This window comes from Zeugodacus cucurbitae, chromosome 4 (genome assembly GCF_028554725.1).
Source record: "Zeugodacus cucurbitae isolate PBARC_wt_2022May chromosome 4, idZeuCucr1.2, whole genome shotgun sequence".
Taxonomy (NCBI): domain Eukaryota; kingdom Metazoa; phylum Arthropoda; class Insecta; order Diptera; family Tephritidae; genus Zeugodacus; species Zeugodacus cucurbitae.
Window position 1 is genome coordinate 34,076,748 of NC_071669.1, and position 52,931 is coordinate 34,129,678.

At 33.6% G+C, this 52,931-nt stretch overlaps 1 protein-coding gene across 4 annotated transcripts; it reads left to right on the plus strand.

The window, feature by feature from the left end:
* Window positions 1-9,520: 9,520 nt before the first annotated feature.
* Window positions 9,521-52,721, plus strand: LOC105219779 (ceramide transfer protein). 4 transcript variants are annotated; one of them, XM_054228498.1, is made up of 10 exons: window positions 9,521-9,537; window positions 22,426-22,733; window positions 22,790-22,874; window positions 22,944-23,092; window positions 23,153-23,213; window positions 49,613-49,840; window positions 49,977-50,208; window positions 50,286-50,488; window positions 51,996-52,131; window positions 52,232-52,721. In XM_054228498.1, exons 2-10 carry the CDS (start codon window positions 22,537-22,539, stop codon window positions 52,357-52,359), a joined length of 1,419 nt encoding a protein of 472 aa, XP_054084473.1. In that variant the 5' UTR covers window positions 9,521-9,537; window positions 22,426-22,536; the 3' UTR covers window positions 52,360-52,721. The 4 variants fall into 4 exon arrangements, with proteins under 4 accessions (XP_054084473.1, XP_054084471.1, XP_054084472.1 ...); XM_054228496.1 differs by lacking the exon at window positions 9,521-9,537 and adding an exon at window positions 9,544-10,255; XM_054228497.1 differs by lacking the exon at window positions 9,521-9,537 and adding an exon at window positions 15,710-16,508.
* Window positions 52,722-52,931: the final 210 nt, after the last annotated feature.

Here is a 52,931-nt window from a genome sequence, read left to right on the forward strand (position 1 = left end):
GCAAAATTTTCATCTCGAAAACAAATTGATGGTGTGTGTCGATCCTCTTTTCACGGGTCTTCTCCAAGATTTGGTGCATTGTGAATATCTGGTCAGTTCTGGATTTTCCTGGTCTAAAGCCACACTGATAAGACCCACTCAGTTTGTTGACGGTGGGCTTTTGTCTTTCACACAGTACGCTCGACAGGACCTAATTTTTCGCAGATTCTGGGGTTTCCCTTTTTATGGGATGAGCAAAGCACACTGGGACTCCAATCGTCGAGCATGCTTTCGTCCAATCATATTCTGCAAATGTCATTCTGAGAATCTACGACTGCCATCTGAATTCTTCACAGATACCAAACACCTATCAGCGAATCAGATATGATCAAGCCTAGCAAGAAATAAAATCTTAAGCATTATAAATAATAAAGTCATTCGGTAAAAAATTAATTTACATATCTAAATATTAACCTCTCCAATATGCCTTTATCAAAAATCAATCAGCAATAACTACATAGATAACTCCATGACTATGGAAATAATTTATTGTTACTTAATTTTGAATAAAATAGTCGAAAATCTAGAGTAATAAAAGCTGAATTTTTCCAAATATGTCGCTATGTCTGAATTTCGTATCCCCGCAAAACTAATACTGTGGCTGTGTCAATTGACGTTGAGCAACACAAAAGCTTTGTCAGGATCGGGAAGGACCTGTTCGAGCCGTTCGATACCAAATGAGGTTTCAGACAAGGTGACTCACTATCGTGTGGCTTCTTTAATCTGATATTGGAGAAAATAATACGAGCCATAGAGGTAAATAGAGAAGGTACAATCTTCTATAAGAGTGTACACTTGCTGGCGTACGCCGTTGATATCAATATCATTGGAAACAACAGCCGCGGGCTAAGTTTTGACTTTTTCAGACGGGATAAGGCAGCGAAATGTATGGAACTGGTAGAGAAATATCTCCTGTCATCAAATAAACAGTCAGCGCATTCGTGTCTTGGCTTCCACGTCACTGTTGACAGTCACAACTTTGAAGTCGTAGACAGTATCGTCTACTTGGCAACCAGCATCAACAACACCAAAAATGTCAGCCTCGAAATCCAACCCAAACCACTCTTGCCAACAGGTGCTACTGTGGACTGAGACGGACCGACCGACGGCTACGCTGGCTAGGTCATGCTGTTCGAATGTCCATGGGGAAGGACCTGGCTTCGCTTGGCATTACCAATTGGCGCCAAACCCAAAAGAAGAACCGAATGGCGCGCTGTTGTGGACTCGGCTATAACCGCGCAAGAGTTGTCTACGCCAGTCAAGAAGAAGAAAATGTACATGTTGCCTACCAAAACCTTCAACCTACCAACCAAACTACCAAAGGCAAATGAAACTACCAATTTTGGTCCGATCGGCCTAAAACGGCAACGTTGCTCAACTATTGCAAGGGAGGTCCTTGATGACCAAACCTTCGCTTCATAAGGGTTATGGGTCTAAAAATTCATTAGTAGTATATTCAGGTTTTCTCTGCTGGCGTTTGCACACCATTAATGCTTTGGTGGCTTTCTCAACTGCAGAGTCTACATGCTTCTCACACATCAGTTTTGGGTTTAGTAGTACCGTAATCCCCGCTTAAGTGCCCCTTCTTAACATGCTTTTGATACACTTAAGCGGGAAAGGCACTTAAATAAATCCCGCTTAAGTGCCTCGAGGTACTTACCAAGCTTCTTCTCAAGTACTTCGCTCTAAATTTTTAGAAGAAAGTCATATTTATTTCTTATTAATAACAAAAATACTTACAATAACAATATTACAAAAATATGTATATGCTTTTGACAATACTCGGCGCATTCAACGCAAAAAATATTAAAAGGCAATTAAAAAAGGAAAATTGAAAAATTTTTTTTATTTGTAGCTTAAATATTGTAGGCATTTAAGCGGGAAAGGCACTTAAACAGACCACACTGTTAAGAGTAATGATACCTAGGCTCTTCTTCTTGTAAAGGTGATAATGGAAGCTTTCGACTGGTTGATATTAAGTTCCACCTTTGCGCAACATTTTATAGCTACGGTTAGTCCTCTTTAAACGAAGTCTCCAAGCGTACTCTCGAATTTAGACTCCATAATAGTGGCGATAGTAAACCTTTTTGTTATCTGTCTTTATTGATATATGTATTTATTTTGATTCATGATTTCTACGGAATAATACTCTTGTATTCTGGAGGGTCTGGCATTCAGAATCGCAGAATTAACTTTATATTATCAACCGGAGGGTCCCCCTTGCGTTGGTGAATCGCACTTCCAAAATATTATATTTTATTATAAAATTTGGCTGGTCCAGCTCTCATAGAGTCGTCGAAGCCCCATTGGTAACCAATTTGGGAATTTTTTACCTATTACGGGTTTTATTCGCAGGCGCAAGTTGCGGTGTCGCGTCTACAGGTTTTTTGCTAGTAGATTATTATCTTCCTCGCAATTTTTCCATATTTACTTACTTTTGGACTACGACTTACTTTCCTGGACTACGATAAATATTTCCAATCTAAAGTAAGCTATGTATGTATATCGGTCAAGCCTTTCTCGAGTTTTAGCGAGACAAACGAAAACTAAGTAGGATGGACACCAGTTTATATGGGAAAATAAAATTGTAGTTTTTGGTATTTTTTCGCAATTTTTCTGAATTTTGTCACAGTGTAAACCTTCCCAGAACTTAAACGAATATTTCAAGCATAAAATTAATGAAATCGGTTTAGACTAACTAACAGCAATTCATTTAACCTGTATACTAAGATGGAGCGATAATGTATGGAAAAATGAAATGTTGCCTTTTAATAATTAAAACAAACATCGAAAATATCAAACAGCTGGCTTAATGTTTTAAGGGGCCCCAGTACGGTAGAATATGAAAAAAAAATTAATTTTAAACATTTATTAAGAAAAATATCCTCTTACATTACTCAAATACTATTTACACATCAAACTGTTTTTTTGTATTGAAATAATACATTCGCTGACGCGATAGCAGCCTTGCTCTTATAAAACCATCTTGTTTGTTTTACCCACAAACAGTACTCGATGCGGCGCTCCACAGCTTGGATGTGGCATGTACTAAGACCGATTTTGACAATGTCTTTAAAGGTTTCATTAGTTATATTTAAAGTTAGAGGTGGCTCAGTTTTGTTCAGTATCACAGTCTTCACACATAATAATGTCAGTGTAACCTTTGGCATCGAATGCCGGTACTTTAAACGTTCAAGTTTTTCGAGCATTATCTGATCTTGTTTTCACAATTCATCGATATGCAATATATGTAACTTACAACCTCTCTGTCGTCATCAAGCATGGTAATGAGAAGATTTTCTGTGTGACCAAAATATCCATTTCGTTGGAATACTTTGTCAACGATTGCTTTCATATCGGAATTCAAATAACGACTTAGGTTAATGCACGAGGAATTACATTTTATTGTAAACCACATTGTTCCATAAAATTTCATAACGTGTGTGGCTAATACAACTAGCTTAGCTGGGTCAGTTTAAGTAGCCTACAATCTTAGAATTCGATTAGCTATTGTCAGCCATCTAGAATATTAGCTAAATCAGAAGAAAATATACCAATACTGATAGCCGTCGTATAAATAATTTTAGTCGGTACTAAGCTCTTCCCTAAGCTCGGTAAATTCCACTATCGGAATTGTTTGACAAATTTGTAATTGAGATCCGAAGTCGCCCGAAAAGCATTAAGCCTGTAGTTTTTCCATCTAAATGTAATAAAAGATGACGTAGTGGTAACTTATTTGAATGCATATAGCACCATCATTAAAACATGTATTCACTACAGTTCCATCGCACCCAACAACAACTAATTCCCTCAGCTTTACCGACTTAGATTTCAAATGTAATAATAGTGTTTTTAATATTTTTGGTGACTCCCAGGTGACATGGCCAAAATACTAGTTGCTTCTTTGAACCGATAAAATCACATCATGATTTCTATCTGTCATTTTCTGTAAAATTTTCATTTTTTATCAATATCAACCAAATTCTTATCCTTCCTTCCGTCAAAATACAAACCACGAAGTATTTTATTGCTGTTCTCTTCTTGTATAGTTGATCTGTCCTTAGTTTTTCCACGGCGCAAATTTGAACGATCAATTGCACAACTTGAATCGTTCGATGAAATGATACCAACGTCTTTTAAAATAGAAGAAGCTATAATGGCAGCGGTTCTGTCGAAGACTCCAGTACAATGACACTCAAGGGCTAATGACGGTAAATTTAATCTCTTTTTTGCAAAGGTGGTAATTATTTCCCTTAACCTGTTCTGGGTCTTTTTGGTTAGGACCAAAGTGTATTCAACAAAGTGAACTAAGTAAACGATTCAGATCGTCTTCAAAGTTCTGGTATATAGGAAGTAGGCGTGGTTGTGAACCGATTTGGCCTATTTTCACAACATAACATTGGGATGTAAGGAAACTATTACAAACCAAGTTTCATTGAAATCGGTCGAGTAGTTCCTCAGATATGTTTTTTGACCCATAAGTGGGCGACGCCACGCCCATTTTCCATTTTGTAAAAAAAATCTGAGTGCAGCTTCTATCTGCCATTTCTTATGTGAAATTTAGTGTTTCTGGCGTTTTTGGTTAGTGAGTTAAACCACTTTTTGTAATTTTCAACCTAACCTTTGTATGGGAGGTGGGCGTGGTTATTATCCGATTTCAACTATTTTCATGGTGTATGGTGGGGTACGTAAGAGAACCGACTTCGGAAAGTTTGGTTTATATAGCTTAATTGGTTTGCGATATATAAACAAATAACCGATTTCTGGGCGGGGCCACGTCCACTTCCCCAAAAACATTACATCCAAATATGCCCCTTCATAGTGCGATCCTGTGTACCAAATTTTATTTCCATAGCTTTATTTATGGCTTAGTTATGACACTTTATATGTTTTCGGTTTTCGCCATTTTGTGGGCGTGGTAGTGGTCCGATTACGCCCATTTTCGAACTTAACCTTCTTATGGTACCAAGAAATACGTCTTCCAAGTTTCATTAGGATATCTCAATTTTTACTCAAGCTCAACAGCTTGCACGGACGGACGAACAGACAGACATCCGGATTTGAACTTTTCTCGTCACCCTGATCATTTTGATATATATAACCCTATATCTAACTCGTTTAGTTTTAGGACTTACAACCAACCGTTATGTGGACAAAACTATAATACTCTCGTAGCAAGTTTGTTGCGAGAGTATAAATATGATATTATACTTATGGATTGCATAAATCATCTAACAAAGGCATGAGATATAGATGTCAAATAATAATCAAACTGCAACAAACAAAATTACAGAATATACAGAATGTTTTAACGTATGTACATAATATTTTATTCGAAGTTAATAAATAGAACAGTGTATAAATCTATATTTTACAGCTTTTTGAAAATTTATATGTTTTAATAAAAATTCTATAACTCGAAGTTTGTTTGTGCATTGTGGTGATTCGAGTTAGAGAAGTTCCGCGAAATGTCATATCATTTTTCTTTACCCGAATTTGTTGCCATTGATTTAACCCTTACATTTATTCAAAAATTACAAACAAACTTTAAATGAATAAAATAAAATGCCGAATACTTTCTGCTTGTGCAAAACAACTCATGGAAGCAATTTACCAATGTTTTGTGCTCCAACTGAGAAATTGCAACATATTATATCAATATATGTGACCTGGTCTACGAAAAGGGAGCTAATGTGCGAAAACTAGTGCGAATAAAAGTGAAAATTGATTTTTTGACACCTAAGCCCCCTTTCCGTAGACCAGGTCACATATGTATATTATATTGTTCAAGGTAAAAAAAGACGGGTTAATGTAAACAAATAGATGAATTGTTTTCTATTTTATTGTCAAACAAGGGTATGTCAAATACTTAGTTCACTTTGTTGAATACACTTTGGTTAGGACTAGATGGTACGAGAAAACTATCACATGAGCTGCTGCTTTCAATTGAAAAGTCATCAGTCAAAGAACACAGCAACACGGCTTGTCAAAATAGTCTATATCTGTGTTACACTATAAACTTTTTCTTTTCTATCTTGTTTTTCTTATTCTTCACAGTTGTAACTACATATATCTACACCGCCTAAAACAATTTTTCTGGTTGAGCTTCGGTCGAGTAAGAAACTTACTTCCTCCTTGGGAACACGACACCCTTTTAAACATCTACAATTCCTAATCTTTCAAATATTTCAAGAACTGTCGGCACATTTGTTGTTTAGATATGATTTCATGCGCGTCGTTTGTCGTGTTTGAAGTTGAGACATATTTCTGATATTAAGACAAGTAGTAAGTATGTACTAATTACAGTTATAAACTAAGCTACAACCATCATATATACATGAATATATACCACTTACAGTAAATTTCCCGATTCCAGCTATAAAATTCGATGTAAGAAATAAATAGACGACGAACAAGAAAACTGCTGTAAGGGCGCGAAAACTCTAGAAGTCACTATCACTCTATCGGTGGAAAGTAATACCAGAGAACTTACAACATAGAGAAGGTGCAGGTTCGACTGGAAATGAAAGTCAAGTCTGAAAGAAGTGTACTAGGGAATTTACCACGCTACTGGGGAACTCACCTCATGAAAAGTTAACAGCGATTTCAGTTTTAGCAGAAGGAAATCTGTAAAACGAGAAATCGCTGGCACACGAAATCAAAGAACGTATAATAATAAGAAGGAGCAAATGTTAGCTGTGCTAAAATGTTATTTGACATTAGGGAACATCGAAAAATTTCGAACACTATGAAGGAACACACCATTCAAAAGGGGAAGCAAGCCAATGTTTACCACTTTATAAGGGAACTGATCAATTGCGTGCACCACGATATAAAGGAACATGAGAACAGAAAATGTATGCATCAGAGAAACTACACCACACTATAAGGGACTACTCTATAGAAATTGCCCACGCAGATATTCTTTGATATGCGCATAAGGGGTAATTAGAATAATGTGTATTGTAAAGAAATAATTATTAATCGCACAAGATTTACGAATTTGCCTCCTCATCAACCACAAATTCGCACACAATTCTGTGATTTCTAATTGGATATTTTTCATATTCTCTATTAATGAGGTGTAGTTTGTCGTGTTCCCTCATAAGTGGTGGAAAAATTGCGTTGAGGAGTATATTTCGCTTGTGTTGTAACTATATCACAATAAATGCATTGGTCTTAAAGTCGACTTTAGTGCTGCGTGCTTAGCAACCCAACGTTTTGCAACTCCAAATATATTGTTCGAGTTCAAATCTTACTTGAAGTATTAATATATTTTTTGACTTTTTTGTTTTTTTTTTTTATTATATTTTATTTTATTTCCAATTAATTATTATTCATTTGATTATTGGTAATTTCGTCCTATAATTTTTTTTTGCAATTTTTTTCTATTATATTTAAAATATGATAATTATTTACATAAGTTCTTTATTTTAATATTTTCTTTATTTATATTTATATTTATATTTATATTATATTTATAAAAATAAAAATACAAACATATACACATATACCATAAGCTCAGTCGGTATATATTCATATGTATCAATCGTACGTATGTAGCATTTTACACGTACTTCGAAATACATACATTCATTCATAAGTATATCTGCATATACGCATAAAAAGGGAATTCGCGAATGACCTACAAACTTACAAGTGTACGTACATATGTATGTAGAATATTACGAATTGGCAACCGTCATACGAACAACAACACTATTCCTTCATATGCGTAGCAGCAAACGCACCAATTAGAATATGTGAATGTGAATGACCGACAAAAAACAAAGCAACGCATATACAAACATACATACATGTGTAGCTCACGACGAAAAATATGATCATCAAGAAGCAGAAACAACAATACGCCAACTCTTTTCCCCGCTGCAGACGTCGCTGTCGACAAACTGTCTCATCGCGACGATGGCAAAAATTATAAATCATATTTCGTTGCTGATGCTGAAGTCAAAGCGAAAAGTGGCAACAGTGCAATCAGCTTGACAAAAATCACAAAAGAATCAATTTTCATATTTGCCAACAATTGTGGCAGAAATATAAAATATGCGAAAAATAAGACTTCGGCCAGGATTTGAACCCCAGCACCGTCTAAAAATCGACTGCGTGCGCACCAACCGCACCATGATACATGTTGCAAACGAGTCAGCTTAATTGATATTTGATAATCCATAGGACAAGATGCTCGTTCTAATAGAAATATGAATATGATTCTCGGTCACTGCCAGTTTTCTCTTCTGAAGGAAATATCAGAAATTGTTTGAATTTGTGATATTTAGCATCCTCCAGACAAATCGCTTTTAGGCAAGGCATACGCGGAGATGTGCGCGGCGCTTGCGCTTATGAATGAAGTCCACTTGCTTTGTTGTTGATACGCATGCGTTTATGAATGAATATGTTATTGTAAATTTTTGTTGTAGGCGAGTAGTTTTTTCTGAAGATGTGACAAATGCGAGGAATGTAGATTTGTATATTCACATTTATAAGTGCGTACATATGTACATATACATATGTATGTATATTTCTGCACGCGTAGTAAAAATATTTGAACATACATATTGTTATGAAATTTGCCGACGGCAAATCAATGATTGCACGAGACCATAATGATATTGTAGATTATTATATAGTTTATTTAAATAATTAAAGAATAAGACAGAATTTTCAATTAGATATGAATAAAAGGTAACTTAAAAAACTAAAAATAATATAAAATAAAAATGAAATGAAAAATATATAGAAAATTAAATTAAATAAAAATATTTATGAATAATATATGTATAAATATAATAAAACATGACTATCAGAATTGCCTACCATCAATCGGCGAATTCTCGCACAATCTATTCAGTGAACTATCATTCATACATCCACACGCACGTATTTTCCTACTTTGCATGTCCATCAAATTCCCTAGGTTCGACGCTCATCATAAAAATATTTTTTTATCAATTAATTAATTTTAGTCAAAATGTATTATTATTAATTATATTAATTTAAAAATTTCTATAAAATAACTTGAAATATAAAATAAATTGCAAATGTAAATCTATATAAGCAAACACGACGTGAATTGACGTGAGAACACCCATTTCCCCTTTGTGTCTAATGATCACAGTTCTCACATGCTGTGGTGTATTATTTTTCTTTCGAAGTGGCGAGTTTTCGATGTTCCCTTATATTTTAGCACACAAAATGTTGCGAGTTAACACTTGCTCTTTCTTATTATTATATGTTCTTTGATTAAACATTCTTTGTTTGTGCTTTTAAAATAAATCAAAATATTATTTATTTATGTTATTTAATAAGATTAATTGTAATATATTTCAGACAATGAAATCATAATGTGAAATTTATAATTGCCACCCTATTCTAATATAGACACCCTGTGTTTCAGTTAATATGTCCCATGTAGATTTCAATACTCCTGTAGTTTTGTAATATTATTGTTGCAGGTTCCGAAGTTTGTTTTTATAATTTGTAAGAATTATGTTTTTACGTACAAGTTATCATAACGGTTTAGAAATTCCATCAATATGAGAAATACATTCTCGTTACAAAATGATAATATATATAAACTAAATAGTTTGTTGTGTATTGTAACTTGCATTGTCCATATTTATATAAAATATATGCTTTAATAAAGCCTTTTATATTGTTATTGACGAAAAAACAATTAAATGCCTGTGCATTCTTAATCTTAGACATTAGTTCAATTGAAAACAAAAAGCAATTCGAAACGTGTATAAGGTGGATAAGGAGTTATATGTACATATATGTATATAGGCATTCCGACAGAGTTCGTAACTACTTGACTTTCATTAAAATGGGTGATAATGCAATCACAGAATCGGACGCAAAATTGAGAGCACCATCTTACTCTACAATCATAAATACAACTAATTATGCGAGTAATATCAGCATATTGTCTTCAACTCCTCCTATGTCGGTAGAATCCCAAACGATACGAAATTCTTTTCCAGTTGATACTAGTTCTCAAAGTGATGATTCAGAAAATGAATATTTAGATAACAGTATCGAACTTCGCGGTTATCTTAGCAAATGGACAAATTATATATATGGTTGGCAACCGCGATATATAGTTTTGAAGAATGGTACTCTTTCTTATTATAAATCGGAATCGGAGTCAGACCTTGGTTGCCGTGGAGCTATCTCTCTTAGTAAAGCTACAATCAAAGTAAGTACATTATATTTATTATTAATCGAGATATGTCAACAGAGGAAAAATAGTTGGGAATCAGTGTAAACAAGCTCAAATATTGGTTTGTATTGTACTAAAATTGATTTATTCATATAATGACTAAAAACAGGAAAGGAAGGGGACTAAGTTGGGGTATAACCGATAATTTTTTACTCTCGCAATTATTTTATTTAGTTAACACACAATTTGGATTCTGATTACATTGGCGGTCATGATCTGGCAAGGTTATCTGGTATAATTGGGAATGCTCTGAAAGAGTAGGCTCTCCAGATACATTGGCGGTCATGATCTGGCAAGGTTATCTGGTATAATTGGGAATGCTCTGAAAGAGTAGGCTCTCCAGGTAAGTGATACAGTTTGTTAAGTAATTCTTTGAAAAATACAAATAATACAAAAAATGAAATTTTTTATCAAAGTTTGCGACTTATATGATTTTTTTTATAGTATTATTATAACATCTATCTAATAATAGAAAGTGTTAAAAAACACAACAAAAGTAAAAACAAAAACAAAAGATAGGCCTCAAATAAGCAAAAACAACAGAAATCCAACTGCCAATTAATTGTTTGCAAAATGAAAGCTCAAGTCGAAGAGAGGGCACGATTCCGATTACTTTGGCGGTCGGAGTTTGACAACTAATTCCGGTATAAATGATCTCCAAAGAAAGAATATATATAAATATTGTTGATCGGACTTACAGTTTTTGAAATATTTGTATTTAAAAGTCTATAAGTTACACATGGTATTTGACACACTTTAACGCACATTATTAACATTCAGTTGAATTCAAATTTTAGATTTATTTAAGGTTAAGGCTGAAAAGGTTTCTGTGTTTACAATTACATATTTTTTAATAAGGGAGGGCTTCCTCTTTCCAACGGTACCTTCAGATCGCGGCGCCAAAGAAATCGGAATTGTGCCGAAGAGAGATTCATAAAAACATTAACGGGACATTAAAAAAAACCACACGTGCTTTTCTGGGACTATTCTAGCTTATATTTATTCGATTTTTTGTTTCGAATTGGACAGATATAATTGGAAATACTGATTTTCGAAAATACAAGGCAAATGAGATCACAAAATTTGTAACCAATTGGTTTAGTTTCATTAATTTAAAAGTAAATATGCAAAATAGTTGTCCGAAATGTTTAATATTAAGTTAAGCAATCTTTCACAATCTTATCCTGCTACAAAAAGGAAACATACTGCATTTGAAGTTTTCTGGAGGCAAACTACCAAAGCTTTCAACTTGGGGGTAGTTTTATAAATATTAAACTAAGAACTAACTCAAAACAGAAAAAATTAGGTGAGCGAGTTTGGAGTTTAAAAAGAATGCAACAGCAATATTAATCATGAGGCTTTAAATAGTGTGTTGAATATCCACCAGTACTCGTCCCACGTAGCCAAGAAAAAGTCACCTTCGGGCGAGCTACAAAAAAACGATGGTTGAGCCAGTGTTTATCAACAGAAGGATAGATGATTCTCATCATGATCCTCATCAGATTTATCATCGAATCAGATTCTGTATAGTCATAAGGTACTTTTTTATTATTTTTTTTTATGCACAATGCTATACGCAAAAGAACTAAGATTGCCAAATAATGAAAGAAGAATTTTTGCAAAACAGAGTACACATACACTGCGCGTCATCAGATTAGCACAACTTCACGAATAAAAATTACCCCTTAAATGCCCCAAGATAAGCACGATTACATTTTGCCCAGATGCATAGCTAATTATCGTTATGTTGATTTTTCGGATAAAAAGCAAATCTAATCTAAATCTTATTTAGAAAAACTCGATGGATACAATTATTATTTTCATGGTCTTCGAACGGAGATACGTCTGTATCGCCGGTTCGCCGAAAAAATAGATCTTACACGGATCCGAAAATCCGAGTCAATCTCGGTATCGCAGAAACGCAGAATCTTTGCCATGGTGTTTCGGCAATAATAATACAGCTATTAAAAGTGGGCGAGTGATTAAACTTGACTTGAGCTATTGAAAATGGGCGAAATCGGACCATTGCCACGCCCACAAAATAGCGAAAACCAAAAACACATAAACTGTCATAACTAAGCCACAAATAAAGTTTTAGTTCTATTATTGATTTGAGCAATCTCGAAGACTTTCGATAATGCTGGCAATAGCGATATTGGCCTATAAGATGTGACATCATGTAGTGGTTTACCCGACTTAGGTATCATAATAATTTCAGATACTTTCAAAGCGATGGAACGTATCTTAGGTATAATGCACTGTTTAAAATTTTTTTTTATACAATTCTTTGGTAGATTGCCCAATATTTCTCTAGTTATTAAACCAAACCCAGGAGTTTTTTTGAGCCTTGCGTTCCTGATAAGACTTAATTTCTTTACTAGTAACTCGTTAAATGCTGACGAGTGGATCCAACCAACTAGTTTCACAGTTTAGCTCACGTCCATCGTTAGGTGCAATTGGGTGTTTCTCAAATGATTTGCAAATACTGCAGCTTTTTTTGCATTCGTTTTGGCCCAATCAGTTTCGTTTTCTGTAGGCTGGTCACCGACTTTAAAAATTACATATTTGGGAAAATCGATTCAAAGTTTTGTACACTCAGTTTTGTACATCCGCAAGTAGCTGGAGGCACCGTTATTCAACCTGCTGTAACTTCGTTAGTTTTTCTCCGAATGACCTAAAATTTTAACACAATATTCTTGAGATGTTTCTGGTTCAGAAAAAAAAATTATGAAAAAAAAGTTGTCAAACAAAAATTAATTTATAGTTTTTTTTTTATTAAATATTAATCACATTCGCACGGGACATTTTTTTCCATCATAGTATTTATGTTGTTTATGTTGTTATAATACGGAATTATTTAACAACAAGTCCAATAAAATGGCTTAAAAAAGTAGTAAATGTATTTATCTATTTATGTTTACTAATATCCAACGAGAAACACAACAAAAATTATATAGTATGAAATGAAAATAATATTATGATTGTGAAATACAGTTTTTTTCAGAAAATGCTGTCCTCGGGTATACAAATTGTTGGATTTCGTTATCTGCTAGATTTTCCTTTTGATAACTGCTCCCACTCCATCGACGGCTTCGTGCAAAAAAATTATATTCTAATGAAGAGTATTTTGATTATTTTATAAAATCAACCAGGCTTGATAATATAAATTTTATTTAAACTGAGAGCAGTTACGTTAAAAAAAAAATAAATATTTTAGAAAAGCAACTAAAGGATTTTTTAATATTAGTTAAGAGATTTATCAAGAAAATAATAAGTTATGCGTTAGCTTGTCACTTCTAAAAGCAAACGATTTTCTCCTGACAACCTTTCTCGACGAACAAAAACCAAACTCTACAAGTCTCTCATCATTCCCGTCCTACTTTACGGTGCAGAAGCGTGGACGATGTCAACATCCAATGAGACGGCACTAGGAGTTTTCGAGAGAAAGGTTTTGCACAAGATTTATGGTCCCTTAATTATTGGCAACGGCGAATACCGCAGACGATGGAACGATGAGCTGTATGTGTTATTCGACGACATAGACATAGTCCAGCGAATAAAAAGACAGCGGCTACGCTGGCTAGGTCATGTTGTTCGAATGGATGAAAGTGCTCCAGCCCTGAAAGTATTCGATGCAATACCCGTTGGTGGAAGCTGAGGAAGAGGGACACCTCCACTCCGATGGAAGGACCAGGTGGAGAGGGATCTGGCTTCACTTGGTATAACCAATTGGCGCCAAACTGCCAGAAGGAGGGATACGTGGCGCGCTGTTGTGGACTCGGCTGTAACCGCGTAAGCGGTGTCTAAGCCAGTCAACCTTGTTAAAATGAGCACTCTTATTTGGATTTGTAAGCATATAATTTTCGCCAAAATCTATTTGAATAGCTATTTCAGTGGAATTTAAAGTGCGGTTTTTGCCCATAAGTAAATAATTAATGTAAATGTATCTATTTACATACTTAAGTAAATTTTATAAGATAAAAAATAATTTTGAATTTTGAAATTCCACACCTACGATGTCGCACGTGACCAATTTTAAGTAGTTACCAAAACCACAAATCTTCTGATTTTTGAACAAGGTTTTTTTATTTTAATTATATAAAAATTTACTGTTTATACCCAAAATATGGCGAGCTTTCTGCTTATATTTGCGATGATGTGGGAACAAGTGTTGTTTTTTGATGTCGCACGGGACATTAAAATATAGGATAATAAGAGAGCAAAAACTTACAGTTATTTGCAATAACATGCTTTCTTATGAATATTATTTACTCTTTGTACCCTTATAAATGTTTTACACAAAACAAAAAATTATACATGATGATAGAAAAATCGAAATGTGAAAAGTAGCTCCTATTCGACTTGGCTTCGGTATATCTCGTAATTGGTTATGAATTAATTTAAAATTAATTTAATATAAATAAATTTAAATATTTTCCTATGAAAATATGCAAAAACTTTGTAATTCTAATAATGTTTAATATTTTGTCTGTGGTAGACCTTCTGGCAGAAATGCCCATATGTATTTATAAATGTATTGGCGTAATATTGGTTAAGAAGTTTCTATAAAGCGTAAATTGCAAACCAATAAATACCCGAGATATTGAATAAAAATCTCCTAACTAATGTTTTCCCCCAGTGGCACCACTGCCAAATGTTATAAAAAATGCGGACTAAAAATGCGCTGTTGTGGACTCGGCTGTAACCGCGTAAGCGGTGTCTAAGCCAGTCAACCCTGTTAAAATGAGCACTCTTATTTGGATTTGTAAGCCTATAATTTTCGCCAAAATCTATTTGAATAGCTATTTCAGTGGAATTTAAAGTGCGTTTTTTGCCCATAAGTAAATAATTAATGTAAATGTATCTATTTACATACTTAAGTAAATTTTATAAGATAAAAAATAATTTTGAATTTTGAAATTCCACACCTACGATGTCGCACGTGACCAATTTTAAGTAGTTACCAAAACCACAAATCTTCTGATTTTTGAACAAGGTTTTTTTATTTTAATTATATAAAAATTTACTGTTTATACCCAAAATATGGCGAGCTTTCTGCTTATATTTGCGATGATGTGGGAACAAGTGTTGTTTTTTGATGTCGCACGGGACATTAAAATATAGGATAATAAGAGAGCAAAAACTTACAGTTATTTGCAATAACATGCTTTCTTATGAATATTATTTACTCTTTGTACCCTTATAAATGTTTTACACAAAGCAAAAAATTATACATGATGATAGAAAAATCGAAATGTGAAAAGTAGCTCCTATTCGACTTGGCTTTGGTATATCTCGTAATTGGTTATGAATTAATTTAAAATTAATTTAATATAAATAAATTTAAATATTTTCCTATGAAAATATGCAAAAACTTTGTAATTCTAATAATGTTTAATATTTTGTCTGTGGTAGACCGTCTGGCAGAAATGCCCATATGTATTTATAAATGTATTGGCGTAAAATTGGTTAAGAAGTTTCTATAAAGCGTAAATTGCAAACCAATAAATACCCGAGATATTGAATAAAAATCTCCTAACTAATGTTTTCCCCCAGTGGCACCACTGCCAAATGTTATAAAAAATGCGGACTTTGACAGCTCTCTCTCTCTCGAATGAAAGAGTTTCGTATCATGTTATAAGAGATAAAGAGATGTACAACTCTCTCCTCGACTTTGACAGTTGACTGGATGGAGGAGGTTTTGACGTTTCGCAATTGGGGAACTGGAACGGCCAGATTGAAATATTGCCAAAAAAAAAAATTATACGACGGTGATATTTTTAACCGCCGTGCAAGATCACTTATAATTACTTGAAACAATAAATATAAATGGAAATGCGAAATTTTAATGCATTTGAAGAAATGTTTTGTGATCTGCAGCTTCCGGATTTTATTTTTCCATGCAAAACAACCAAAAAAAATTATTAATTGCCAGTTGATACGTATTAATTCACTTTACACCACTGAAAGTTCGAAAAACGGCTGTTATAATATACCATAATAACGCCAATATAGATGTAAATAGGTATTATTTATTCTAATCGTTAAGTATATAATAATTATTAATCGTTAATTTATATTTTAATACAAATGACCAAAAAATAGTATTTTGTCTGATCTGGCACTAATGCAAATTGTTACAAAAATGCGAATTTTGATGCACTCTCACACTGGAATAAGTTGGACGTCCCTTTATTCCTGGCTGATTCGCTTGGTCTACAACGCAGTGGTATTTATTTTAACTTTTGAATTAATTAAGACTAAAGTGATTTGTGTTTTTTGTGAAATAAGTTTTTTATATCACCTATTTTTTTGTACCTTTTTTGTGAGTCTTCAATATGTTTACATAAAGTTTTAATTGTGTTCCGCTCCGATTCCCCTTTAAGTTTATTTTATGTTAGGTGCGAAAATTTGCGGATGTTTGTTATAATATTAACAAAATACTAATACCCTATGAATTCACTATTTTCACGTTAAAACTCATTATAACTGGACTATGAAAGCTTGGAAAGAAGGATAAATCGACGTTATTTCAATCTGTGTACGGTTTACTAGAGGAGACATTATTAGTTTCTGTTCTTATTATAATGTTTGTTGAATAGCTGTGAAAGAATTAACATTTTTCTTACATAATTTTTATACTCTCGCAAGAAAGTTGCTAAAGAGAGTATTATAGTTTTGTTCACATAACTGTTGTTTGTAACACCCAAAACTAAACGAGTTAGATATAGGGTTATGTATACCAAAGGGATCAGGGTGAAGAGTGGAGTTCAAATCTGAATGTCTGTCTGTCCGTCCGTCCGTCCGTCTGTGCAAGCTGTAACTTGAGTAAAAATTAAGACATCTTGATGAAACTTGGCAAACTTATTTTGGCACCATAGGAAGGTTGCTTTCGAAAATGGGCAAAATCGGACCACTGCCACGCCCACAAAATGGCGAAAATCGAAAACACATAAAGTGCCATAACTAAACTATAAATAAAGCTATGGAAATAAAATTTGGTATGAAGGATCGCACTATGAAGGGGCATATTTGGGTTTAATTTTTTTGGGCAAGTGGACGTGGAGTCACCCCCACCCACCCCCAAATAAGTTTTTTGTACATATCTCGCAAACCAATATATAAACCGAACTTTCTGCAGTCGTTTTTTGAGCCACTTCTTAATACAGTGCAAAAATGAAAGAAATCGGATAATAACCACGCCCACCTCCCATACAAAAGTTAGGTTGAAAATTACTAAAAGTGGGTTTACTCACTAACGAAAAACGTCAGAAACACTAAATTTCACGTAAGAAATGGCAGAAGGAAGCTGCATTCAGATTTTTTTTACAAAATGGAAAATGGGCGTGGCGTCGACCACTTATGGGTCAAAAACCATATCTCAGAAATTACTCGACCGATTTCAATGAAACTTGGTTTGTAACAGTTTCCTTATATCCCAATGATATGTTGTGAAAATAGGCCAAATCGCTTCACAACCACGCCTACTTCCTATATACCAGAACTTTGAAGACGATCTGAATCGTTTACTTTACAATATATAGTGAAGATATCGGTGCAAAACTTTGCACAAATACTATGTTTATAGTGTGGCAGCCCCATTCTAAAAATCGCCGAAATCGGACCATAGGTTTTTAACGCCACATATATCGAACACGAGGACCTTGGTGCTTCTAACCTAATATTATGGTTTCCAACTTTCAAAGGACTTTATACAATATATATGACGAATATGTGGGTCAAATCGTTTATTATATAATATAAATAAAGTTAAATAAATAAATTACGAGAGTATAAAATGAACGGTTACACCCGAACTTAGCCCTTCTTTACTTGTTTTATATGATATTATTATTATAGGTTGAATATGACGGTTGAATGTGGGAAACTATAACGATAAATCATGGTCAGCTTTTTTCTCGCTTTCTTAAACAGTTTTACAAAGCCTTACTGAAAGTTTTGACGCTCCAACCAAGTGCAATTACTGTGAGCTGTAGTACCTAGTAGTCCGATGTGGCCAATTTTTTACTATATATTTAAAATATTTTTCTACATTTTTGGTGACAATTTCATAGCGATATCTCAACGGAAAGTATTTATGACCGCGCCTTCATACAAGCCAAACGACTGTGTACAGTAAGCGTACTAACCCATCTCATTTTCTGATGCTCGTTTGATGTATGGTTTATTTTGGGCTGTGCAGCCATTGAAATCAGCTTCTTCTTCTCTGAGCATTTTGCGATGTTGTTTTGGGATGACTGTTCTTCCCAAGGATTTTTTCCACTTCGTTGCTTAAAGCTGGAGCACTTAAATGGGGATTTTCTTGTATTTTCCGTACAATCCAACGGGAATCACTTTCATTAAATATTTTATTATGAGTCGATTTTTTTTATTTGCGACGCGATTTTCACGAACATTACGTTCAATGATATGCCGAATAGTTCCTTGACTCAGTTTCATCATTTACGCGACTTTTTCCGTCTTTATAGCTAGTATTATAAGCACTTCAATACTTGTTTGGCGGCCCATTTTGAAATATACAATTGATCTTCTTTTTGCACGGTTAATTGGGGCAGTAAATTACTCGTGTAAAAAAAATCAATTTTTTATATAAAACTCACAATTAGGGCCAATTTAAGAAAAATTTCGTGCAAAAAATAGAAAACATGTAAAAAAGATCTAATTTTACATGAAAATCTATCTATTCGTACAGTGAGAATTTACTCTTTTGTTGTTGTTATACACTTTTCTGGTAATATACATATGTATGTATTTGTAAATTTTATTATATAACTATTCTGAGATTGCTAAAAAAATAATACATTTCAAAATTCCACCATTAATCGCTGTCTTCTTTTTCCTTACTTCTTCATACAGCTTCATTTATTTGTTTACGTATTGAAATTGTTGCAAACTTTTCACCGGCTTTCAAATCTAAAATTTGTATTTTTTAGTCTAAACCTAATTTAGAATTTATTAAATTCTATTAACAATGATGTATTTGTGACGTATGGAATTTTGATTTTATTTTAAAAAAGTATACAATTAAAATAAAAAATCTGTGTTAGAAAAGTAAAACAGTGTAAAAATGGTAACTGGGAAGTGTACCAAAAAAACGTGTAAAAAAAACCGTGTAAAAAGGAGATCAACTGTACTTTACAAATGATAATACTAAAATGTCAAACTATTAAATATTATTCCAGGATAGCTCACGTTTATAATATTATTTACTTTGCATTCGAAAATGCGCGCCAAGCTGTCGCCGCTATCGGTGTCGAACATGTTTTTCGACTTGCACTCCTGCTCTCTGAGAGCATTCATCACCATCTCGATATAAGGGAGCTGTGGAACGGCACCTCAAACTCATTGCATACCGCTGCAGCCGAAACAATTGGTCTCCGGCAAGGCCAAAAAACAGTTGGTACGATGAGAATTGTCCTTCCGCAGTGGAAATAGAACAGACTGCCTACCTCGCAACGTTGCGATCGACCACAACAAGCTCGGGGTGGAATAGATATTGAAATTTTATGAAAAAATGAGGCGATTTACAGAATGTTTCAAGACCGGGGTATTATCATGTAGGGACCGAGGAGGTAATCTGATAACGGATGTCCAGAGCATACTGTAATGTTAGTGTGCTCTGTCCAATTCATAAAAAGGGAGACCCACAAACTGTGCCAATTATCGTGGGATAAGCCTACCAAATATAGCCTATAAGGTTCTATCGCGTGTACTGTGTGAAAGACTAACCGTCAGTGTGACTTTAGACCTGGAAAATCCACAACTGGCCAGATATTCACAATTTTAATTTTAAAGCTGCTTTCGACAGCACGAAAAGAAATTGCTTTTATGCCGCGATGTCTGAATTTGGTATCCCCGCAAAACTAATACGGCTGTATAAGCTGACGTTGAGCAAATAGGGTTTCAGACAAGATGACTCTGTATCGTGTGACTTCTTTTAATAGAGAAGCCACAATCTTCTATAAGAGTGTACAGCTGCTGGCGTAAGCTGATGATTGATATCATCGAAAGAAACAACTGCGCCGTTTGTTCTGATTTTTCCCGCCTGGATACGGAAGCGAAGCGAATAAATCTGGAGGTTAGAACAAGCGGACAAGACGAAAAAATCCCTGTCATCAAACAAACAGTCAGCGCATTCGCGTCACTGTTGACATTCACAACTTCGAAGTTGTAGATAATTTCGTATACCTGGGAATCAGCATCAACAACACCAACAATGTCAGCCTCGTAATCCAGCGCAGAATCACTCTTGCCAACAGGTGCTACTTTGGACTGAGTAGGCAATTGAAAAGTAAAGTCCTCTCTCGACGAACAAAAACTAAACTCTACAAGTCCCTCATCATTCCCGTCCTACATTATGGTGCAGAAGCGTGAACGGTGTCAACATCCGATGAGACGGCATTAGGAGTTTTCGAGAGAAAGGTTTTGCGGAAGATTTATGGCCCCTTAAACATTGGCAACGGCGAATACCGCAGAAGATGGAATGATAAGCTGTATGTGTTATTCGAATACATAGACATAGTCCAGCTAATAAAAAGACAGCAACTACGCTGGCTAGATCATGTTGTTCGAATGGACGAAAGTGCCCCAGCTCTGAAAGTTTTCGATGCAGTACCCGCTGGTGGAAGACGATGAAGAGGGAGGCCTCCACTCCGATGGAAGGACCAGGTGGAGAAGGACCTGTCTTCACTTGGTATTACCAATTGGCACCAAACTGCCAAAAGGAGAGATGCGTGGAGCGCTGTTGTGGACTCGACTATACCCGCGTAAGCGGTGTCTACGCCAGTCAAGAAGAAGAAGAAGATCTTGTATATAATGAAGCTTTGTATCACAAACAGTTGAAATCGGTCCAGGAATTACACCAACTTCCTTATATGTACATATATAACGATTTTCATTATTCTAGCGGATTTCATGCCGAATATACTGCTCGGAGTATGTAATCTTAATATCATTAAATAATTAAATTACGAGAGTATATAATATTCGGTTACATTCGAACTTAGTTCTTCCTTACTGATTAATTTATCGTTATTATTTTAAAATATATTCAATCAATTTGCATATGAATTATACTACTTACATGTTTTTTTTTTATTTATGGTAGAATTTCTTGCTTTTTTATGAATGAATACCGAAAAAAATGATTTGCTAGTGCCGTACGATGAAATATGACTCTGACTATATATATATATGTGTTATAATATTAAGTTATTTGGTTGTGAATTGCAAAAAATTGGAAATCGGCTAGACACTAGTAATTAATGCCTTTATTATCCGCTTGGTTAGATTTGTTCTAGCACCAGGAAAATTTTGACTATTTCTTTATTTTTTACTACAAGTCGTCACAAAGGCACACTATTGAAAGAAACAAATCTCCTATAAATTTCTATATTTTGGGCGATGAAGTATTGCAGTCCGATTTCAATCCATTTATTTGACTTCGCATCAAACAATTGCTAAATCTTGCAACACAGCTACGCCCATCGTCTATTTCGAGACCAATCTTAGAGCAGTTTTTTGTACCATGTATTTTTCCTTACTAAATTAAAACCTTTGTGTCGTGGTTATAAATCAATTTCATCCAATTTCATGCTGTATAAAAGAAATGACCCGATAGTTTGGTTTATATAGCTTCAATAGTCTATGAGATTTATAAAAAAACTAAATAGGGGGCGGGACCACGCCAGCCTTTCCAAAACAAAATTATTCAAATATGCCTCTCCCTAGTCTGATTAGCTGTACTCATAACTAATCCAAAATAAAGTTAGTTGGTGCCTTTATCTACAATATCAACATTCTTATGGTGACAAAGAACACGTGTACCTACTTTAATCAAGATTTTTTAATTTTTACTCCAGTTATCGCTTGCATGCCACACATTCAACTCGTCAAGGGATTAATTTTCAATTGAATATTTAGCAATTTAGAAATATTTTTCATTACGTATTAGTTTTTGAGTGCCTGGTCTAACAACAATTCAAATTGTTATAAAAAATCAAATTGTTTTTTAGATAAGCTTCTTCGAAGTTTCTAACCTAAAGCTCTAGAGTAATTTAAAAATATTATTAGTTGTTAACATTAATAAAATAATTGTAATTCTTTGTATTTTACTACGCTTTTAGGCGCACGATACTGATGAACTACGATTCGATGTTGTCGTTAATAATTACAACAATTGGTGTTTACGTGCAGAAACACCGGAAGATCGCATACATTGGGTCGAAGTCCTTCAAATGTATAAAGAGGAGTCGGGCACCACTGATTCTACATCATTACGTCGGCATGGCAGTGCAATGTCTTTGCAATCGAACACGGTGTCAGTGGCTAGTGGTAGCAGCTTGAAAAAATCACAAAGAAATTTAAAAGAAAAAGTTGGAGAGATAGAAACGTTTAAAGACATTCTTTTTGGACAAGTAGAAACTCTTCAAAGGTCAGTAAAAACATATACTTATAATGCATGTTTTATTAATTTTTCTTTATAAACAGATATTTTGATGCTTGTGTCGATGTTAATAAATTAACAGGGAAACCTCTAGATTTGGGAGATGGTCTGAGACCAATTGATTTTAAGGTATTTGAAATACATAACAAATATTTCCCGCTAGTCATTCGACAAATTAACTAATTTAACTCTTTATAGGGAGAATCTATCACATTTCGTGCTACGGCTTCTGGAGTATTGACAACACTTCAACACTGTTTGGAAATTATTGCTGAAAGTGATGAATTGTGGAAAAGAAAATTAGAGCGAGAAATAGAAAGGAGGAAACGATCTGAAGATCAAAATCGGTGCGCACGAACCATATATGATTTTTCTAGTAAAACATTTTGTTTATTTCTATTTTACAGAAAATACAAAGACGAAATCGAAAAAATCAAACGTATTTCATATCCAGGGCCAGATTTAGAGGTGAGCGTAAAATGATACATTAAAAATAAACATAAAATATAAAGTTATCACATTATGTTAAAGTTATTGAAAACATATTCTGCAGACTTCTAAAGCTATGTCAATCTTAATCTGAGAATTTTTTTTTTCCACAGTAGGTTCTTATGTACATAGATCTATTAAACAATTTAACATTGACTGTGAGTTTTATGAGACATTTCCAATTTTTTATATTTAAATAATATAAAATAAAGAGTGACTTTTCAAATGGGATATTAACATTTTTTTTTTAACTAAGTGTAAGGTTTTTTCTTAGTGCGAATATATACAATTTCATCATTTGGATGATGCAAAAACCGTAGAAGATCTAAATAGTAGAGGAAGAAAGGATATAACCGAAAGAAACCACGATAATACAATGTTGTGTATATTGCAAATCCCCTTTTGCAACACATTTATAACATTGTACACAACTAAAGGGGATATTCTATTTTTTTTAATTGTGTAGCTCTAAACGGCAAGGTCCTATTTTTTTGCCAAATTGTATAGTTAAAACAATGTAATGCCATAGTTCCTAAATACAAAAACTATTTTTCAGTAGGTCTGTAAATATTTCCCTTCGATCGTTTTCTTATTTTGTGGAAAAAAAGTTTAGATGTAGATATCCCATTTGAAAAGTCACTCCTCAAATTATAATATTTAAAAACGAAAACCGCTTATAACGAACAAGCAAATTTGTTACATTGAGTTCCTTAAATAACGAACATCGGGGATTTGTAAGTACTCGGTTTAACAAACAACATGAAGAAGACATATGAAGAAACTGAAAAAATCAAATAACATCGAAGCAGAATTAAAAATATAACTTGAAAAAATTCAATAGAAATTCCAAATTGTAAAAATGATGAATTGTACAAAAAAGCTTAAAATTAATGATCAACACCAAATAGAAGTATAAGTGTCAGAATTGGTCCATTTTGGAAGAATTTAGCTGATTTGAGTTGTTTTTTAATGGTTTTTCATTTTTTAACAAATAATTAATGAAACAATTTAATGGAAGAATTTAGCTGATTTGAGTTGTTTTGTTATGGTTTTTAATTTTTTAACAAATAATTAATTAAACCATTTATTAAACTGCCTGCAATTTACGTATATTTAACTTATTTTTATTGAAAAACATACCTCTAATTGAGTACTCGAATTAACGAAAAATTCGATGTAACGAACAAGCCTGAAAATTAATGTGTTCCTTATTTCGGAAAACTACTGTATATATATTTATACTCTCGCAACCTGTTGCACAGAGTATTATAGTTTTGTTCACATAACGGTTGTTTGGATCACCAAGAAATAAAAGAGTTAGATATGGGGTTATAAATATATAAATGATCAGGATGACGAGTGGAGTTGAAATCCGGATGTCTGTCCGTCTGTCCGTCCGTCCGTCCGTCCGTGCAAGCGATAACTTGAGGAAAACTTGAGTGAAACTTGGAACACATGTTCCATAAATAAAGTTATATCAGTAAAATTTGGAATAAAGGATCGCACTAGGAAGGAGCATATTTGGATGTAATTTTTTTGGGAAAGTGGGCGTGACCCCGCCTCCAAATTGGTTATTTGTATATATCTCACAAACCAATGAAGCTATATAAACCAAACTTTCTGCGCTTTGCACAAATACTACGTTTATAGTGTGGCAACTTTCAATGGACTTTATATAATATATATGACGAATATGTGGGTCAAATTGTGTATTATATAATATTAATTAAGTTAAATAAATAAATTGCGAGAGTATAAAATGTTCGGTTACACCCGAACTTAGCCCTTCCTTACTCGTTTTAATATTTCTTTATTTACTGAATCTACTTTATAAAGTCTAACAATAAGTTATAAAATCTTAAATATATTTAAAACTAGACAGCTCTACCAAGTGAGGACAGATTTTTATGGATATTTTCATTACGCATATACCATGGTGCGGACGTTATTGTTCTAAGCATTTTTGATTGGATCTCTGAATTCTATCTATATTGATTGCACAGGTCGTACCCTACAGTTGAATGTCATACATCCAAATTGGGTTTATGACCGCCTTATATAACATAACTTTATTATCTAGGCTAAAACTAAATTTTTTATTTTTATTTTTATTTGGTAACTCAATTAGCATTTTTGGAGTAATATTATCGCGTCCTGACGATTTTTTAGGATTAAGCTCTTATATGATCTTAATATTTAATTTCAGTAGTTGAAGTCTCAATAGGCCCAAGTGACTCGTTTGCGGTAATGGGGATGATTGGCAACATAAAATTGTTCTTTGGGAAATTTGATTGAAATACCTTTTCTAGGTGATTTGCAAAACAATTTGCCTTATCTTCGTCGCAACATGTTGCGCAGAGTATTATAGTTTTGTTCACATAACGGTTGTTTGTATCACCCAGAAATAAAAGAGTTAGGTATGGGGTTATATATATATATAAATGATTAGGATGACGAGTGAAGTTGAAATCCGGATGTCTGTCCGTGCAAGCGATAACTTGAGTAAAAATTGAGAGATCTTAATGAATCTTGAAACACATATTCCTTAGCACCCTGAGGATGTTGCTTTCGATGATGGGCATAATCGGTCCACTGCCACGGTCGCCCAAAATGGCGAAAACCGAAACACATTAAATGCCATAACTAAGCCATAAATAAAGCTATGGAAGTAAAATTTCTTGCAAAGGATCGCACTATGAAGGGTATATTTGGATGTAATTTTTTTTAAGTGGGCGTGGCCCCGCCCTCAAATAGGTTTTTTTGTATATATCTTGCAAACCAAACACCAAACTTTCAGCAGTCGTTTCTTTTAGTCATTTCCTTTTACAGTCCAAAAATTAAAGAAATCGGATAATAACCACGCCCACCTCCCATGCAAAGATTAGGTTGAAAATTACAGAAATTTTACAGAAGAAATACCAGAAAGAAGCCGCACTCAGATTATTAATAGCTTATAAATCGGTTAACCCTTTGACGTATTTCCACGAGCCTGGCTCGTGGTACAATTTCTGTGCCTAACATGATTTTAACGAGCCTGACTCGTGGTATAATTTTTGTGTCTAACATGATAATCACGAGTCTGACTCGTGGTGTGTAGAAGTGTACATTTGATGAAAAGAGAATTGAAATTTTCCTGTTATTTCCGTGCACAAATCTAATCAAAAATAAATAGTTTCATCACATACATTCACATTTTGTTTCGTTTTGCGACTTTTCTAGAGTCGTTTCCTTTAGGTACTACCTTTTACAGTCCAAAAATGCAGGAAATCGGATTATTACCACGCCCTCCTCCCATGCAAAGCTTATGTTGAAAATTACTAAAAATGCTTTAATTCAGTAAGGGAAAACACTAGATACCTTAAATTTCATGATAAAGAAGGTACGGAAGACCTGCACTCAAATTGGTATACAAAATTTTAAATGGGCGTGGTTCCGCCTACTTATGGGTCAAAAACCATCTCTGCGAAACTACTCGACCAATATCAATGAAATTTGGTTTGTGATATTTTCCTTGCATCCCAATGATGTATGTATGTGTATGTGATTGGCGTTGAATCGTTTAGCCGGTTATAACCGATTCGATGAGAGCGCGCCACTCCTCTCTTTCCTTCGCAGTTCGCCAGTGTAACTATGTCGTTCTCCACCTGCTCCCTCCAACGGAGCGGAGACCTTCCCCTTCCTCGGCTTCTTCCGGCGGGTACTGCATCGAACACTTTTCGTCCATCGAACAACATGACCTAGCCAGCGTAGCCGCTGTCTTTTTATTCGCTGGATTATGTCTATGTCGTCGAATAACACATACAGCTCATCATTCCATCGTCTGCGGTATTTGCCGTTGCCAATGTTTAAGGGACCATAAATCTTCCGCAAAAAATTTCTCTCGAAAACTCCTAGTGTCGTCTCATCTGATGTTGACATCGTCCAAGCTTCTGCCCCATAAAGCAGGACGGAAATGATAAGCGACTTGTAGAGTTTGATTTTGGTTCGCCGAGAGAGGACTTTACTTTTTAATTGCCTACTCAGTCCAAAGTACCACCTGTTGGCAAGAGTGATTCTGTGCTGGATTTCGAGGCTGACATTGTTGGTGTTGTTGATAATGGTTCCCAGGTATACGAAATTATCTACGACTTCGAAGTTATGACTGTCAACAGTGACGTGAGAGCCAAGACGCGAATGCGCCGACTGTTTGCTTGATGACAGGAGATATTTCGGCTTGTCCTCATTCACCTCCAGCAGAACAAATGGCGCGGTTGTTGCTTCCGATGATATCAATATCATCGGCGTACGCCAGCAGCTGTACACTTTTATAGAAGATTGTACCTTCTCTATTTAGCTCTGCAGCTCGTATAATTTGTTCGAGCATCAAGTTAAAGAAGTCACACGATAGTGAGTCACCTTGTCTTAAACCGCGTTTGGTATCGAACGGCTCGGAGAGAACGGCCCAATCATGACGGAGCTTTTGGTGTTGCTCAACGTCAACTTACATAGCCGTATTAGTTTTGCGGGAATACCAAATTCAGCCATCGCGGCGTAAAGGCAGCTCCTTTTCGTGCTGTCAAAAGCAGCTTTAAAATCGACAAAAAGGTGGTGTGTGTCGATCCTCTTTTCACGGGTCTTCTCCACGATTTGGCGCATGGTGAATATCTGGTCAGTTGTGGATTTTCCAGATCTAAAGCCACACTGATAATGTCCAATCAGTTTGTTGACGGTGGGCTTTAGTCTTTCACACAGTACGCTCGATAGAACCTTATAGGTGATATTTAGGAGGCTTATCCCACGGTAATTGGCACAGATTGTTGGATCTTCCTTTTTATGGAATCGGGTTCACCATCTCCTGGTGTTGTATTTTCACTGCCACTCAGCAGGACGGAGAAGTGTTCCCTCCATAATCCCAGTATGTCCTGGAGGTTACCAGATTACCACCTTGGTCTCTACATGAGGATGCCCCGGTCTTGAAACCTTCGTTAAGTCGCTTCATTTTTTCTGTCTGCCAGGAGTGCAAGTCGAGTAGAGTATTTCGTGGCTGTCTGTTGTGATTTCAGCTTTTCGACGTCGAACCTTCCTTGTGTTTGTTGACGGGCGTACTTTTCTGCACAGAGGCGAGTGCGTATCTTCGCTGCAACCAGATAATGGTCCGAGTCTATATTTGGTCATCGGAGCGTACGCACGTTTAGAACATAGGAGACATGTTTTCCGTCTATCACAACGTGATCGATTTGGTTACGCGTGTTTCGATCAGGAGACAGCCAAGTAGCTTGATGTATTTTCTTATGCTGAAATCTGGTACTACAGACGACCATATTTCGAGCCCCAGCGAAGTCGATCAGCCTCAGGCCGTTTGGCGATGTTTCGTCATGGAGGCTGAATTTTCCGATTGTTGAGCCAAAGACACCTTCTTGATGTTGAAGAACAATGTTGTGCGGATTGTGGCTAGACGTTCACCCACCGGGGTGAATGCCAGAACTCGGTGACAGAGTCACTGTCCCATCACAAATCCAACACCAAATTTGCGCTCCTTTATATGGCCGCTGTAGTAGATGTCACAAGGACCCACCTTCTTCCGTCCTTGTTCCATCCATCGCACTTCTTGGATGGCGGTGATATCAGCCTTTAGTCGTATGAGGACATCAACCAGCTGGGCAGAGGCACCTTCCCAATTAAGGGTCTGGACATTCCAGGTGCATGCCCTTAAATCATTATCCTTAAAACGTTTGCAGGGGTTACCATCAAAATGGGGGTGTCTCATCGGAGGCTTTCTTCGATTTTCATTGGTACTTCGTTTTTATGTGGTGGGTCCCAAACCCTACGCACAACCACAGAAGCGGGTTCTCACTTTACCTCGCCTTCAAACGGATGTTTGTTAGCTACCCAGATGATACTTGGTCTAAAACCGGAAGTCGTGAGCTGCTTGAATCATGTGGAGAAGAATCGTTTCTGGCCACTCCCAAGTGAATGACAATCCAAAACTTTCCTCACTTACGTGAACTTCTACACATGATCCCATCCTCCTATCCCAATGATATGTTGTGAAAATAGGCCAAATCAGCCAACAACCACGCCTACTTCCTACATACTAGAACTTTGAAGTCGATCTGAATCGTTTACTTTACATGATATAAAGTAGGCACTAATGAACATATCGGAACCGAACTTTGCATAAATACTGCACTTATAGTGTGGCTTCGCTCTTCTAAAAATCGTAGAAATCAGACCACAAGTTTTCAAGGCCATATATCGAACATGTGGACCTCAGTGCTTCTAATTTTTTTACCGAAAATATAGAAAAGTCTCAGATATTTCGAAGAAATTCAAAGGGAATATCTTTCTTTTAATAATATGTCTCCGTGCCTAAAATACGTGAAATCATCTACCTCCCCTATACCTAATATTAGTGTTTCCATCTTTCAATAGACTTTATACCATATATATGACGAATATGTTTTTCAAATTTTGTGTTTAATTAATAAAATGAAATAAATAAATTGCGAGAGTAAAAAATGTTGGGTCACACCCGAACTTAGCCCTTCTTTACTTGTTATTAAAATTTTTGAGATATAAAATAAACATGCTATGAATACGAATGTGGATACGCATTAGAAAGTTATTGTTTGATAAAAATTTGATGACACTAAAATATATGTATCTCCACGCCTTTTAATAGATAAGATTCGACTGTATCCGAAATTAAATATTACTCACTTGTTTAATGATATAGTTGTAGCTTGTAACTGTGCTGTAGAATGAGATTCCAGAGCATAGTGGTTAAGCCGATTCCTGACCAACACTGCTGTTCCACCATACGCTTTTCCATCCGGGTGATTTGTAACATACAGTCTATATCCGGGTATATTGAATTAATTTTTTTTGTTAGATGAGTTTCTGATATTTGCTTTACACCTATATTTCAGACAGAAATGTAACAATCTCTAGTTTTTATTGGTTAACGCCATTAGCATTCCATATACAAATCTTTAGTATTTGCAGCATTAGGTTTTGTGATTTTATTAAATCTTGGATCATGCTTTACATAGTAGACATAAATTGTGTCATACAATACGTAAGATTTAATATCATTTGGTGGATTTTGCGGTAGTTGCATTTGTACAGTGTTGTCTTTTATAACAATGGCCTAGCTCCCTTGTAATGCAGTATTTTTAAGTTTACTGGGTTTTGTAATATGGTCTGTGATATCTATAATTCATTACGGGGTGTATGTAATATTTGGGTACGACATGCTTGAATTCCCTGTGATAGCTTCGATTTTAAATCTTTGTATACCGGACAGTGTGATTTCCTCCACAATTGCTGTAATTTTTAGATAAATCCTATTTCTTAATTGAGCATTTGGAAGTGGGATGTAAATCTCCACATACCACACAAAAACTGCGTTTTGGTATGCTGGTTTGGTATGTCCATACCCTTGGTGCATTGTACCAACGGGAACGGGGAACGGTTACTCTACGGTGTAGCAAATATTTTAAGTTATACTTATATAGGAATTTGATACTCTTTACTACCGAACTGCAGAACTCAACATTTATATGAGATTGTCAATTTCTTCAACGGTATTCATATTAGACATTCGTCAACATGTGTGACCATATCGTTAGTTAAATCATTAGGCAAACGATTTGTACATTTTCTGTATATCAAGCATGGCGAAGAACGATTTGAATGTTTGTAGTAACGTAACAATATCAAACAATAACTGATCAGTAGACGGATTTGGAATTTCTGCAGAAATTAAACGTTCAATGTTTTCAGAGCGTATTTTGTCCTGATGAGCAACACATCCGGACTGGCTTGTTAAATGCAAGTGCACGACAATGCGGGTATTTCTTGTCCAACACACAGTCAACACTTCTCTCTGTTCTAATTGTCTGTGTTGACATATAAATAAACAATTTTAAAAACTTATTGTTGAAAACAAAAGTAACTAAATATTGAATTCGTTCGCTTATTATGTACCTCATGCAAGTAATTATATGTACTTGAAGTTTTTGCAAAAAAAAATAAAAGATTACTAAATTGAAAAATATTTCTGGGTATGGAGGTTTGTTATTGTTAATGAAAAAAAAATGACAAATTGCAATTTTTTTTATTATACATATATCTATACTAATATTATAAAGAGGAAATGTTTTTTTTTTTGTTTGTTTGTGTCGAATAGGCTCCGAAACTACTGAACCGATTTGAAAAATTCTTTCACCGTTGGAAAGCTATACTATCCCTGAGTGACATAGGCTATATTTACCAAAACTCCGAAATGTAAAAAAATACCAAAAAACTTTCTTTAATCGCGAATGCTGCGAAAACGATTGAAGATATAACAAAGTGATGTACTACAATTTTGTAGAACTTATCATTATCTACAAAAAACGTCGCGACATCATACCTCTAACTATTATAGTTTTGTCACAATAAGCGATTTTATATAAAAAATTAATTAAAATACCACTACTTGAAAAGGCTCTTTATTTATACCTTAGTATTAATCCTTATCGAAATAAATGATTTATTATTTAAGATCGCTTCAAAACCTTTATATAACTTTTTGAATTATTAGATTCTGACATACCATTCAAAAGATATCACGAGTTAAAAATTTTGAAATTTTTGAATGGTCCTGTGCGGAATTAAAAATAATTGTCGCTTGATAATAATATGATATAAAAATGCATTGCTGTTCGTTTGTGCCGCAAAAAAACGAGAAACCGATCTGGCTAATTTTAGTCTTGAAATATTCGTGGAAGGCCAGAAAAAGATTAGAAAGTGAGTAAATATGAAAAAATTTCGAGGAAGATAATAATAAGAGAATTTTATTCGAGTTGACAAGAAAAATATAAAAGAGAAAACAAAAAATTATAATTTGAAGGTTGTCATTGTTGCTTTGTTAAAATATTTTTGTTATTGTTCAATTGTATAAGGTTGTGTCGATAGCCCAAAACAATTTGTAACAAATAAGGAAAGGCTAAGTTCGGGTCCAACCGAACATTTTATACTCTCGCAATTTATTGATGTAATTTTATTAAGATAACACACAATTTTACCTATATATTCGACATAAAGTCCAATAGAAAATCATCATATATAGTATATGAGGGCTGATGTAATTCCAGAACCAATTTCACTCATTTTCACCACCAAGGTTAACGGGAATAGGGGCGACTTGGCACCTGTTAGTAGGCAAACATACGGCACATTCGGCCTTGAAATTACTCCTAAATTTGTGGCGACACATAAAGTATCGCCAATTAACAACTAACATATAGTGTTTTTGCAACAATACCAAATTGCGATTGTAGAAGCAGTTGGCAGTTGACACCTCGATGGATTAATAGCATTTCCAACAGATTTCTTTCACTTCATTGACTCGAAAGAGAAGTTTTCCTGACATGAAACCTCAATATGATAACCATAAATGACTGATTGAATGACCTATATTGGTGGTAAAAAAAATATCGATGATCTTAATGCGACAATTTAGAATTTCGGTCCAAGAGAGAGAGAGACGTAGTCAATTATCCCAAACTATTTAAAATTGCCTGTACTTTGCAATTAAAAGTAGTGTGAGTTGTAATCATGCTGCGTAACATAAATATACCTCGAGTAATCCATAACGTCGCCGAAGCCAAGATTAGACCAACTTAATTTAATGTATACCTTAGCCACAAAAACGTGTGGCCGGGTCTGGCACCGCCGGGCCGGGGACCAGGCACCGCCTTCAAAACATCGCTTGTAGCATGATCGTCGTTCCTGATAGGAATCTCTCCAATATATCTTGCAATGATCTGAGCCGACCAAATTTAATTTGTTTTCGTCACCAAATACTATATTCTATCACTCATCGTTCTGGAATTGGTATTTATTTGCAAACCTTAAAGGTGCTCTATTCTGCCTTTTTTTAGCGTTGGTTTAGGTGCCATGGATGTGTGTTTGATAAACTGATTTTTATGTATAATTAGAAAAATTATATTTATTGTGCATATTTGACCGCTGCTTATCAAGTCCGCAACTGCTAGCCGTCGAATCATCCTTTCGCACAGATCATCAATATTGCTTTTCGTCCGCTTCGTCGCACTGTACCATAATTAGTGGGGTTTTTAAGAAGTTTTGATATACATTTCGATGTCGCTTTGGTCTAGACGCATTTTGGAAAAGCTTCCATGCATTCCTATGATTATTCCTTGTTCATCGGCTGTTAAACTAGTACCACGAGGAATTTTAGGCTTAAAGTTAAATAAATGTAGTCAAATTTTTAATAATTAAGATAATACACCTACAATAGATTTTGCACATATAAATATTTACTATGCAATACCCAATTCACAAATATTCTACATTTACCGAAATTCAAAAAATAAGATTGAACAAGAAATATAAACAATAACAAAAATGCACATATAAATATTTGTATGAGGTATATCGTATGAAAAATAGCTTACTGCCGATTCTCAGACCGACCTGATATGCACAAAATTTATAAAAATCGTTCTAACCATTCGGAGAAGTTTGGCAACAAATACTGGGACCTGAGAATTTCATAAACATTCATATTAGATATACATATGTACATATGTATGTATGTACATATACAGTAATCCCCGCTTAAGTGCCACTGCTAAAATGTAACACTTTTGAGGCACTAAAGTGGGAAATACCTTAATGAATCCCGCTTAAGTGCCTCGAGGTACTTACCAAACCATTTCTCAAATACCTCAATTTTAGTATTGTATTATTTGCAAGATAGCTTTTCTGCACCATCTTTATTATATAATTTTTATTCTCTCGCAACTGTGCAACTACTTGTATAATGGTTTTGTTCACATGATGGTTGTTTGTAATACATAAAACTAATCGAGTTAATATCAAAATGATCAGGATGACGATACGAATTGAAAGGCGGATGTATGTCTGTTTTACGGACAGACTGTTGTAAAGCTTGATCTACAGGTTTTCTCGCTTATTATCACCCCGCATTCCATCCCTTGTGAGATGATATACACTTATATTTTCAACCCAAAGTATATTTTTTAAATAAATATTCCCGGTTATGATAATAAAATGTGTTTTTTTTTTGTTTTACTACAACATCGAACTCTTTGCTCATTTACGTGAAACACGATTTTTGAGCAGAGTATGCAGAAATGTGCGCAATTTCATCGTCCATATTGTATAAAAATTGGATTCTTATGCGTAGTACAATAAACCGTGAAATAAGAATGTGTCGTTATTCCACTTGTCATGTTGCACAATTTTTTAACCACAATAACGACACATCTCAGTTGTGCTGAAATTATTATTTTTTTTTAAGAAAGAACGAAATTTTTTTTTTGTGTTACAAGGTTTTCGTTGAAAAAGGAAAAAAAAAAATCATTTTGGTTTTTCAGCAATGACTACACATTTAACTTAAGACAGCGAATTTTATTTATATTTTTCACAGATAACGACATAATTCAAAGTGAATCACGTTTATGCCTAAGAAAAATCTTTAGTTCACTTAAGCTCAGCATTTTATTTAAAATATCACATGCCAATACTTTATTCAATAAACTTATGGCGTTATGGCAGCAAAGCGAGTTATAAACTCCCATAACAGCTGATTGGCAATAATATTTCCATTTTGGTAAAATAAAATTGGATAGAAAGCAAATATTGCGGTTGTTAGCCGCACAATTAGTACAAAATCACAAATTACTAAAAAAATATACATAAATACATTAATATTAAAACTTCCATTTTAGAAAAAATTAGCTATTTCATTGCATGCGTATGTTTTTGTTTACATTTATTTGAAAAACAGCTGTCAGTATTGCATATTTTCATTCACAATAGGTTAAAAGCGGCCTTGTTTAACAATGTTGCCAACGAAAATGCCACGAACTCCCACTAACTACTAGCAACACTAGCAAACAGAGTTAACTGAGTTAACTCTCGAATTAGAGCAGTTAATCCGAATTAACGCTGCCGTAAATTTTATGAAGATAACGGTACATTTTACAGAAAACAATTAAGAGTAATAATTGACGGTAATCAAAAGCTTTTACACACATTTTAAATCGTCAAATCTTTAAAATCCAAATTTAACCCTAACTCAATCTTCCAATATACAGTATACTCTCGAAAAGTAAATTCTCAGAAAGTAAATAATCGCGGAAAAGTTAATCACCTTTAAGATTACACATGCACCTCGAAAAAGTAAATTTTTAAATTTTTAAATTTACTTTTCAAAGAGTGTGATATAAAATTCGAAACGAAGCAAGCAGCGTTTTTTACAATGTTGCAAAAACACTTACTCTCTTGTTTATCGCGTCTTTTTAGTAAATAAACTCTCCTACTTGATCCACTGGTTTAAAAATGAAAACGATGCAAATCAGGTGTCAGACTTTTTGAATTGTCATACAAAAATGGTCAGAAAATATATTGCAAAAGAAAAAAAGCAAAATAATATTCAAGATTTTTTCTCTTCATAGTAAATACATATGTATGTATGTAAATGTAAATATGGTTTTCATGTAAATATGTTTTATTGAAGCAAATAAATGAATGAATTTTTTAAGTTTAAAAATGCATTTAATATTATAAAAACAGATAATTTATGTATATATTTGGAAAAGTAAATTATTCGAAAAAGTAAATTACCCAAAATACCAATCGATTTACTTTTCGAGAGTATACTGTACTACACTAGCATGATTGTACCAAAAAGCGTTTAGCATACACTACACCATGAATAGAGGCAAAAAAATAGTGCGGATACGTTTATTTCTTCACAACTTTTTCCCTGTTGACTTAAGGATCTATTTCTTCTAATTTTTCAATCCTTGTGTATTATTAGCTCTTGTATTTTATTTCGCGGCTCACTCATAATTTTCTATAAGCACGGCATAGATTCATAAATATCAATAAATACTCCCCAAAATATTCTTCCAATTAAATACGGTAAATTCACAATACACTACGCCAGCATGCTTGTGCAATCAGAAAAATATCAAAATTGTTTTGGTTTTGCTCCAGCAAGTTGTGCACATACACGATCAATCAGCTGGCACCATCAGGTGACTGCGCCAGCATGCTGGTGTAGTGTATTGGGCGCTTTACTGTTTTAAGGTTGTAAATTATGAATTTGTTACATCGCTTTTGGTATCAATAACTCAAAAGTTTCGTTGTGTTGGGTTCAGAAATGTCACCACTTTATGCGCAATGTGACTTTCTTTTAATATCCGACGCAGTGTAGACTGCGATTCGATGATGCTCTATTAATAAAAAGGTTTATTGTGGGAGTTTGTATGAATGTGCCTATTAATCTTCTACAATGTCCTTGCGTCATCACTGAACTAGTTGCTGCTTTAAATTGTCCATGCAATTGTTCGTAGTCCTATTATTCTACACATTTGTATTAACTCCATAACGGAAACATCGCTCTTAATCAATATAATTGCAATCTTTAATTCATTTGATTTCTGCATTTTGTTTATTAATTTTTATATAATTCACCACTGCTCTGATTCAAATTATATTAACGGATAAATGATAATTCCCATTGTGTGTATACAAATACCTTGTTTTACTCATTATTTTAGTTTATTAAGACACCATGATTACTACAAACTGCTTCAAGGTCAGTAACGTATCGCGCGTGATTATTTTGATTACGGTTTGAATTTCCATGTAAACTAATTCGAAAAAGTATGTTTCCTAAAATGTCAAAGCTTTATTTAATAAGAAATACATAGTATATCTAAAACACATACATTTAATTTAATAGGCTGTGCACGTTCCAGTTTGACCGTCAAAAAGTAGTTGTGGTTGCCAACGCTGGTAAAAAGTGACAAAAGCAAAGTTATTATTTTTTAAAGCACTACTATAGTCTATACTCTTACGTTTATACATACAATACACACAATGGTTAAATGACATTTAGCGTAAACGAATGTTACCAAAGCACCTATGGTTGTTATGAGGGCTCACTTTTGAATTAACTAAACTGTTAAAAGTTTTAAAGGCAACATTGATCGACTTGATATGTTGTAATAATAGCGCATTTATTCCATAAATTACTCAGTGTGTTAGGGCCAATATAGTAAACACCACTGCAGAAATGTTAGATAGATACTGTTAGTAAAGAGTTTTTGCCGTTGTCGGTTGGCTTTTCTACTAAAAATTTGTTATTTCATTTGCATCGAAGCAAATTTGTAAAGAAGAAAATTGAATGTAAAAATAGTTTATAACAGTTTAAATTTGAAGAAATGTTATATATGGTAATTGTTCACAATCATTGTGCGGTCGTTTTTTATACTTCGCTTAAAGCGGTTCCTACGCCAAATATATATATATATATATATATTTTATCAATTTTAATCTGATTAATCTTTTCTCTTTGAACTAAACTTACTGGAAATAAATTATAGTTGCATCATGGAACTCAAAGAGAAATGTTGTCTCACTTTTTGAGGGATCAATAAGATCCATTTTTAGTTCAATTATTATAATTACTTCCATTCTATTATATATATATAATATATATAATTACTTCCATTCTATTCTATATATATAATTACTTCATTCCAATAATTGAACTAAAAATGGATCTTATTGATCCCTCAAAAAGTGAGACAACATTTCTCTTTGAGTTCCATGATGCAACTATAATTTATTTCCAGTAAGTTTAGTTCAAAGAGAAAAGATTAATCAGATTAAAATTGATAAAGATATCACATCCAATTTCGTAAAACTTTTTTCAAATTTAATAACGCCAAATAATACAGTACTCACTTAGAGGTATGTTTTTCAACATAAATTAGTTAAATATCCGTAAATTGCAGTTTAATTAATTGTTTTATTAAATTATTTGTTAAAAAAAAGAAAAACCATAACAGAACAAGTCAAATCAAAATATTTTTTCATTAGTAATACTCGTAAATTTCTACAGCTATTTAAAAACTTTATTAAACATCGTTCGCTTTGTTGGAATATGAAGATTATATTTGATAGCTTCTTCCAGAAGTTCAATCAAAAAAAAAACATTTTCAAAATCCAGAGTGCATTGTCCAAAAGTCAAATTGTCTAATTTTATTTATTTCACCGGTTAAATTAATTTTATTTAAATTTTAGTTTCTCCTATGTCAAAAATAAGTAAAAAATGTTTAAGCAGAAATTACTGATTTTTATTTTTTTTTCCACAATTTCACTATAGATTATTTTGATTACTGACTTTTAGGTTAAAATAGGCTTCATAGGCTTCGCAAAGTTTCAAATTTGTTGATAAAGCAAATTTTTATACTCTCGCAACAAAAGTTGCTAAAGAGAGTATTATAGTTTTGTCCACATAACGGTTGTTTGTAAGTCCTAAAATAAACGAGTTAGATATCGGGTTATATATACCAAAGTGATCAGGGTGACGAGTAAAGTTCAAATCCGGATGTCTGTCTGTCCGTGCAAGCTGTAACTTGAGTAAAAATTGAGATATCTTAATGAAACTTGGAATACGTGTTCCTTGGCACCATAAGAACGGTAAGTTCGATGATGGGCGGAATCGGGCCACTGCCACGCCCACAAAATGGCGATAACCAAAAACGAATAAAGAGCTATAACTAAGCAATAAATAAAGTTATGAAAATAAAATTTGGAACATAGGATCGCATTAGGGAGGGGCACATTTGAATGTAATTTTTTTGGAAAAGTGCGCGTGACCCCGCCCCCAAATATGTTTTTTGTATATATCTTGCAAACCAATAAAGCTATATAAACCAAACTTTCTGCAGTCCAAAAATTCCTTATACAGTCCAAAAATGAAAGAAATCGGATATTAACCACGCCCACCTCCCATACAAAGGTTAGGTTGAAAATGACTAAAAGTTCGTTAACTCACTAACGAAAAGCGTCAGAAACACCAAATTTTACATAAGAAATGGTAAAAGGAAGTTGCACTGAGATTTTTTTACAAAATGGAAAATGAGCGTGGCGTCGCCCACTTATGGGTCAAAAACCATTGTAATAGTTTCCTTACCTCCCAATAATATGTGGTGAAAATTGGCCAAATCGCTTCACAACCACGCCTACTTCCTATATACCAGAACTTTGAACACGATCTGAATTGTTTACTTTACAATATATAAAGTAAGCACTAGTGAAGATATCGGTGCAGAACTTTGCACAAATACTACGTTTATAGTGTGGCAGCCCCATTCTTAAAATCGCCAAAATCGAACCATATGTTTTCAAGGCCCCATATATCGAACATGAGGACCACGGTGCTTCTAACCTAATATTATGGTTTCCAACTTTCAATGGACTTTATACAATATATATATGACGAATATGTGGGTCAAATTGATTAAGTTAAATAAATAAATTGCGAGAGTATAAAATGTTCGGTTACACCCGAACTTAGCCATTCCTTACTTGTTTTTATTATGTTTATATATTGTATACATACGAATATGCGCCTTTAACAGTCACTAAGGTTAGACGTGCTTTTATGAGCTTGGTGATTTTTGTTTGCTTTTAAAAGCTCACACTTCGCTGCTTGTTCGTAAATTCTTGGCCAAAAACAATACTGCAACGATGCCGCACGACGCCTCCATATTCGCCAAGCATGCTTTCCTTTTTTTCTATTTCTAAAAACAAAAAGAACCTTACGGTGTCGACGTTAAACAAGCATAGATGAAATAGCTAAGGTTATATTTAAAAAAAAACTTATTTTACTTATTTATTATATAATATTACAAAAGTCTGCAAAAGGAGTTTTGAAATATGTATTGTTATACTTGGTTGGTGTTGGCATTCTTAGATAAACATTTTTTTATAATTTGTTATTTATGCTTATTCGATTTTTCATTAGGACTTTTGTTGGTGTTTATTCAGAATAACGGATGAATACCGTTATTTTATTTTTCGCAGTGCGAAATAATTGTAAAGGCAATATAATATTTCAATTAAAAACTAAAGTTTTTGTGTAAAAAAGTGAAACAATTGAGGATAGGTAACTTGCTAGCTTTTTTAGATTGTTTTAGTTTTAAATTTTTTTGTTTTTTTCTTCTTTGTAAGTTTCTATTTTAGCAAGAATGCCGCGTGAATAATTGACAGGTGAAAAAATGGAAAAGAGCTAAGTTTAGAGCTAGGGTGGAAATTACCTTTGAACCAATGGATCGATGCATTATTCTGCTTAAATGTAATCAGGATCCAAGTCCATTTAGGAAGAACCGAAACATATTGGAGTGGTTATACTATACTTTAAACCTGTCAAACCATAACAGACCCACCTCCAAAATTTCGCTTTATTGGGAGAGCCTTTAGATCGCCAACATTTGTCGTTTCTGTCCGGACTATCTAAATTAAAAACAAAAATATTCCATTTTGTATCCCTAAATCTGTATTTCCCTGCAAATCGAAGTCTGCTATTGTATGTTTAATATATGGTTTCCAGTTTTAATCATTGTTTGAAATTTTAATTTAATTAATTTTTTTCTGGAACGGCGGTTACAACTCTCTCTGTCAAGATTTCGGTCTGGCTATTCCTGTTTTTCCAGTTGCTATTTAGTCAAACCTACCCATTGGAAACTAATGTATGTTATTGGCGTTCAACCGTTTAGCCGGTTATAGCCGAATCGATGAGAGCGCGCCACTCTTCTCTTTCCTTCGCAGTTCGGCGCCAGTTGGTGATTCCAAGTGTAACCAGGTCGCTCTCCACCTGGTCCCTCCAACGGAGTGGAGGCCAACGGAGTGGAGGCATCGAACACTTTCAGGGCTGGAGTGTTTTCGTCCATTCGGACAACATGACCTAGCCAGCGTAGCCGCTGTCTTTTTATTCGCTGAACTATGTCAATGTCGTCGTAAAACTCGTACAGCTCATCGTTCCATCGTCTGCGGTATTCGCCGTTGCCAATGTCCTGAGGACCATAAATCTTGCGCAAAATTTTCCTCTCGAAAACTCCTAGTGTCGTCTCTTCTGATGTTGACATCGTCCGAGCTTCTGCACCATAAATCAGGACGGGAATGATAAGCGACTTGTAGAGTTTGATTTTGGTTCAGTAAAATGACAGCGGCTGCGCTGGCTAGGTCATGTTATCCGAATGGACGAAAACACTCCAGCTTGGAAAGTGTTCGATGCAGTATCCGCCGAAGGAAGCAGAGGAAAGGGAAGGCCTCCACTCCGTTGGAGGGACCAGATGGAGAGCGACCTGGTTACACTTGAGATCTCCAACTAGCGCCGAACTACGAGGAAAAAAGAGGAGTGGCGCGCTATCATTGATTCGGCTATAAGCGGCTAAACGGTTTCCCCGCCAATCACATACATACAAGTTAACGACAGCCTCCACACAGCCACTTGAACATAACTGTAAACAATATTGAATCTTTACACTTTGTACTTGTGCGGGATCGTAAATTAAAATCTTTGCTTATTTAAGAATTCGATATACTTTTTCCGTTCGCATTAGAATAATCCATTCTTATACAAACAATATTTGTAGACCTCACAAGAAGGCATAATAAAATTAAAACAGAACACTTAACGTTCTGCCTAAAAATGCTGAATATGATATTAATGTAAATTGACACTTTCTTTGTTTCCAACTCAGCTTCAATATGTAATAACCCTAAGTAAATAATAAGAAAATGTATAAATATTAGTAACTTGAAAATAAAGGATAGATTTTGTCTCCGGCAATCGTACCGATATGACGTATTTTATTTCTCTGCGCGTTTGCAGATAGAAAATTATATTTTTTTATAAATTCCCGCGATACGGGAATTAATTGGCGCCCAACGTGGGGCCACGAAAAAAAAAATATCCTTAGGAAAGGATACGTGATCGTGGTCATTAAATTGAACTCACACATAAAAGATCCTTATAAAGGACAAATAACGAAAAAATAAAATCCTTGTGAGAAAAGTAATAAATATGCAAAAAAAGGCATAACAATAAAAGTGAGAAAAATTAAAAATTAAAAAGTTAAAACCAAAACGTGCTATATCACGTAAACTAACTAAATCTTTAATATAACACGGGTCGTGCCGCGTAAACAAAAAATAATAATTAATGTTAAAATAAAATATATTTTAAATAAAAAGTACCGATAAAAAAAAAAAAAAAAAAAAAAAAAAAAAAAAAAAAAAAAACACTAAAAACAACGTGAGAAGTGCAGGACAACATTGGAGAAAACAATTATACTCAGAAGACAACATTGAAGAAAACAATTATACTCAGAGGACAACATTGGAGAAAAGACAACGTGGGAAGTTCCGGAAAATTTATAGAAAACAGTAAGATTAATAACATTAAAATTATATATATATATATTTATGGGGAACACCCAAATTAAACCTAAGTATATTAGATTATACTACTGCAAAAATTGCGGTGGGGATCACAAAGAGAAAAAGTGCCCCAGAAAAAAATAAAACATAATTTATGGTTTGTACAACCAATAATAAAATAAAATAAAGCTGCGATTCACCACCTTCGGGGGGACCCTCCAGCTTATAACAAATAAAAAACTCTGCGATTCACCACCTTCGGGGGGACCCTCCAGAGAATCATAAAAATGTTTAAAGTCTATACGACTAATTATATAAAATTTGTTTTAAAGAAATGACTGACTCGGACGCCCTACCCGATCATCTGAATTACGACTTAATAAACAAAATAGTAGACAATTTAAACGATTACGGAAATAAAGAGAATACAGAAGGTTTTGTTTTTAATTATTACTATCAACAAAAACAAAAGATAGATTGCATGAACAAAGTGTTCTCTTATATAGGGAAAAAGCCAAACGCCACATTAGAAGATTATTATAATAGGGATACGAGAGAAACTGAAACTATAGCTATGATACAGAGATCAAAAAGACCGCAATGATATAAAATTATATAAAAAATAAGTAAAAATATAAATTAAGGCTCGACCAGCCATATAACAAATTTAAAAGACCCTCATAACTTAGCTCAATTCTGCGAATCCTACAAAAAAGGACCCTCCAGAATAGAAGAGCATCTCTTCCTAGAAGAGATTATACAAATATAAAATAATAATAAAATTCTTTCTCTAAACTTTAGAAAAAATAATATTAATTAATCATGGCTAATGAGGCAGGATTAACGGTAGATCTAATTACGCGCCTGATTGCGGAAAGTAATATTACATTAAGGCAAGAAATAGACAGATTAAAAACTCAGGTTGAAATTGAATCACACAGAGTAACAGATTTTCAGACGGAAATAATAAATGACAATATTCAGTGTCATGAGTCACTGGATGTTATAAAATCCTTACCAGAATTTGCGGGAAGGATAAACGCTTATGTTAGCTGGCGAGAAGCAGCACATAACGCTATGAGCCTATATATAAGAGGTAGCCGAAAGTACTTCGCAGCCCTTACGATTATGCGTAACAAAATTACACTAGAAGCAAATGACACATTAACCAACCATGGTACTGTGTTAAATTTTGACGCAATAATCGCGCGTCTCGACTTTGCATATTCGGACAAACGTCCAATACATATCATAGAACAGGAAATGAGTGTTCTACGACAAGGCTCAATGACAGTCATTGAATATTATAATTTAGTCAACAAAAAACTAACGTTGATGACTAATAAAACCATTATGACTTATGGAGGGGCCGCACCAATAACAAAAGAATTGAATAAAAAGAATAGAGACCAGGCTCTTAGAATCTTTATAACTGGACTTAACGCTCCATTAAGAGATATTATATTTTCCCTCTGTCCGGAAGATTTGCCAGATGCATTGGCCAAAGCTCAGGAATTAGAGTCCAATAATCAGAGAGCTCGATTTGCACAAAATTTTGCAAATGAAAGGACAAGAGTAAAACAGTTATATCCAAGTAATAATTTACGATTTCCTCAAAGGAACAACATGCGAAAACCAGAACCAATGGACATAGATCCATCTATGTCTAGATTATACCGAAGGGAAACTTACCAAAAGCCCCAACAAAGCAATAACCATAAATACCAAAATTTTGGAAAACCATTAGCCAGTACAAGCCATCAAGCCAATATGGACCAATCAAACAGGTATATTTCAAATAAAAACAACCAAGGAATAAAACGACCAAGGGAAAGCAATTATAGCTTTCGCCCACAAGAAAAAACCCAAAAAATAAACAACATGAATGAGAGTCATTTTTTAGACAAGGAGGGGATGAACTCCCCTATCTAAAACTCTACGACTCAAAAATAAAGAAAAGTTTAAAAGCTCTAGTCGATACAGGAGCAACCTCTTGCTACATTAAGCCTGGGGTTTATAATAACAAAAACGAACTAGCCATTTATAAACGGATAAAAACCGTGAACGGCTATTCCATAATAAAGTATTATCATATAATAACCATATTTGGGGTCGAAGGAATTTTCTACGAAATAGAAGGTTTAGAATCGGATCTCCTTTTGGGATACAATTTCCTTAAAAAAATTGAGGCACTTATCGATGTGCCCAATGGGAAAATAAATTATATGGAAAAAAATAATAATAAAAATGAAGCAAACAGTATGAACATTTATTTTGAAAATAAAAATGGAGAAAATATAAAAGTCAAGGAACAAAAAGTTTCCGCACAACCAACCGATAAAAATATTGGTATAAATAAAAAAGGTAAGGAACATAAAGATTCCGTAAAACTAGCCGAAGCAATTACCGGCAATATTATATTAAAAAAAATTTTTTTGGGACAAAAAGATCCTAAAACGCCAGCTGAAGATTTATACCAGCAGAATGAAAATAATAAATATACAAAAAATATTGTGGAACGAAGAAGTTCTACAACGCCAGTCGATGTATTTACCGACAATATAGAAAAGGAAAACTATCTAAACAAAATTATTTTAGAGGAAAAATTCTCTAAAGCGCCAGCCGATGAATTTACCGGCAACATGAACGATAACTATTCAATATTGGGTGAAAGTGGCTCAGAAATGAATGGTGATAATGACAATTATTATTCGGAAAATAATTCCGAAAGTTCAAACAATGAAAATCAAGATGAAGAATTGAGAGATCTTAAAACACATATAAAAGAAAAAATTGCTCACATGCATTCAAGAATTAATACAAACTTTCCCTTTATGACAAAAGTAAAAGCGGAAATAAGAATGAAGAATGAGGATCCGATATGGAGCAGACAATATCCATATCCCTTACCTGTAAATTCATTTATTAATGAAGAAATAAAAAAATTGATTAATGAAAATATCATAAGACCGAGTAAAAGTCCGTATAATTCACCTATTTGGGTGGTACCAAAAAAGGGTACAAATGAGAATGGAACACCAAAACTTAGAATGGTAATTGATTACAAAAAGCTAAATGAGCATACAATTTCCGATCGTTATCCTATTCCGGATACTAACGTAATATTGTCTAATTTAGGCAAAGCAAAATATTTTTCAAGCATCGATCTAGAATCAGGATTTCATCAAATTTTAATGTCAAAGAATGATATTGAGAAAACAGCCTTTTCCGTTAATAATGGGAAATATGAATTTTTGAGAATGCCTTTTGGTTTAAAAAATGCTCCTAGAATTTTTCAGAGAGCAATGGATAACATATTGCGAGAACATATTGGAAAAATTTGTCACGTTTATATGGATGATATAATTATTTTTTCAAAAAATATAACTCAACACTTAAAGGATTTGGAAACAATTACAGAAATTTTAAAAAATGCTAATATGAAAATTTCATTAGAAAAATCAAAATTTTTCGCGAAAGAAATAGAGTTTTTGGGTTATGTAGTAGCTAAAAATGTTATCAAAACAGACCCAAATAAAATAAAATTAATATTAAATTATCCAATACCAAGAAACTTGCGGGAATTAAGAGGTTTCTTAGGGCTTGCAGGATATTATCGTAAATTTGTTAAAGACTATGCAGCGATAGCCAAACCTTTGACAAAATACCTATCGGGAGAAAATGGTAGGATTTCTAAAAATAAATCAAAAAAATTTGAAATAACTCTAGATGACGAAGGAATATCTGCATTAAATAAATTAAAGAATCATTTGGCTTCAGAAATGGAATTAACACAACCTGATTACTCAAAAATATTTGTATTAACTACCGATGCATCTAACTTTGCAATGGGTGCGGTACTATCACAAGGAGGTAAACCAATTACCTTCATCTCAAAAACTCTTAATAAAACTGAAAGAAATTACGCAACTAATGAGAAGGAGCTTTATGCCATTGTTTGGGCACTAAAAAATCTACGAAATTACCTCTACGGTGTAACCAATTTGGAAATACATACTGATCATCAACCATTAACATTTGCTTTATCACCCCGTAACCCGAATCCAAAAATGAAAAGATGGCACGCAATTATAGAAGAATTCTCTCCTAAATTTGTATACCAACCCGGTAAAACCAATGTAGTAGCAGACGCACTTTCCCGTCTTCAATTAAACCACTTAACAAACGAATCGGAAGATTCAGAACACTCAGCACAGAGTAGTGAAAACAATCAAATAAAGGAAACACAAAAACCATTAAATCAGTTTAAACAGCAAATTGTACTAAGTAAAAATAGGTTCACGATTCATGAGTTAATCGAAACATTTGGGAATAAAAGGCATTTAATAGAGTATGATACAATAGAAAATTTAATGACGATTTTGAAAGAATATATTCAACCAAAGTTAGTGACGGCGATTCACTGCACTGTTGAAGACTTGCACGAAATCCAAGAAGCTCTAAAACAAACCTTTCAAAACAAATTTGTATTTACCAAACTTTTTCCAATGGATATTATTAATAGAGAAGATCAGTCCGGATTAATCGAACAAACCCATAATAGAGCTCATCGAAGCTATAATGAAAATCTTAAACAAATAGAGAAATTGTATTATTGGCCCGAAATGAGGAAAAGAATGAAAGAATACATTCGAAATTGTATGATATGCAATAAAAATAAATATGATCGCCATCCTAAGAAAATACCAATAGGTAAAGCCCCAATTCCAGAGAAAGAAGGAGAACAGCTTCACTTAGACATTTTTTACGCACAAAAACTAAAATTTATCACATGTGTAGACGCCTATTCAAAATTTTTAATATTGAAGCATATAGAAGACAAGTCAAATATCGAAGAAAAGGTTTTAGAATTACTACAAACATTCACAGATGTAAAACAAATTACTTTAGATAATGAACCAAGCTTTACCACACCAACATTTAAATCCTTAATGCAAAGGTTAAATATTGAAATTTACTTTTGTGATCCACGTCATAGCACAACTAATGGACAAGTTGAAAGAGTTCATTCAACTATAATTGAAATAGCCAGATGTATAAAAGAAGAATACAATATTGTCAGTAATTTAGAAACAGTACTTAGAGCAGCGCAACAATACAATAAAACAATACATTCAGTAACGAAATTTAAACCAAATGAAGTACTTTATAATAAGGTAAGCCATGAAAATTTACCAACCACTTTAAAACAAGCACAAGAAAAAATGCTAATGTCTCATAATAAACATAGGACAGATAAGCAATATCATCCTGGACAAATTATTTATGAAAAAATAATAGGAGAAAGAAATAAATTAGAACCTAGGTATAAGAAACAACAAGTTAAAGAAAACTTGGGAAATAAGATAATAATAAATAATAGAAATAGAATTATACATAAAGATAACATAAAATCATAATTATTTATAGGAACTCCAGACCATGACGATTTCATAAAAATAAATGATAGATTAAATGATCTAACAATAAATAACAATAAACAATTTACTACAAATTCAGAAATTTTTAAAGTAATAACAGAATTAACTGATACAATAAATAATATTAAAGGTGATAACACAGCCAGAAAAATCAAAAGAAGAAGAAATCAATACATTATACATGAACTACAAAATATAATAAATACAATAACATTTGGGAAAATAGGAATTTTAAATCCAACAATTTTACATTTTGATGAATTAAAAAATATAACATATTACCAACATGGTACAATGACCATTACAGACTTAATGGACATTTCAAAATTTAAAATAGCACAAAAAGGAGATATAATTATACTTTATATCAAATACCCTAAAATAGAATTAACATGTAAATACTATGATGTAAGAGCCATAGCTCAATTAGATGGTAAGCTTATAATTGATCAGAACATAACGTATTGTAATAATAATTTTTTTAATATTCAAAATTGTAAAACTGAAATTACAAAAACATATTGCAAATTAAATAAAAAAAGTACATGTTTATCAGAAATATTAAATAAAAAACAAGGAAAATTTAAAAAATTAAAAGAGAAAAATTTGAAAATAGAAGAAATAAAACCAGGAGCAATATTAATCTCAGGAAAAAATATTGTAGACAATCAAACATTAAATGGAACATATTTAATAACATTTGAAAATAATACAGTGATTAATAATCAAACTTATGAAAATATAGAAACAAAAATCTGGAATTATTTTAAAAACAACCATATCAATAATTTTGAAATTTTAGAATATATTGAAACAACTAATAAACTGTTAAAATTAGATAATATAAACATTTTAGCAGAACGGAATAAGGATATCAAAGTCTATTCATATTTTTGGTACATCATTTTAATCTTGGGAATACTTTTCATAATTTACATAATATTAAAATTAAAAAAATCTCGCGAAATTCCCAAACCAATAGAAAATGTGCAACTACAAGAAGTCACATATAATGCTCTTTTAGATCAAATATATAAATTAACTCAAAATAATAGTGAATCGGGGACGATTCATCTTAGGAAGGGGGGAGTTAACGACAGCCTCCACACAGCCACTTGAACATAACTGTAAACAATATTGAATCTTTACACTTTGTACTTGTGCGGGATCGTAAATTAAAATCTTTGCTTATTTAAGAATTCGATATACTTTTTCCGTTCGCATTAGAATAATCCATTCTTATACAAACAATATTTGTAGACCTCACAAGAAGGCATAATAAAATTAAAACAGAACACTTAACGTTCTGCCTAAAAATGCTGAATATGATATTAATGTAAATTGACACTTTCTTTGTTTCCAACTCAGCTTCAATATGTAATAACCCTAAGTAAATAATAAGAAAATGTATAAATATTAGTAACTTGAAAATAAAGGATAGATTTTGTCTCCGGCAATCGTACCGATATGACGTATTTTATTTCTCTGCGCGTTTGCAGATAGAAAATTATATTTTTTTATAAATTCCCGCGATACGGGAATTAATTTACATATACTAATTGGAAAATTCTCATTTAGTTTGGAATATCACAATTATAATTAGTTTTATTCTTATATATTAAGTTCATAATATTGACGTCTGCGATATATTTAATTATTCGCATTTAAATATTTCAGGAGGGTCCTCATTCCACTTTGCCGGAAGATGAGTTCTTCGATGCTGTTGAAACTGGGCTAGAAAAGATTGAAGAGGATATGCAGATTCGTGCGAAATTGAAATTGCAAACGCAACAATCTTTGACTCTGGCCAATGTGCCATATCAAGCTCAGCAAAATGGAAAAAGCCCAAGTACAGATGAGTTCGGTTCTGGGGGCTTAGCTAGAAACCATATTCTATGGCCTGAGGTAATGTAATATAACTAAAAATGATGCTAACCTTTATATTCTATTAATTATATTAAAAACGCATTCGTTTGAGTTGTACATGCGTATACATATGTATGTAACTTAATTTTTTTATATTTGACTATTTATTTTACAGATCGATCGCGTTTGCCGCGAACAGTTACATTATGCACGCGAAGGTGTTGGCCAAGGAGGTAACGGTTGGCAAATATTTGCAGATGAAGGTGAAATAAAAATGTACAAGCGGGAAGAGGAAGTGAATGGCTTAGTGATGGATCCATTGAAAGCATATCACAGTGTTAATGGGGTAACAGCCCGTGAAATGTGTCATTACTTTTTTATGCCCGAATTCCGTAATGAATGGGAAAGTAAGTATGAAATTGTCTTTCGAAACCTAAAGATCTGTAAATATTTATATATTATTATGTATTTAAAAATTTTGTAGCTACATTAGAAGACTGTACAATATTAGAGAAAATTTCCCCGGACACATTTGTCTTTTTACAAACACATAAACGAATCTGGCCCGCCAGTCAACGTGATGCCTTATTCTGGTCACACATGCGCGAAATTTCAGAAGGATTAGATGATGATGCGATAGATATGTGGGTTGTATGTAATAACTCGACAGAATATTCTAAACAAGAAGTAAGTCACGTTATTATGTAATTTAACTGCAGTTCAAGTCTTTTTGCTTGTATTCTTTTTAGTTATATTCTCGCAACAAAGTTGCTTAGCAACTAAGTGGCTAAGAGAGTATTATAGTTTTGTGCACATAACGGTTGTATGTAACACCCAAAACTGAACGAGTTATATATAACAAAGTGATCAGGGTGACGGGTGGATTTCAAATCCGGATGTCTGTCTGTTCCTCTGTGTAACTTGAGTAAAAATTTAGATATCTTGATGAAACACATATTTGCTGGCACTATATTAAGGTTGTTTTCGAATATCGGCGAAAACGGACCACTGCTACGCCTACAAATGACGAAAACCGAAAAAATATAAAATGCCAAATTATGAAAGTAAAATTAGGTTCAAAGGATCGCACTTTTGGGGCAGTGGGTGTGGCCCCGCCCCTGCTAAGTTTTTTTTGTACATATCTCATAAACTACTAAAGCTACATCAACCAAACTCTCTAGAGTCGTTTTCATTGAACATTTATTTACTTATATAGTCTAAAAATGGAGGAAATCGGATTATAACCTTGTCTACCCTCCATGTAAAGGTTATGTTGAAAACTACTAAAAATGCTTTAAAGTCTAAATTTCATGGTAAAGATGGCACAGAAGGGCTGCAAATGGGCGGGACGCCGCCCACTTATCGACCAAAAACCATTTTCAGGGCTCGTATTATTATTTTGTCATCCTTATTCTACAGTTTGAAAATTAGCGAAATCTGTTCACAACAATGCCTATTTTCCATATACCATAATTTTGTCCATATGATTCGTTTACTTTACTATCTATAAATTAAGCACCAGAGCTTTATACAAGTACGTCATTTATAGTGTACCATCGCCCATCTAAAAAAATCTCTCAGATATTCTAAAGAACTTCACAGAGGATGCTTTGCTTATAATAGTGTGTCTCTGTCCCGAAGACGGACAAAATCTGGCCAATACTTCCTCCAGACCCATATATCTCATATACTGATTTTCAACCGTATATATCGTTTAATATGTGAGATATCTTAGCAAAATCAAGTGATCATATAATTTTGGATATGCTGTAGCTTGGTGACCAAAATGAGTAAAAATGGTCTAGATATACATAATTACATAAATAAATTGCGAAAGTATTAAATGTTCGGTTACACCCGAACTTAGCCCTTCCTTAAATGTTTTTTTCAATAAATTCATTGTTTGTGGCAAAAGGGAAAATTTTGTGAGGTGTTTCTTATTATGAAAAAGAAAAATATGTTCCTTACATATTTACCTGGGTGGTTTTGATATTTGAAATATAAGATCACTTAAATAAAATAAGTCAAAGATGTTTCATAGATTAGTAATAAAAGTTCTAAAAAAGTACTTTTAACAGCCTACTTTTGTATTTGTTTCACAAGTATCGAGAAAATAAAATTCATATATTTTATACTATACCTATAATGTATATAACATAAATTTCAATTAATTAACGGTTATTCTGTATTTTAGTCCAAAAATGGCAAATGTGTTCGCATATTTTTGACAGTGATTTTAGCTTGTCAAACGCTTTTACCACCTGGAAAAACTAAAAACGATGCCCTCAATCGAGATGAATTAACTTGTAAAATCACATACTGCTCCGTTGGTAAGTGTCAGTAGGGGTTAAAAAGCTATTATTCAGCTATTTTCATAAAACGATATTAACGATATTTTTAATATTATATTAATATATATATATATTACAGTAAATCCTGGTGGTTGGGCACCTGCATCAGCTTTACGCGCTGTTTACAAGCGCGAATATCCTAAGTTCCTTAAACGCTTCACTGGATACGTGATAGATCAATGTAAAGAGAAACCTATCATGTTTTGATTTTTGTAGAAATAATATTTTTTCTATAACATATGTAAGTAAATTGTCTATTATAGTCGTTGTTTCTTGCTTAATATTAAGTATTTAATACGGCGCTGAGTTTGGATTATGGTGAAATTTTTGTAGCAACGTTTTGTGTAATTAAACTGAAAAACTTTTACTTTATTTTATTAACTTCTTGATAGCTCATATGATTTCCAGTTTTATGTTTATGTTTATTTTTAATTTTAATTCTTTATAGACATAAGATTATTTCTATTAAGTGGATAAATTTTGTGATTGCCAAAAAACAACTAAAATTGCACATAAATAAAAATGTAACATTTAATGATGAAAATAAATACAGTTTTAATCCTTAAGCATATATTTACAAAAATTTTAATTTAAATGTAATTTCATTAAATAGTTACAACAAGGCAGATCAGATTGCTAAACCGTTTGATTACTGACGATAAATTGTAGGTTTACTGAGTGCCTGTATGGAGTTGCTTTGATTTGATGTTATTGTGTAGTTGACGATTAGAGTATTTCGTATTTAGAATGTTTTAATACTTACTATACATACTAGTCGA

What these genes read in the sequence shown, in the direction of transcription:
- LOC105219779 (XM_054228496.1), top strand. Translation starts at nt 9,824, where the DNA reads ATGTACATATATGTATATAGGCATTCCGACAGAGTTCGTAACTACTTG. An exon ending in TTAGTAAAGCTACAATCAAA is followed by an intron (nt 10,256 to 22,425) that starts GTAAGTACATTA and finishes CTACGCTTTTAG; the next exon opens with GCGCACGATACTGATGAACT. An exon ending in AATCACATACTGCTCCGTTG is followed by an intron (nt 52,132 to 52,231) that starts GTAAGTGTCAGT and finishes TATATATTACAG; the next exon opens with TAAATCCTGGTGGTTGGGCA.